Source organism: Theropithecus gelada, chromosome 1, assembly GCF_003255815.1.
Source record: "Theropithecus gelada isolate Dixy chromosome 1, Tgel_1.0, whole genome shotgun sequence".
In the NCBI taxonomy this organism is placed as follows: Eukaryota; Metazoa; Chordata; class Mammalia; order Primates; family Cercopithecidae; genus Theropithecus; species Theropithecus gelada.
The window spans coordinates 25462032-25528720 of NC_037668.1; the positions used below are offsets into that span (position 1 = coordinate 25462032).

The window sequence follows — 66689 nt, forward strand, 5'->3', positions numbered from 1 at the left end:
CCTGGGCCTCCACTCACAGAGAAACCGCAGCTCAAGCCTGTTGCAGGCTGAACCCTTCCCCAGGGTCAGCCACCTCACAGGGGAGCCCCATGACTGGGTGAGCAATGGCTTGGGCTTCAGTGGTCAGAAGTTTAAATCTGTTTTTCTACTAGCTGGGTTCAGCAAGTTACTTTTATTCTCTTAGCTTCCGTGTCCTCACCTATAAAATGGGAGAGAGGCCAGGGGCGGTGGCCCGTGCCTGTAATCTCAGCACTTTGGGACGCTGAGGCAGGTGGATCACCTGAGGTCAGGAGTTCGAGACCAGCCTGGCCAACATGGTGAAACCCCTTCTCTACTAAAAATACAAAAATTAGCCAGGCATGGTGGCAGGCACCTGTACTCCCAGCTACTCGGGAGGCTGAGGCAGGGAGAATTGCTTGAACCCGGGAGGCAGAGGTTGCAGTGAGCCGAGATCGCACCACTGAACTCCAACCTGGGCGACGGAGCAAGACTCCGTCTCAAGATAAAGAGAAAAAGAAAAAGTTCAGGTCCTGCCAACAGTGATGTGAAACAGTTGACGGTTGACAATCCCAGTGTCTGAGGAGGTGTTTATATGACCCCTTCAGACCTACCCCCAGTTCCAGTGATGTTGATCTGTCCTTACCCAATTCCTGGTTCTCACCCTGACTCAGGCCTTTTTGCCCTTCCCCACCCCAGGCAGGAAAGAAATAGCCCCTCATCCCACACTGAAACTTGACTTGTGACCACAAAGCCAGGGACTGCTCCTTTTTCCAGAGCAGTCCCGCTAACCGGCTCTCCCACTCCCCTGGGTTGATCAGGGGAGATGATCCCTGAGGTATGCGGCCTCAGCACCCCATGACATCACTACCAGTCACCATCCAGGAATTCATCCAGAGCATTGAGAGGTAGGCAGTAGTCCTCCCACAAAGCCCTATTTGCATTTCTTCAAAGGCACATGTCACAGGTTTTCTGAATTATTGTGGCTTCTGGCCAGTGCTGTGGCTCACACCTGTAATCCCAGCACTTTGAGAGGCCGAGGTGGGTGGATCACTTAAGGTCAGGAGTCTGAGACAAGCCTGGCCAACACGGTGAAACCCCGTCTCAACTAAAAATACAAAAATTAGCTGGGCGTGGTGGCTCACGCCTGTAATCCCAGCCACTGGGGAGGCTGAAGCAGGAGAATTGCTTGAGCCCAGGAGACGGAGGTTGCAGTGAGCTGAGATCACACCACTGTACTCCAGCCTGGCCAACAGAGTGAGACTCTGTCTCAAAAAATAAATAAATATTATGGCTTCTATCTGTGTTGTATCTCCCCTACAGAACTATGCACTCTTTGAGCAAAGAGATCACGTATTAATAATCCACATCCTCCATAAAGTCTGACATAAAGTAGGACCTCAATAATTGTTAAATGAATGAATATATGAATGAAAAAAATGAGTGTGTATATGACCATTCCCCGGCAGAACTGCCCATTTTTCTCTGCAAGAAGATGCGATTTGTCCTATTATTGAAGACATTCCTCCCGACCCTTAAGAGATTCCAAAGGCTAGTAACCTTCAGAGTCAAGAGAATCATTTTTCCTTGTCTAATCTAAATTTCTCTAGATGCACCTTTGGTGCGTTTTCGTCTAATCAACCTCCCTGGCCACTGGGACTAAAACCCATTTCTTTGCAAGAAGACAGTTATTAATTCACCCTTTTAGCCTTTTCTTCAACAAATTCAATCCCAGGCCCTTTATGGTTCTCTCCCTGGGGTCCTATCATCCAGCTCTTTGCTCGTTCCACTGCTCCTTGGGCCTTCTGCCAAACTCTCAAAGGCCTCCTTCAGCTGTTGAGGCAGGAATGGGACATATTGTTCTCCACAGAGCCATGTACAAACACACAGATGCCTACGCACGCAGGACAAACACCTCTCTGCACCCATTATCCCCAATCCTTGGTAAACACATACTCACAGGCAGCCTCCACACAGTCACAGATTCATCTCCTCCCACCTGCACCGCACCCCACCACCCCCCCGCCCGTCCCCAACCCTAGCCCTGCCAATTCTCACACACCTGAATGCACACTCACACGCATATGAATAGGCTGCAGAGAGCTATGCTTGTTACCCACAGGTGAGCCAAACTGGGTGGAGCGTCTGAAACCTTCTTCCTTCTCCCCCTCTTCCTCCTCTTCTCTGCCTCCCTTCCCAGCTCTCCTTTCCATTGGCCACCATGGGCCAAGCCCACTTTCCCTCCACCTCCACAGTGATTTTCCACTTCCAGTCTGAAGGCAAGGAGCAAATGAATCGAAGCTGGCTCCTGCCTCTTCTCCTGCCCTCCTCCCGTTCGTTCTTTTTCCCCCAAATCCTCAAATCACCTTCCATTCGTCCAGAGCATGCAATCCACCCTGCAACCTCCTCTCCTCTGTCTGTAGGAAATGCAGCTTCTTGGGTGTTTATTTTTTGTAAGTGAATAATCCGGAAGCATTGGAAGTGGACAGATGAGCTGGGCTGTATCTCAGATCTGATGACAGGCTGGGTTGCTAGGCCCTTGGGCTGGCTGGGCACTGTGTTGCCAAGCCAGGGGGCTGAGGAGCATAAGGGTGGTGTCATGCTCACTCATTCATTCAGCAAATATTTATCCAGCACCTACAACATGCCAACCACTATTCTACATGAGCAAAACCAACAAAAGCCTGCCTTTGTGTAGTGTACATTCTATGGGTGGGGACAGAAAATAAATAAGTAAAATATATTGGGTGTCAGGTGGTGATAAAAGAAAGCAGGAATGGAGCATGGGGTCCAGGCTGAGAGTGACGTGTGCAGTTTTAAATGAGGTGATCAGGCAAGATTATGTCTGAACAAAAACCTGAAGGAGATAAAGGAGCAAGTGAGGGTGGGACCTGGAAGGAGATTGTTCCAGGCAGCAGGAGCAGCCCTGCAAGTGCAGAGTGTTAGGAGACACCTCTGTAGGGAGTTGAACAATGAAAACACATAGACACAGGGAGGAGAACAACACACACCAGGGCCTGTGGTCAGGGAAAGGCTGCGGTGAGGGGAGGGAGAGCATCAGGACAAATAGTTAATGTATGCGGGGCTTAAAACCTAGGTAATGGGTTGATAGGTGCAGCAAACCACCATGGCACACGTATACCTGCATGTTCAGCACATGTATCCCAGAATTAAAATAAAAAAAAAAGAAAGAAAGAAAGAGTTGAACAATGAGAACACATGGACACAGGGAGGGAAAGATCACATACCGGGGCCTGTTGAGGGGGTTGGGGGCTGGGGGAGGGATAGTGTTAGGAGAAACACCTAATGTAAATGACGAGTTGGTGGGTGCAGCAAACCAACATGGCACATGTATACATATGTAACAAACCTGCACGTTGTGCACAGGTACCCTAGAACTTAAAGTATAATAATAATAATAATAATAATAAAAGAAAGAAAAATGTAAGAAAAAAAAAAAGAGAGAGAGACACCACTGTAGAGAGCCACACAGAATAAGGTGTTAGGAGATGGCAAGAAAAGGCAGAATCATACACAGGCTGGTGCCTAGTCTGGGCTCAGGGGCCCGAAGTGGGGTCAGAGATGAGAGAAGCCAAGTTAGGGATGAAATTGTAACCTCAGGTGAGACAAAATGCTAAAAAGCAGACAGACGAACAAGCTGGAAAATGTTGCGATGCCAGTGGAGGCCAGCTCCACAAGGAAGCAACTGACTCTGCAGTTAGATGGATTAAGGGGACACTAAGATTCCTTACAAGGCTTGGGTGGTGGTGGGTGCAGCCAGAAGAAAGGTGAGCCCAATGACTGAGCACCTCTCAAATACAGTTGGTGTCACCCTTGAAAATAAGCTGTTCCAGGTAGTGGGGATAGGGCTACTCAAAGCATCTTTGCCCGTGTTCAACAGGACAGTGGTGAAGGGCGTGAAACTGCTGGACATCAGCTCCCTCTCAGCCCAGGGTCCACACACAAATATTCTACCTTTTATTCCCCACACTTCCATTTCCTGGCACTATGTGCTAGCATTCCCCATGCAAGTTGCTTTCCAGCGCTCATCTAAGCCTCACGGCAACTTCATGAGGGAGGAATTACCATCTTCAGCTTACAGATGAGGAGCACCGCCCTGCCACCCACCACCACCTCTGTCCCCTAGTCCCTTGACAGCTTCGCTTCTTGCTGAGCCTACAAGTGCACAGGCTCAGCCAGATTCGAAGCCGGGTTGATTGGATGCAAATCCCTGCTTCTCCCTTAATTGCTTTGTGTTCCTTGGCCCTTCTGAGACCAGTATCCTCATCTAAGGACAAAATGGGGAACACATTACAGTAATATCCACCTCCTGGGCGTTTGTGAGAATCTTCTGGGAGAAGGCAGTGGTTCTCAGTGCTGGCACTGTGACAAACAAAAGGCATTTCTCAGAGTTGCGAGGCGTGTGGCCAATAATTTATAGCTATAAATAGTTAAACCAGGGAAGGTGGCAAACGGCTTGTTGTTTTAGTATAAATAGCGAATTCAATGTTTTCTCTGCAATGACATCACTCTCCCTCACTAACATTCCACAAAGCCTTCCTGAATGGGAGATAAAGGATCTAATCCCCTGGGAATTTTGCCCATAGGCTGCAGCCTATCTTATCTGTGCCATAGCCTGTGGGAATGCAGCAAGCAAGCAAATAGTCTCTCCCGAGGTATGAGAGAGGCTGGCAAGGCCTCTCTAGGTGGCAAGGCTAAGTGTGGTGTGGGGATAAGGCTGAGAGCCATGGCTATGAAGCATTGGCATGGGGCCTGTCCCCTAGTGGGTGCTTCTTGGAAGAGGGAGTCTCAGAGAAGCAGGGTAACAAAAGGGGAGAGAACAAAAGCTCTGGTTACAAACCTGTTTCCCTCAGGTACCGGGCTGTGGCTTTCTCCTCCTAGGGAGACAGATACCCTCAAGTAGAAAAGGGGAGGGGGCAAGGAAGGCCAGGCCCCTGGGTGAGGCTGATGGCGCTGGAACCTAATGTCAGACTGGTCCAGGGTCCCTCAAATTCCCCCCGGGGAGACACAGGGTCTGATTGGGAAGCGTTGGGGTAAAGGTAACACCTAGTAGTTAGAAACTATGGGTGGGGCTCCCAGCACTTTGGGAGGCTGCGGTGTTGGCAAGGCAGAGCCATGAGGTCAGGCAGATGGCTTGAAGTCAGGGGTTCAAGACCAGCCTGGCCAACATGGTGAAACCCCATCTCTATTAAAAATACAAAAAATAGCCAGGCACGGTGGCTCACACCTGTAAGCCCAGCACTTTGGGAGGCCGAGGCAGGCGGATCACCTGAGGTTGCGAGTTCAAGACCAGCTTGACCAACATGGAGAAACCCCGTCTCTACTAAAAATACAAAAAAATTAGCCAGGCGTGGTGGCGCATGCCTGTAATCCTACTTACTCAGGAGGCTGAGGCAGGAGAATCGCTTGAACCCAGGAGGCGGAGGTTGCAGTGAGCTGAGATTGCGCCATTGCACTCCAGCCTGGGCGACAAGAGCGATCATGCCACTGCACTCCAGCCTGGGTGACAAAGCCAGACTCTGTCTCAAAAAAAAAAAAAAAGAACGAAAAGAAAAAAAGAAACTATGGGTAGAACACTCATGCCTCAGTCAAGGATAGGTGCTGGAGACAACCTGACCCAAAACTGATTATCATGGCCCAAGGCCACCCACCTAGAAAGGAAGTTCTGCTGCTAGTCTCTCCCGGGCACTTAGTTCACAGGTGCTTAGGATCAATCAACAAGGCTTCTTCCCTCCAGCCACCACCACCAACTCACTCCTGCTCATTCCCCAGCTTTCCACCTTTCCTCACCACTGCAACCCCTACCCTCAGCCCCTACATGGGTCTGGCCAACTCCAACACAGACCACCTCGCCCCAAGCCTGTCTGAGGGGCCTCTCACCTGGAGACAGCTTCACTTGCCAGGACTCATGGCTGTGCCAGCAGCCAGCCCCACCCTCCTAGTGACTGAGAAGCTGTTCCGGCTGTAGAGGCAGACCCAGCCAAAGGCAGCAGGCAGGATTACGCAATTCCATTGACTAGAAAGGGCCTTACCTCCTTGTGGGCACTGCCTACGCAGTCTGCATTCAGCTGTGAGGTCCTGTCCCCTCTCAATTCCAACCTCCCCTCCCCTAAACCAAGTGAGAATGAGGATGGGGAGGAAACTGAAGACAGGAGTTACCACTGCAACCTCTCACCTCTGCCCTCCTTCCTGCATCACTCACTGCATTTTGCCCAGTATTCCTCCCTTCCCCACAGTGGCACAGTGGCCCCAGACACAGCCAGAGTCCATTCAAAAATGACACATTCTTTATTTAAATCAACAAACTCATCTTCCTCAAGCCCCAGACCATGGTAGGCAGCCCTCCCTCTCCGTCCCCTCACCCCACCCCTTAGCCACAGTGAAGGGAATGGAAAATGAGAAGCCACGAGGGCCCCTGCCAGGGAAGGCTGCCCCAGATGTGTGGTGAGCACAGTCAGTGCAGCTGTGGCCGAGGCAGCAGCTGCCACAGGCTCCTCCCTATAAATTAAGTTCCTGCAGCCACAGCTGTGGGAGAAGCATGCTTGTAGAAGCAAGGCCAGTCCAGCATCAGATGGCAGAGGCAGCACCACTGACTCCCAGCCATGGAATGAACGGAGGGCACAGAGTTCAGAGACAGAACAGGCCAGGGGGAAAGAGGAGAGGCCTGGCAGTCAGGGACTAAGGGCCCTAAATTTTGGTCCCAGGGGAAAAGAGGAGGCCAGTTGGTCCAGTTTTGATGGGTACGGGGAAGGGAATGTATTAGTAAGCACAGGGGAGAGGCTGCCAACAGGCACCTCAGAGGTGACAGGACAGGCTGAACCCCCTACCCTGACAGAAGGGAGCTTGAGAGCTCAGGGGCTCTCTGGGAATGTCACTGCTAAAATATATATCTACATATATATTAACCATTCGTGGGAGGGCAGGGGCAAGGCCTGGGGTGGGATCAGAGGATCTGGCGTGGCATCCCGTAGCCAGTCATGCCTGCCTGAGATGCCCCGCGGTTGGTGCCCATCTGTAACCCGATCACGTTCTTGCCCTCTTGCAGCTGGTTGTCCGAAAAGTTCCGAGGATTCTCCTTGGATTTCCTGGGTGGTAAGGGAGTGGTGGTTAGAGGAGATCACAGGCTGCCCTAGTAAATCCCTTCCCTGGACAGAACACAGGCTTTGCTGTTGGCTCAAGGGCTGGTGCCAGCTCTGCCCTCGAGAGCCATAAGCTCTCTGAGGCCACTTCCTCATGTTTCCAAAGGGACAGTCACTTGCCATCCCAGAGGGTGTTGTGAGGATTAAGTGAGATGAGGAATTTTCTGAAAGTGCTTTGTAAAGGGCCAGCTGCTACTGAGATTAGTTATTTCCCAGGGACAGGACTGGGCAGAAACGATGCACCTGCTGGACCCTGCGGCTGTCCCAGCAATACTTACTTAGGGAACCAATTGGGATCCCCAGAGAAGAGTCCATCATCCCGCGCTACTGCCAGCCCACCCAGATTCATCAGCGTCCGCTGCACACAGGCCATGTTCTTTCCTGGGAAGGAGAATGGGAATATGTCAGCCTCCACAGTGTTCTAGATGCCAGGATTCCACCTCTATTGCTAAGTCAGCAGGCCTGGCTTCCTAATTACTTTTACTCTTCATTTCCATACCCTTCTCCAATCCAGCCCCCAATATGACCAAGTGTTCCATGGAACACAAACACACCCCTCTTTCTCTTCAGGGAGCCAGAAAATAGTCCCTTCTCCCTGGTCAAGAGGGCCCAGCCCAATCTCTGGCCTCCTGGATGACAGGAGCCAGCCCCTGGCCCTGTCCCACCTTCCCAGAGGTCCACAGTTTGGAAGATGTCGGTGGTGTTAATGCCATAGCGCTCAGCTGCTTGCAGGAACTGAGAGATCTGCTCCATCTGCTTGAAGGCCATGGTGGAGGCCTGGATCTTCTTTACTGGGGCCTGCCCCTCGGGGTACAGTGCATTAATGAGCTCACATAGCACCTGGATGAGGACAGCAGAGGTGGAAAGGTGAGAATACGCCTACCTACAGCAGCTTAGCATGCACCACCCTCAGAACCAGAGACAATGAACCAGAGAGTCTCGTGTCTTGCCTGAAGACAGCTTGGACTCTTTCACTAGAGTAAGCCTCACAGTCCTTCTTGCCAGCCTCCTGCCTCCGAGCCCAGAGTGAAAAGCCAGTGTTTACTCTTTCCTTGCTAATACACCCTCCCACAGTTCTTTCCTTAGAGATATTTTCTTCCTCAGTGTCACCTCAGCCTTCCACTGCCTGGGAGACACATTCACCCTTACCCTCCACTCCACGGGAAGGGAGGGAAGCATGGGCCCTCTCACATCCTTGACAAAGATCTTCAGGCTGAGGAAGAGGCTGGGACATGTGTGCCCTCAGTCTTCCCCTCTTCAGGTTAAACAATCCCCAGTCCACTGGACCTAGTCCTGCTCTCCCTGCACTTCCAAGCCAGTAGGGCCCGGCTCTCACCGTGCCATCCTTGAGCCAGTTCTGGAAGTTCTCGCGTCCAGGCTGGGGCCGGCCCACATCCTTTCGGCACTGGGTGGTGATCCACTGGATCAGGATCTGCTCCAGATCTGCATCATACTGTTTCTCAATCTTCTGCTGCACCTCCCGGCTCAGGCCATATGCAGGTCCCCTGTTAGCCATTCCAGTGCGTGGTGGTGCTAGAGAGAGGACACACCCAGGCCTTTGGTCAACACCTTGCAGCCTGGAGAGTAGGGAATTCAGGAATTCTGCCTGCAGGGATACACACCATTTCCCCCCAGGGTGAGCCCCAAGGATGAGGCCCAGAACTGTTAACAAATGCAACCCTGCTCTTTATAGCCCTGGGAAAGAGAATGATTTGGGGAGAGGAGGAGGAATGTGGAACAGCTTGGGAAACTGGCTGGATCTACCCTCCCTCAACCTCTGGGTTTTCTTTGCCTTTTTTTTTTTTTTTTACACCATCTAGGTTGGTGCAAACCACTGGATTTTAACTGAGCACCTACTATTTGTGCTAGGGATTGTGAAAGAGATAGAAGCCCTTGGTCCTCAAGTGCCCACAGTGCCATCAGGGAGACACAGTGAGTACATATGAACAGGTAAAGATTGTACACAAATACTGAAGTGCACAGTTCAGATCACATGTTGTAGCAGCTACAAGAAGCAGATGGGCAGAAGCCGCCCGGGGAAGGCTTTCTGGAAGAGATAGGCCTGAATAGGTCCTTAGGGATTTCAGCAAGCAAAATGAATTTCCTACGAGAAACCAGACAATAAAAGCAAATTCTACTTTCCCTTCTAGGAGCTATGATAGGCAGAACCATAGCCCCCCAAAAGTTGTCCATGTTGTAATTCCCAGAACCTGTGGATCTGTTACCTCGTATGACAAAAAGGGACTTCGTGGATGTGACTAAGATCTCGAGATGGAGAGATTATCCTGGATCATCCAAATGAGCCCAGTGTAATCACAAGGGTCCTTACTAACTGAAAGTGGGAGACAGGTGAGTCAGAGTGGGAGAAGTAACAACAACAAAAAATGGAAGCAGAAGTTGGAGTCACACAGGGCCATGAACCAAGCAATGCAGGTGGCCTCCAGAAGCCAGAAAAGGGAAGGAAATGGATTCGCCCCAAGACCCCCAGAAGGAACACAGCCCTGCCAACACCTGCATTTTAGCCAGTGAGACCCCTGTTGAAGTCTGTAGAACTGTAAGATGCTGTATTTGTGTTGCTTTAAATCACTAAGCTTGTAGCAATTTGTTACAGCAGAAATAGGAAACTAATACAGGAGCTCTGGGTGATATTTTTGGGGAAACCTGGGAAGAGAAGGCAAGACGGGGAAATACACAGGTGGGTTTTCTTTAACTTCGTTGGAGGACCTTGATTAGCAAGAACTGGGTGGTTTCCCGACCAATGGCCTGAGTTGGCCAACCTCACTGTGGCAGTGTGTTCCCAACCAACAGTCACCACCTGGGTCTGACACTCAGAGGCTGAGCAAGACCCGGGCATGCTACGGATGCCAAGGGGAGCCAAGAACCGAGAACGGTCCCCATTTTCTGTCCCACCCCCACCCTGGTTTGGCTTTTCTCTCTTCTCCGAAACAGAGCTAGCTGTCAGGCTGCTCACGAAAGGGGACCCCCAGGGCAGGCATCTGTGTTCAAGGGGAGGAAAGAAAGCCACCCCTTCTAACCACATCTGGCTCCAGGCCAGGTTGGCCTTCAGGGATGGAGTCACTCTGGCTCCCCCTCTCCCACACATCCAGGTTAAACAATCCCACCACTCCCGCTCAGTGGGCCTCAGGACTCTGCGAAAGACAAGGGGACCAGCCTGCCTCAAACCCTCAACCCCTCTCAGCTGCAGAGGCTGTGTCTCAGGCCAGTCCCTCCCGTCCCGACTCCAACATGGCCGCTTATCAAGCTGCCCATTTCCGGCAGATCCTCCCCTAAATCAGTTATTTTTAAACCTCATTAAGAGCAACCCGCCCCCTCTACTTCCCCCAGCCCGAAAGCTGGGCCAGATAAATGTCAGTCTGGGCCCGGACCCACAGCACCAGGCACACACACCATCAGCTGGGGGAAGGCAGGAGGGGTGGAGTGGCTGAGTTCTGACGAGAAAGCAAGACAAGCATTCCCGCCCTCCCCAGCGGCCACTCCACCACAGAAACCTCTAACCTCTGATGCACAGGGGAATGGCTGGAAGACAGGTAGGAGGAGGAAGGGGCTAAGAGCTACTACCACCAGTAAGCCCCCTCTCCGCAGCCCAGTTCCAGACCTCTCTCCTGGAACCTCTCCCTGAGGCTCGGGGATCACCATGGCACAGGTAAAGAAAAGGCAGGAGAATGATTAACCTAGACACTGGGGTTAAGAGCAGAGAGAATGACCTGAAGCCAGACCCTTCCAGTGCCCCCCAACCCCCAAGGCAGGACAAACTTGGCCTCCCAGGCCCACCACTGGGTGGAAAGTGGATGCTGAGGAACCCCCTCCACCGCCCAACTCTGGGGCCTGGACACAGCTGACAGGGTAGCGGCCTCCAGCTGCAGTGTATCTGCTCCACTCTGGGGCCATTGCCCTCAAGCTCTGAGGTGCCAGAGCCATAGGGCGGAGTCCTGAGAAGGGGCAGTTCCAACCAGGCCAGGCCTGGCCAGCAGCTGTTTCCCCTCCCCAACCCCACAGGCAGGCAGGAGCTGATGGGCTGCGGCTGCTGGAGCTGGGAAGGCCCACCCTAGGGACACCCAGGGGACCTGCCCCTGCCCTCCCATAAAGAAAACAGTAAGCAAGTTGCCTACCAGGGTGAGAAGAGATATGCCCAGCTGGAAGACAGGTGTGGGGGACCCCCAGAGCTGGGGACCCCAAAGGAAAGTGATAGCTGAACAACCTGGGGGATAGGCTGGCAGCGAGCAACCTAAACCCTAGCGCTACTCCAGCTGTGAGAACTACGCTCACCCTCACCCTGGAGTTACATACAATAGGCGGGAAACGGGAGGGGCCACGCCAGGCACTCGGCCCCACCCAGACCCTAGGCTGGAAGCTTACCTCACCAAAGCCAAAGCCAAAGAAAAGGCGGACATGGGTGGGGGCGGGGAGGACTTCAGGGTTCTTGGCTAGGGTGTTTAACTGGGAAGACAAAGGGACTCTCCATCCACCGGGCAGATGGGACACAGGAGAACTTCCCAACTCAGATTTGGGGCAGGGACTGTTCTCAAAGAGCAGCACAGTGAGGGCACCAGCTGACAGAGCGAGGTGCCACAAGCAGCAGCAAGGATGGGGGGCGGCCCACAATTAAGGGAACCACCGTAGGGCAGCCCCTCACCACCGAGAGTCAGGAGCAGAAGAGAAAGCTGAGGCTACACAAACAGGAAGCTCCAAAGCTTGCGTGGGAGGAGGGGATGAGGTGGGGGCCGTTGCCATGGCTTCTGTATACCAAACAGTGTTGGAGGCTGGGTGGGGGCTCCCGGCAGAAACACCCTCTCAACACAGACTTTGAGGTGAGGAGGCTGTGAGCACGGGAGAAGTGGGATCGTCCCAGCAGTGCTCGGGTGTAACCAGGTGCAAGGGATTCCTCCAGGAGGCAGCTATAGTGGGGATGAACAGCATGTGGGGGGAAGATAGGAAATTACCCGTGTTGGGGTGAAGAAGCGGACTCGGGAAGTAGTCGTTCAGGAGAAGAAATTCCCTGAGAAGGGAAAGTGTTCTGAGCTAGAGAACCCACAGCTGAAAATTCTGGAGGGAGAAGGGATGGAATGAAGAAAGGATTGGGGCCAATCCCGGGGTGGGGGTCAGGGGCAGAGGCCTTGGGGTGAGGGAGGGAGTTGCGGTTGGACAAAACCTATTTGTTGGTTCTGGAATGGTAGGGTCCTACTGGACCCGCCCTGCCTTGGCCTCCTCTGCAGTTTTAGGTCTGCCCCTTGCAGTAGGGAGGGGAAACTGGGAGGGGGCTGGAGATAGAGAGCTATCGCTGTCTGGTGCTTTGGAGTCAAAGAGAACACTGGGGGACCCCCGTCCCAGCCGCAGGTCTTCTACATCGGATCCCACACTCCATCCCCACTCTCACCCCGTTTCTCCCTGCCCCACAGATACCAACTGCTCACAGAACTCCCAAGACACCGGCTCCAGGTAGCCCCAAGAGGCCCAGGGCGCGGGGGTGGGGGGAGGCGGCAGTCCACTTCCGGTCCTGCAGGTCCGGCCTCCCAGCCGCCGCCCCCCCCCCACCCCCACGACCACACCCTGGGCCGTTAGAGCAGATGAGTCACCCACCGCCCTCCCGCCGTTGGGGTGACGCAGTGGTCTGGGCAGCCCGCCCGCCCGCCCGCGGCCACCACCGGGTTTCCCAGCAGCAGGGGGCACCCGGTGGGGGCAGCGGCGCTCGGGATGGGGTAAAAGCAGCCACCACCACCCCCACAACCTCACACAGACAGGGCACCCCGGGGCGCAGTCAGGGCTGCAGCACCCAGACCCCCGAGGTCGGGGGACCGTCACAGAGATGACTGGAGCTTCACAGAAGGTCACTGTGCGACCCATGCGGAGTCCTCTAGCCCCAGCTCGTGACCTCGAGTCCCCAGAATAGCAAGCTAGCAGGAACAGGAATGAAAAGAGCGGCCTCGGGGACTCAGAGGGCACGCAGTGCCCACACGTGCTCCTGGAACCAGGAAGTGAAGGGTCGCGCGGGAAAGCCCAGGAGCACGAGCTGGCCCAGGGCCGGCGCCACGACCCGGGGTCACTCGGGGCCAGCCAGCTAATGTCCGACGCCCTTTTTTCCCCTCGCCCCAGTGAGGACTCGGCGATGGAGCCCGCGGGTGGAGCTCAGTCCCTGAGTCCGTGCTCCGGACGGACGGACGCCCTGTCTATGCATGGACTAACCTCGCCTGACCTCATCGTCCAACAATGTCGGGTCAGGGCTTGGGGACAGGATCTGACAGCACGGGGCGGGGTAAAGTAGTCACCGGACCCTTGCCTGGTGCCAGCCCTTGATCCCCGAGCTCGCTGGAACAAGTCAAAAGCGCTGGCTTCTTGGTTTCTACAGACCACGCACATCCCCCCGACCCCCGTCCCTGCGACCTGCTCACCGTTCAAGCGGGCTGGGGAGCGGCGCACTCACTCAAGGCAAGAGCTGCAGCTGCAAGTGGTGCGCCCTGCCCAGCCGGGGGTTTTCAGGAGGGTCCCGCCTCAGACGGGGCGGACCCGGGGCGGGGCAAGGGCCAAGAAGGTTTAAAGGCGCCGCAGCGCAGAAGGCGGGAGGATTGCTTGAGACAGAGGTTCAGTTGACCAGAGCAAGGGTTAAAGGTTCGGGGAGTCTGGATCTACGAAGGCAGCTGCAGTGGTCTCCACCCGTGAGAACCTCAGCCTCCACCGGGAGCCCGTAGAGTTGTGCCGCAGTTGGAAACTTGCTGCCTAGAAAGTTAGCTGAAGACTGTGGGCGTGTTTATGTGGGAAGAAGCCTCCTAGTTTAGAGGCTGGCAAGGTAAATGGAGGCACAGGAAGGCCTTTCCCCGACCCCAGCTGACTAGTGTGTGACAGGACTGGGACTTGCAGGCCGGGACAGCACCCCCACGTGATCTTGCTCATCTCTTACTTCAAGCCTGGGCAGGGACTAACAGTGAGGTCACTCTTTGCCCAGGGCCCTAGGGGCGTGTTCGGTGTTGGGACCCAGGGTTCAGATCTGACTTCTCCCTGCCTTTCATCTCCTTTTCTATGACCTGGTATCTCTTCCTAAATCCTGGAGGGATCACAGAGGGAGCCCTCAGCGGGAGGAGGCTGGCCAGGGTTCTTTTGTCTCTGAGGGTGGAGGATGGCACAGTTCAGGGATAGAGAGAAAGCCCCCCACCCTTTCAGGCTTCAGTTGAACAGAGTCACCCTGGGTGGAGTTCTTCACACATGTTAGAGTCCTCCCTTGAACCTGAGATTCCAGGATGTCAATATCCAGTCCCGTCCCACCTTTCTATTCTCTGTTCCCTCCCCAAGTCCTACACAGCCCTATATTCCAGTCCCACTGATTGTCAAGCGTTCTCACTCTTCTGTGCCTTTACAAAGGCTATTCCTCTGCCTAGGATAGTTTCCCTTCCTTGACTGGCTCCCCACCTTTACCTGCTGTGTGACTGTTGTGCACATTACTAAAGCATTCTATGCTTCAGTTCCCTGGTCTATAAAACAGAGCTAATAGTACTACCTAATTCCTAGAATTGTAGAGAACTACACAGTCCACCTATAGGGCTTAGAGCAGTGCCTGGCACATAGTGAATACTACTATTATTATTACCACCATCTGTGAGGGTCCTGAGGACTCCCCTCCAATATGTGGCATTTGCCCCGGAACACGATATTAGCATTCACTAAATGTGGCCTTGAATGCAACATCTTCCTTTGTGCTACCACAATAACCAACACATAGCTTTATCACAGAACTTATCACATCATATGGCAACTATTTCTTTACTTGTCTGCCTCACTGACTAGAAAGAACTCAAGGACAAAGGCATGTCTTCAAGAACCTTATTTTCTCAGTATCTACTTCAATGGCTGGCCTTTAGTAGCTGGCCTCAGTAAGCACTCAATAAATGCTTCTTGAATGAATGCTGAATGCACCTCCATTCATTCAATAAGATTCTCCTCTTCTTTAAGGGTCCAGGGATTCTCCTGGCACTCTCTCAAAGACTGACAACACACAGAAACATCTTTCAAACTTTATTCACCTGTAAAAAACTTCACACACACACACACACACACACACACACACACACACACACGGAGCGGGGGGCAGACCTAAGATCCCTGTTCCAATCCCCAGACTCACCTAGGGGGTCAGCACATACATTCCATACCAAGGTGACCCAGGACCACTATCCACTATCAGGGTCTGGGCACCAAAGGGGCAGGCAGGGGCAGTGTCCTAGGTTGAAGCTAGGTCTGTCTGGTTGGGGGCCTCCTTTGCAGGTCCATATGCCTTTTCCCAGCCTCACATTAGGGGTGTTCACAGCAGAGTGGCCTGTTCTGGGCGAGGGACTGGCTGTCGATAGGCTGGTAGCCGAGCCCTAGTAGCATCTCGGCGGCGGCGGAAGGCCAGGAATTCCTCCCGAAGGGCAGCACAGCGGGCCTCAGGGCCAGTAACATGGGCAGTGTTCAGGAGGCAGCCCTCCTCTGGAGTCTTCACACCTGCAAGAGGCGGGCAGGACAACGAGAAGAAGCCCTGAGGTTCACTGAGTGAAGAGTTCAGATGTGAAGCTCGTTAGGCCCTTCCAGTACAGATGGCCCAAGGGGGCAAGGCACAGTCTAGAGCAGAGGAGCCTGGGAGGCAGGATCTGACTGGGAATAGATGGGTCCTAAGGTGGCAGGGGGGATGTGGGACAGCATGGCCGAGATGCCTGCCTTTCCCTGGGGCTCACACACCTAGCTCTGGCTCAGCTTCAGGTCTGAGCCGGGAGCTGGCCAAGCCCAGGTGCAACGTCTCCAGCAATTCCACGTCCCCAGGGAATTCTGAGTCCCACTCATAGTTCTCGTCCACAGATGTGTTCCTCCTATAAAAAAAGACAAACATATGGTGTGGGTGGAGGAATAGAAGCTGTTCAGAAAAGTCTGAATTCAGGGACCACAAACTCACATTAGGCCATGGGTTTCCCCTGAAAAATCCCTGGACCTCAGCAAAAGTTTCTAAAAGGAGACAAGGTTTCCCATTCCCAGGGTGGGAGTGGAGCAGAGAAGGCGCAGGGTATTGGGAGAGGGGTGAGGTCTGTGGCAGGACTGAGGCAGAGGTAGGGATGGGCAGGGACTGCTCTCACCTCTTGCTGACTGTCACCACATGCTCCCTTCGGGGCCATCTCTCAGGGCCACTGGCCCAGCTGCTGGTGTCTCCTGGAGCAGGGCTGAGGTAGCTGCCTCCAGCAGAGGGGGCTGTGGAGGGGGGCCGCAGGAACGAAGCGCTGCCTCGCCCGCTGCTCTGGCTGGTGAGGCTGCCTCGAGGGGCAGCAGGGAGAAGGCCTGGCAGCAGCCGCTCCCTCAGTGTCCAGTCAGCCAGGGCTGTGTAAGGGGGTTCTGCAGTGGCCCCAGCCCCTACCACAGCCCCAGGAAGTGATTCCCTGGGGGACACAGGAGGGGTGTCTGGAGGACGAAGGAAAGATGAGGTGGGGCAGCGCCGGGTATCCATGTAATCTGGGGGTGCAGCAGGGCTGGGCTCCTCAAGAGGGGGCCAGTCCCCATCCACATTCATCTCTCGGAAGAAGGGCAGGCTCAGGTACTGGAGTAGGGGTCCAGGACCTGGCAAGGGACTGGGTGGAGCTGCTGTAGGGGGCACCACAGGGCTGATGTCTTCAATGCAGAGGGGCTGGGGCGCCCCACTGGGGCTGCTGCTGCTACAGTCAAAGGACCGGGCGAGACACTGGGCTGGAGTCCGAGGTTCTGCCTGCTCCGGGCCTGACCTTTCCTGGGGGGCCGCCACAGTGGGCCCCATCACAAAGCGCCCATCTGGGCCCCGGCAAATGGGCTCCAGGGGTAAGGGTCCCCGGCTAGGCGGAGGATCTGGGTGGGGGCTGGGAGTTCCGGCAGGATCCCCCCAGAGCAGACTCTGGCGCAGGCTGGGAACTGGGGAACCCTGGAGCTTCAGCTTCGCCACGCTGTCAGGACTGCCTGAGCCCAGAGCAGAGCTGGGGAAGGACAGGAGATCAGGGTCTGTGGTAGGGGCAGGTCCCCCTCCCAGGAGCCAGCGTCAGGCCTTGAGAGGTTTGGTGAACAGAGCAGAGCTAGGGAGAACAAGCGAGGAAAGGACCAACAAGGTGGAAGGGGTGGAGGGAAGGCACAGGCCATACTGGACCGGCCTCAGGCTGGGGCCACTGCACACCCCTTCTTACCCTCTCCCACTTTTGTTCCTCTCCCACCCCTAACATCCCCCTAGTAAAGATGCAAAAAAGGAAGCAGAGGATACTGGCATGTACAATGGAAAAGCAGAAGAAAGCCAAGGAGGTGGAGGCACTTACGGTGCAGCTGATGTCCCGGTCGGAGAGAAGATAAGAGGTGGATCTGGAAGGGCACAAGAATAATAGGTGACACAGGCAAAAAACCAGGCCCTCCAGGCGCAGACTCTCTCACCCAACACCAGACGCCCAACCCCATCCGGGTGGGAAAAGCGTAGGCAGGACCAGATGCAGGACTAAGAGAATGCACCTGGATCACACAGGAGCGAGGATTTTCCCCCAGGTAGGAGGGGCTTAAGGAGGGGCGGGGCCTTTCGGTGCGCTAGGCCCAAGTGCGCAGGAGGAGGGCTGAGGGTGGAGGGGCTTACCTTGGCGGAGGCGCTTGCGGCGGCGGCGGGCAGCCCTGCGCCGGTTCATGAGGCAGGCGGCCAGAATGCTCACGAGGACGGCCACGCCTAGGAAGCAGACCCCGCCCACCACGCCGGCCAACACAGGCTGGGGCAGGAGACCCGGCAGCTGCGTGCGCGAAGGGTAGACCTCCAGACCTAGGCAGGGGGCCACGAGGGAGGGTCAGTGGACTCGGAGCCCCCCCACTACCCGCAAGCCCTGGGGCTCCTCCCTCACGCCAGGTGCTCACCAGAAGTGGAGACGTTGGCCGTGTTGCTGGGGTCGCTGACGTAGCTGCCTGCGAAGGCCACGAGGCGGAACTCATAGAGAACATCCTGCGATGGGGATGGAGTGCCAGGAGGGAGGTCAGGGCCCAGCACCGCCCATCCCAGCGGTGCGCGGAAAGACTGTGCAGGTGGGACGGAAGGGTGAGGTAGGATGCGGAGATGAAGAGCTCAAATCAAGATGAGAAGATAGGGTTTGGGGAATGGAGAAGGATGCAGGAGAGGCCCTAGGAGGCTGCTCCCTGTATTGCCTCTCGCACATACCTTGATGAGGCCTGGTACCAGCAGCTCTGTTTCTGTGCCTGCCACAGCTGGGTCCAGCACCTCCCAGCCCTGGGAGCCTTGCCGTCCTTCCAAGACGTAGCCATCCAGTCTCTTAGGGACCAGCTCTGGGGGATCCCAATGCAGGAGTACCCCCCGGGGTGTCCTCACTGCCACCAGACCCCGTGGAGGGGACAGGGGAGGGGATATCTCTGTTGGAGGAAGCCTGGGTGCAGCTGGCGTGGTAGGAAGCCCTGCAGGGGACAGAAAGGCAGGTCAGAGCAAGGATTCCCAGCGCCCCTCCCCTGGCCTTCCACGACCCCAGTGCCCAACTCTTCTCCCAGAGCCCCTGAAGACAAGCTCAAATCATCTTCCACACACCCCTCTGGACCCTAAGCTGGCCAGCACCTCTGCCCCTTCCCACCCAGAACCTCCCATATCCTAACTTTCCTAGCAGCCCTTCCCCATCCTTGTCTCTGCTGTTCTGGGACTACAAGCCTCTCACCTTCAGGAGCAGACAAGACGATTTCGCTGAAGGGACCACTCCCCAGCTTGTTCTGAGCCAGCACGCTGAACTGGTACTGAGTGTGGGGCTGCAGCCCTGGCACTAGGAGGTGAGCAGCCCCCACAGGCACTGCCAAGGACACCCAGTCATGGTGCATTCGGTCAGGACGCTTGGCCCTGGGAGACATGAGGACACGGGGGGTACCTCGTTAGCTAGGTAGACCAGAAGATCTGGGGTCCAGAGATCTAACCAACTCCTCTCTGCTCAACCATCCAAGGTCTCAGGACCTTGGCCCTGAACTCAGAATCTGGAGACAGGGAAGCAGAGCCAGGACTGGTGAAGGAGAGAGGGGCAGAAGACAGGGCAGAAGGCCAGATAGGTTCAAGGAGGAGAGGAAAGGAGGCAAGATTGGCGCAGAGAAATGGCAGGAGCAGGTCACTCACAGTGGCGTGTACCAGACACTGAATCTCTGCAGATAGCCACCATCAAAGCCAGGCTCCCAGGAGACATTGGCACCCTTAGGCAAAGGCACCACGGACACATTGGTGACAACATGAGGGCTAGTGCCTGGGCAGGGGGGAATGGAGGAATGGTTGTCAGGGCCTGAGGGAGTGTAAAGAGTAGCAGGGGTCCCAAGGCCAGTGCCCTTCACCCATCATCATCCCAGGGGTCCCACACCCATGATCCCCTTTCTGGGCCTCCAAAAACAATTCCCATGTAATTTCTCCCAGCCCCTGGCCATCTCTCCAGCCACTAACCCAGCACGTAGACGTTGGTGGAGGCAGCCACTCGGGCCACAGCATTGCTGGCACTGCATTCCCAGTGCCCGTGGGCCTCCTTGGTCAATGGTCGCAGGATGAGACTGCTGTTGCTGTCCACCTGGGCCTGGCCTTGCAGCCCCCGGCCCACCTACAGAACCACTGGTGAGCCCTGAGGACACACGCAGCCACCCCTCACCAAGGGCGCCCCTCATCTCTCCAGGCAGCTCCAGTTCCTCCCCACCCTGCCTCTGACACCCCTCTCCTTCCCATACCCTCCCTCCCACAAAATGGCTGGGGCACAAGAGGCAGGGGTGAAGTGGGCACGGGTACAGGCAGAGCGGGCTCAGGAGCCTTACCTTGGCCCAAGAGACAACAGGAGGAGGGTCCCCTTGGGCGGAGCAGGGGATGAGCAGCTCCCGCCCTACTTCTTGGAAATATTCTTCCTTGGGCCGCTCTATAAAAGCCGGGGGAGCCTGCAAGCCAGGTCTGGCATTGGGAGGGGCCCTCTCTTACATCACCATCTAAGGTTGGCTACTCCCCCTCTCTGTGTTCCTGTCATGCCATGTCTCACCTCACTCTCTCTCACTCCCCCTAGCTAAACACTCACCAAGCCTGTCTCCACCTCATTCTCTCTCCATCTCTCAATTCTTCTGTGGCTCTGTGTCTGTTCCCCAGTGGGTAGGGGCTGGAGGGAAATGGTGGCATAGTAAGGGCTGGCAGGCTTAGGCAGGACTCTCAGTGATGTACAAACTTCTGCAGAACATTCTTCCTCCCAGAGCCCCAGAGAGGGAGGCAGCACGGTCAAGGTTAGTGAGAGTTGGGATGGACAGGATATCTTACTTTTGGATGTGTGTGACTGATGTCCCACCTCCCAAGCACCACCTCTGCAGAAACCTCTGGGATGGCATCAGGCAGCTGCTGCCGTGGCCACCATGGGAAACAGACTTGGAAACCCCTCCCCATGTGTCTGCCCCGCCCCACCCCCATCAGCCTGGCCTTAGCGCCATCTCCAGCCATCTGACTCACTGTCACCACAGGCCCCCGCCCACCCCCGGCCTAACCTTGAGCAGCACGCGGGTCACAGGGGAGGGCCCGGCGGTACCAAGACTGTTGTAGGGGGTGCAGGAGTATTCTCCCAGGGCATCCTCGTTCCCCAGGGCGATGATCAATGAGCCTTCTGTGCCCTGGGACCAGCCAGGGAACTGGAAGGAAGAGGAGATGACAGCTAGAGAGAGGAGCTCAGCAGAGACAAGCCCGGGATGGCAGTACAAGAGAGGGGGCAGGACGAGAAACCCACAGCTATGCAGAGGACTCCAGCAGCTCCATGTCTAGGCCTGACCCCTCTCCGACTTCCAGCGCTTCCTTTCTCTCCTGCCTACAGAGGGACCCCTCCCAATAGTGTGAGGCTGTGACTGCACAACTCCGGGGGTAACACTCACAGAAAACACACTGTGAATGGCCACCCCTGGAGTTGGGCTACATGGGGCTTCCTGCCTGCTGGGACTTCACCTGGCTCCCTTCCCAGCACTCCACAACGAAGTTCAACGTCTTCCACCCCACACCAGCTCCTATTTCTCTATTAAAGGGCCCACCGTCCTCCTTGCTGAAGTCTGCCTCCGCACGTTCCCTCACTCCCCCAGCGAAATCCTAAGCCAGTCATCCTGAGAGGTCCCTTTTGTCGGGGCATGAGCCCATTCATCTTCATGTCGTCCTCTCTAAATCAGACTCCACAACTCTCACCTGGCCATTTCAGCAGCTTCAGAACCCCTCTTCCTATGTCCAGTATCTCCTGCTACATTCCACTGGATAAGCTCAATCCCTGATCACAGCTCTGATGCTATCACACCAATGCTCAACAAACTCCAGCAGCTCCAACTGCCTGCAGACTTTTTTCTTAAACAGTCAACAAAGATAAACTGAGTACTATTGTTGTAGAAGCCCCAGGTACACTACGATGAAAAGATGGTAATACTAGGCCTCAAAAAATGTATAGTCTCTGCAGACAAAAGATCCCAATTGCCTTGGAATGAGGCAATGGTAACCTGGCATTCACAGTTCTGCCTTTTGATGCCAACCTGTCTTTCCAGCTTTCTCTGCACCATTCATGTCCCTACAGGCACTCCAGCTTCCACCCAATTGGATGATCCATGATTCCATAACACATGATTCCATAAACGCACTGTACTACTTCCTGCCTCTTGACCCTGGTTTCTGCAAGGGAATGACTGTCTCCTCTTTGAGGCCCATCACCAGAGTCCCAGAATCTGTTGCTGGTCTAGCCTCAACCACCCTAAAAGAAAGGCATGAGCTCCATCCGTGGCCTTCCAGACAGTGTTGCTGTCCTCTGCCCAGGCAGTGCCCACTTGAAGGATGGATGCCTCCTTGCCTCTGCCCCCAACCCAGTATCCCACACAGCACCTGGTAAGAAGTGTGTGTTCCCCGGGACACACAATTCCCCAATCATCACACGAAAGAACCTTCAGTTCTGCTACTTGACTCTTTGCCATCATTTTCCCCAGAGATCATCTCTCTTCTTTCCCCAAAGAAGACACAAAACCACCACCTTAAACCATGGAAATTTTTCCTTAGGGGTTTTAAGTAGTCTCCTATGCAACATGTCTCATAACACAAATTAAATTCACAAAAGATGTGTCCCCAGTCACAGAATTGAATTAAACTGAGCTAACTCCACCCTGCTGTCCTGAGCAGAATAACACCAAGCTGTACTGCCCCAAGCCTGTACCTTGTCCAGCTGCAGGGCCTTTCCATCCTTGGTCCAGCTGACAAAGAGCAGTGGGGGGTTGGCACGAACCGGGCAGCGGATCACCCCCGGCATGCCTATGGGCAGGGGCGTCTCAGGAGGCATAGCTGTCACCTGGGCTGGGTCTGGGGGAAAGTAGTGGCAAGTTGGGGGAGAGGGGCTTGGCCTGGCCCAGGGGAAGGGAGCAGGCTGTGGGAGAAGCTGGGGTCAGGAGCTTACAGAGCACAGTGAGGTAGGCAGAGGCTGAGGGTGGATGCAGGAGGCCATTGCTGGGCACACAGGTGTAGCAGCCGGCATCATCAGGCTGGGTGGCCTGCAGCCGCAGGCTCCCGTCCACCAGAATCCGCACCCGGGACTGCAGGCGGCTGCAATGTGGCATGTGTGAGGAGGGGTCCAGGCCTTGCCCAGCCAAGTGGCTCTTCAGAGACTGTGAATTCCCCACCTCCACCCTCCTAATGAGGGTGACCCCACCTAATGTGGAAGACATTGGTGTTGTCCTGGAACCAGCTGTAGGTGAGATTAGCAGGGTATGCCTCAGCGTGGCAGGCCAAGGAAACATCCTGGGAAGCATTGACTGTGCAGTTCTTGGGGGGCACCACGATGACTGGGGGTCCTGTGGGGTGCATAAGGGGAGGAAGGTGGCCTCAGCCCACAGTCTTCCCAGAACCCTGAGGTCACCTCTGCAATCCTTCCCAGCTCTGCCCTCTGGAATCCTAGGGCTCGTTGTTACCGGGCTTTGGGGAACGGAAACAGAAGCTTCCCCCTGTATGTAACAAGAATTCATCCTCTCCCTGAGACCCATTCCTCTTTCCAAATTCTCTCTGTTCCATCAAGAGCAACCCCATTCATGCGGTTCCACTGCCTAGGAATGGTGTGTGTGTTTGGGGGAGTCAGTTTAACTCTGCTCATTTACCATTTGTATCCCTACTTGTCACCTCTTGAATTACTTCTCTGTCTCTGACCCTAACCCAGGTGCCCAATACCTCACCTCAAGATGCTGCAGCAGCCCCTGACTCCAGGCTCCCCTGTGGCTGCCACTCTAATCGCCATTCATACAGAAACAGCCCCTTGAGCCACAGAACACTTCTGCTCAGGAACATGCAACAACACCTGGCTCCTACTACACTAAGCTCAAACCCAGCCGTGTGGACCCCTGAGATCCAAACCCTCCCTACCTGGCCAGCCATCTTTCCATGTCAGCCCTCATGAACTCTTTCAGGTCAGTGTGGGCAGCTGACTGTCCCCCATCTCCATGCCTTTGCTCCCTGCACCCCCGGTCTGGAATGTCCCTCCCAAGGGCCTGGCCACACCACATACCTCCTGCAAAAGCACCTCTGCTACTACAGTTCCACTACTTCTTCCCCTCTCTGGGCCGGTACCGCATGAGCAGTCAGTAAGAAGAGGTCATGATGCGAGCTGACACAACAGAGCACTGACTGCATGTAGGACACTGAGTGCTAAGCACTTTACCTGCACGACCTCATTTAATCCTGACCAAAAGCTTGGCGGTGGGAATTGTCTCCATTTTATGGATGAAGAAATGAAGGCTCAGAGGCAGAGAGATTGTGAGGTGATTGCCCAAGGACAGCAGGAGAGGCAACATTCCCATTAGGCTTCCTTATGCCACAGACGACACTTTAACCATTACCCGGCACTGCCTTTCTTACAGTACCACGGACAGCAACACTTCCCTGTTTCCCCAATTAGTCCCACTTCCCCACAAAGATAATAGGCTCTATGAAGGCGCAGTCCAGGCCTTCTACTTCTCAGTTTCCCTTCTAAAGGAAGGATCTTGGCCAGGAATTCCATGTGCCTGTGACTGGGCTCAGCTGGACCTAAGTAAATTCTTGTAACAGACCTGAGAGGTAGACATGAGTCTCTTTATAAAGATGAAGAAACTGGGACTCAAGGAGTTAGCCGGTTCACAGCCTAAAAACAAGCACCCATGTCCTTTCCACTATAACACACTACTAGGCACTAAGATCACTTTGTCTGCTTACCGAGCCTTTTAAAATTAAGGTGCTGGTTTCAGAGCGACAGCCTGCATTGGGAGCCCCCTCAGCTTCCACGGGCCCTGCCCTCAGGCACAGATCTTCCTATCTTGCTGTGAACCAATTCAGCCATAGGTCACAGCCCCCTTGCATAGGTAACCCTGGAGCCCAGCCCTCCCGCCAGAGAGCACCTAGCACTAGCAGCTGGGTGGCGTGGGTGGCGCTGCCCTCAGTGCTGGAGGCTTGGCAGGTGTAGACCCCAGAGCTGCCTCGCTCTACCCGGCGGATCCGCAGTGTCCCGTTCTGCACCTAGGGAAGGAGTGGGTGAGGAAGAGTCCTTTCCCCTGCCAGCCTCAGATCCTGCACTTCCGAGGCTGGCCAGCAGAGGGAGGCAGCACCCCAGGCTCGGGGCAAACAATGCCAACCCCCTCTCCTGGCCCATCTTCCAGCCTGGCCTTTGCCTCCTCTGTCCTCTGGCCCCACTGCCAGGCCCCCACCTTCCCTTCACACTCTATATGGCTCATTCTATCCACCCCCAGGACTCACTTGCACCTGGCCCTGGCCCTGGCCCTGGCCAAGGTCCTTTCCTCGGAGCTTCCACGTCACACGAGGCAGGGGGCTGCCACGGGCCACACAACGCAGGGTCACAGGCTCCAGTTCCTGCACTTCCAACACAGCAGGAGGTGTCTCCTGGAATTGAGGAGGCGCTGCAAGGGAGACAGGCATCGGGGCCCCAGAAGGGCTGTCAGCGCAAAGAGCAGTGTCCGAGGGCCAGGGAGATGACTCAGGGCTCCAGCCTGCTGCCCTGCCCACCCACCAGCCCCGCCTCATAGGAATGCTCAGCCCGGGGCCACCCTGTCTGCTGCACCTGGGCCAAGTGAGGATTCTATCAACCCACCCCCACACACTGCCCTAGGGTTGAACCCAGGCTGGATGTCCAGAGCCGGCGGGGAGAGCCACGTCCCCTCGGGAGGAGCACTGTTCTGGGAGTGAGGAGGGCTGGGTCCTAGACTCTGCTCTGCCACTAATCAGTGGCATGACCCAGCGTCACCTATGCAGTGGGAATGATTATGACCTCCTTCCTACTTAGGAGTGAGACAGAAATAATAAGGGCCTGGGTGAAAAGGTATTTTGAAAACACAAAGTGCTATGTGTATGTAAGCTGTGTTTCACTCAGGGCCCAAGAGCCCCCTCTCTCCCACCCACTTCCCTGGCCAGGGAAGCAGGAGGGAAGAGAAAGAGGGAGTTCCTGACACAGAGCCTAGAAGACTGATTGGATTTATATTTGAAGAACTGAAAAGGGCAGGAGTATGGGGGAGGGGTGAGATGCAACTACTAAGTGAGCAAACAAGGACTCTCAGGAAGGGTGGGGCATCGGAGTTGTTTGTGGGATAGAAATAGAACTCCCTCTTCCCCTTTCTCCCACCAGCCAGAGGTCCCCATCCTCCTCCTCCCTGTCCTTCTCCACCACCTGCCCCGCAGCCTCATACAATTGACTGTCAGATGCACCCAGGAGCCGTTAGCAAAATCGTCTTCAGGGATGTGCTGGTCCAGGAAGAACACGCGGCACTCGTACCAGCCCTGGTCTTCCACCCGGAGACCCTCAATCTGGAGAGAGGCCCCCTTCTGCAGCCGGACTCGTCCTGGGGGAGGAGCCCTGAATCAAGGGTGCTGAAGGAACCCCATGGAAGCCCCAATCCCCTGGTCACACTGGTAATTCTTAGAGGTAAGAACAGGCTCAGTCTCTCCCAATTACTCTGAGAGTGTGAGGTCTACAGAGATGCAGATGGGGTTGGGGTCATTCAGGACAGGTCCCTCCATTCAGCCCCTCTGACCGCTCTTGCCGTTCAACAGCTGGGACCCTGTCTACACAAAGAGAAACCAAGGGGAGAGCAGGTGGACAAAACCTTCCCCCTGAACTGCACTCGGCATCCAGGATTGTTGGGGAAGGAGGTGAAGAGCCAGCACGTAGTCTCCTCTGGACTCTTACAGGATCTGGGCTTTTTTTGTAGGGGAAGGTGTGAGCTCCTGGGAGTACTCCTGATAGAGCATTGTTTCCCTGAAAACCTCAGCAGTGTTTGAGGCCCTAGCAGGGGAACCCAGACCCCGCCTGCCAAAGCCCCTAATCCCTCAGGGCTATTATCAGCAGCCTAAGCGCCTTAGGGTGGCCAGAGTCCAGCCCAGCAAGCAGCAAAGTCAGCAGCCTCCTCGCCCCATCCTTTCCATGCCCCGGGGCACTCAGGCCCCAGCAGGCTGACCACATACAGTTCCACAAAGCCACACAACCACAGCACAACCAGACACCTCAACCCCGCTCTTAGTCAGCATCCACACCACACTGCCAGGCTCAGACCGAGGGTGCCTACCCAAGCCCTCAGCACCCTCCCTGGATGCAATTGTGCACCCCAAACGGCTTCATGGGTCCCTGGCAGTGTAGCCTCGTGATACAGGCACACACTTGGGAGCCAGATAGACCTAGGCATGAGTCCAGCTCGACTGTGTACTCTTTTGGTCAAGTTACTTAACCTCTCTTACCTCATCTGTAAAAAGAAGAGACACAAAATTAAGGCGGGGTGGAGGAGAGAAATAACGTAGGGAAGGCATGTAGCATGGTGCCTGGTATCACTGGATGCTCAAATAAAAGTTGTTGAACAAATAAATGAGGTCTAGATTTGAAATCAGAAAGCTGCACTCAAGTCCTGGCCCTGGCCCTAAACTGATCACACATCATCTTCCTTTTCTCTCCCTGCATCAGTGAACAGCACCACCACACACCAAGTTACCTTATCAGGAACCTGGCATCTCCTAGATTCCTCAGTTACCTCCCATATCTACTTGCTCATTAGGTTTTTCAAATCCTACCTCCTAAACATTTCCCCTTCTCTGCTGTCCTCACCTTTACACGTGTGGCATGTCTCACCTGGGTTTCTCCAACAGCCTACTTGCAGGTCTCCCTGCCTCCAGCCTCCTCCCCTCTACATCACATTGCTCATCCCCACCTTGACCTCCGCTGTGAACAAATGGAACTTTCTTTTTTTTTTTTTAGAGACAGGGTCTCACTCTGTTGCCCAGGCTGGAGGGCAGTGGTTTGATTGTAGCTCACTGCAGCCTCGAACTCCTGGGCTCAAGTGATCCTTCTGCCTCAGCCTCTCAAGTAGCTTGTTTACAGGCAAGTGTCACCATGCCTGGCTAATTGTTTAACTTTTTTTTTTTTTTTTTTTTTTTTTTGAGACGGAGTCTCACGCTGTCGCCCAGGCTGGAGTGCAGTGGCGCGATCTCGGCTCACTGCAAGCTCCGCCTCCCGGGTTCACGCCATTCTCCTGCCTCAGCCTCCTGAGTAGCTGGGACTACAGGCGCCCGCCACCGCGCCCAGCTAATTTTTTTGTATTTTTAGTAGAGACGGGGTTTCACCGTAGTCTCGATCTCCTGACCTTGTGATCCGCCCGCCTCGGCCTCCCAAAGTGCTGGGATTACAGGCGTGAGCCACCGCGCCCGGCCAATTGTTTAACTTTTGAAGACAGGGGTCTTGCTATGTTGCCCAGGCTAGTTTCAAACTCTTGGCCTTAAGGGATCCTCCTGCCTCAGCCTCCCAAAGTGCTGGGATTAAGCTGTGAGTCACCGTGCCTGGCTGCATTTTCTTAATCTTATGTTGTATGCAAATGTTGCTCCAAGTCCCTTTGCATAGCGTCCACCCCAGCTCTTCCTAATACTAGAAATTCCGAAGCTGTGAATGTGCTCAGCCCCTGCAATTTGCTTCCATTCTACCTCTAGAGTGATCTATTTCAGAAAGAAGAGAAAAGAAGGATCAAGTTGAGGCAGGCTTTGTGATCTTAGGCAAGAGTCTTTTTGTACTTAGAATGAGTTCCAGGGTGTGGATTCTCTAGGATGGGTGGACCTGCTTAAAGGGCTAGGTGTTGAAATCCCCACCCGGGAGATAAGACTAGGCCTAGCGGGTAAATATTTAACATAATCATACCCTTCTACCTACTGTCAGGATTCCTCAAGAAGGCTAATCTGCCTGGCTGCTGAACCCTGCAGACCCCAGACTGCAACCTCTTCTATGTCCCACATGACACTTTTCATTATTGTGATCTTCTAGCTCCACAAAGAAGGAAGAAGAGGGAAGGAAGATTGAGTGTGGAATACGGGCCATGTAATATTAGGCGTTGTCACCATATTTAATCCTCCCAAGAATTCTATTGTAGCTTAAGGAATTAAAATGTTAAGTTTCTTTCCAAAATCACATGGCTAGCAAGTGACAAAGCCAGGCTTCTTTCTCCAGACGCAGCATGCTTTCCATGGACACGGGTGTTAGGACAAAGTGCTGTTCAGGGCACTGGGCGTAATCAGTATATTCTCACTTGGGAGATGCTGGTAGCCAATGGGTAACAGTGCAAATGTTACTGAGAATATCCAAAGAAGCATACTGCGTGTCCTAGCTTTTCTGACAGTTGGACTGCTAGACCTGTAGTGTTACAGAAGAACAGGAAGATCTCCAGCAGGGCAGCCCTGAGTCCTCTTGAGTCCTGGGCCCACCTCCTGGAGGCCTCCCTCCACCTGCAGAGCTAAAGCCTGTTGACTTCAGATCTTCCCGTATGCAGGGGTGTGTGAAGAAAACAGGAGACACAGTCTCTGCTCTCTTGAGCTCTCGGAAGGCAGGGAACCCACAGTCACCTAAATGGGCAAGTTCATGTCCACACATCCACAAAGAAGTTCAAAAAATGGTGCTAACTGCAGCCAGACATTGCACTATGAAGCAAGAGGAGTAAGGAAGGCTTCTGGGAAGCTGTGACTGGGCAGAGGGTTAAGAATAAAAGGTGGTGAGGGGAGGTGACTAGAGCAAACAGGGGAGTTCTAAGTGGAGAATGAGGTCACTGATTTTTATCAAACAACTCAGGGCAGAGAAAAAAATGCACGTCCCTTCTGCTATGTGGGGCATCTTGAAAATCCCAAGAAATACAGCACAAAAGTCCATCCCGCCATTTTGATGAGTTGGTCTAAGATCCACCTTAGGAAAGCTGGTGTCGACTAAGCCTAACCTTCCTTCCGGAGGCCTGGTCATGGGTTCACACCACATAGGCACTGTACGGGCACAGGCCGGGACACTTTACACACGGCAGCTAACTGAATCCTACTCTTTAGTCCTAGCTTGTTTTGTATTGCTTTCACTCCATGGCACTCGTTGATAAATCCAGTCCCCTCTGCTAGATGCTTCTAGAGTCCTCAAAGATGGGAAGCCTTCCCTTCTGTGTGGTCCCTAATCCTCCAACAGTCTCTGTCAGGGTTCCGCACACATTCTAGACCACCCGCCCCACAACAGTCCCTGGCCCATCTCCCCTTCACTGCCCAGAGGGTTTATGACAGAAGAGCATTGTCCTTAGCAACCTCTACCTTCTGTTGCTTAGCAACTGCAGTTCCGAGTCCCCTACACAAAGGCTGAGAGGCCCCTTCCACACTGTGAGGCAGTAAAAGGGTTAGTGGGCTCACGGGTCTCCCTCAGGTCTCAACTCCCTCGGCCAGAGGGCCCGACCAAGAGCTCCAGACTGAGGTAGGGGTGTGAACAAAGGATAGGAGTAGAGAGTAAGTCCCAGAGGCTACTGCTCACAGCCCCTGCAACTCAAGCAACAGCACAGACAGAAGGAAGACCCACAGGTAGACAAAGTTGCTAACCATCCAGTGGCTTCAGGCCTGAGGGACCTCAAGGCAGGACACAAGCTGGAGAGAAGGAAGAGCTTCAAGTCTCCCTGGTGGAGTCCCAGGAAAAGCCCCTCTCTCTTCCACCTCCCCTTGCCTTGCCCTCAGTCAGGCAACATTTTGAATCTGTCCAGCCTCAGCCCGGCAGCCCAAGACCCCTCCCAGGCCCGGGCAGGCGGAGGCAGGGAGGGAGGGCTGGTGGGTACAGCCGTTTTTTCTCCACTGGTGCTAATTGGGGCCCGCTTTCATCCATTCCCACAGGGCTTGTGTAGACACATACACTCCCACCAGGCTGTTTGCCAATAACTGCCCCCAGTTTGAAAATAAACTTCCCTTCTGCATCACCTGCCTGCACCTCCTCCCCTCTCCGCTCAGCCCGCCCTGTGGCAAGGCTCAGCCAATCCCAGGGTTTCCCTCAAGATTCAAACTAAAGAGGGAAAAGGTGGGGGTCTCCCCATCAAAATCCTCCCAGGTGGCCTTTCCTGGGTCTCCCCTCTCTGAAGAGGAGGCAACAAGACTCTCTCTCAGCCCTAGCCCAGACCCGTCCTCAGGGCCTCCTGCACACTGCCCTCTGAGACCTGGCACTAAACCGCTTAGATTAAGGCTCCATCCGGATTAGGAGGAAGCAGAGCCATTGTAGCCATTCTAGGGAGCCAGCTGGGGTGCAGCAGAAGGCGCCCAGGGAGGCTACACACGATTTTAAGTCCCAACAGGTGCCACCTAAAGCAGCAACCCAGGCCAGCCCCATTCAGTCACTGACCTTTGGGGAACCTGGGCCCTCCCCAGCCACCCTCTCCGTACACCTGTGCTTCTCTACTCAGAAGCAGGCTGAGTGCCCCTGGAAAAGCAGAGAGGTCACAGCCGCACCCATCCTGCTGCCCCATCAGCCCATTCCCTAGAAGACTTGAATCCCTGAGCTAGCATTTAAGGTGATGGGGAAGGGGGAGAGGGCAGAGGAGTGAGCAGGTAGTAGAGCCAGGACCAAGGTAGGGCCAAATGGGGAGACTACAGATCAGGATGAAGTCTGGGAGGTTTCATGATGAGATCTAGAAAAAGCAGTTACAAAATTAGAATGGATACTTGGAATAGGGCTACAGGATCTCCTCTGGAACAGACCACGTGGAGTCCTAAATAGCACAGCTATAATAGTGAGTGTGAGTGTGTGTGTGTGTGTGTAAATGAATGAATCTTTCAATGAATTAACACTGCTTGGGAGCACAACCATGCTTGTTAAGCAGAGTTAAGGCAGCAGGGCTGGAGATGAGATCAGGGCAGGGACAGAGCAGTTCACAGGAGGCCTTGCCCAACTCTACCCAGTCCACCTTTCTTGCTGATACCTGCCTACCTCCCACCTGAGGAGAACTCTTACCCACGTAATCAGGGTCAATTCTGGGAGAGTAGAGGCCGAACTGGATGAAGATGGGAAGCAGGAATCCAAAGCGCAGCCACTCGATGACATGCAGGGGGGGCCGGCCGGCCGGGGGCAGCAGGTCACAGCCCAGCACCACACTCTCCCCAGCCCGGCCCACCACCGATACCACCTCAGGCTTCCCTCGACCTGCATGATGGGTGGCATGAGGGCACAACGGGGGGCCACGGTCAGTGCTGGGAGGGGAGGTGCCATCAGTATCTCTGTAGGCACCTTAGGACTTTGGGTGACTGGAGAAACCCCCAGTTCAGCTTCTCCAGAACCAGCCCTATTCCTCCCCTGCCCTCACATGCTCAAAGAGGAACCCTTGAGGAACACCCCCATACCCACCCCAAGGCTAACAGGGTGTTCTTGAGCCCAGGAGTCGAGCTTACCGTCAGCCCCCTGGCTGATAACCAGGCTGAGGACGGCCAGGCCGAGGCACCACACCATAGCCCAGCTGGCCTGCTCGCCCAGCCCCTCCTATCCACAGGGGCCCAGATGGAGGGGCCAAGGGATGTCCTTCTGATCAGCTCAGGGAACAGGTTTCAGCTCTCACTCATCTGTACAGTGAGGGCTTGGCTCATGTAACACCCGAGGAAGCTGCTCTCCGGAGAACCACCAGATCTAAATGCAAAGTGCAAGGCAACATGCAGAGTTGGCCAATACTGGAGCCCAGAAGAAACCCCACCATTAGAGAAAGGCACTGGGAAGAAAAAGGAGGGAGGAGCGTAAGTAAGTGGGGGGTAGGGGGAAGGGGGGAATCTTGAAGCCCTGAGGAGTAAGAGCAGGAGTAGGAGTACTGGGAGAATGGTGAGTGCTGAATGCAGAGACCAGAAAGGTGAGGAAATAGGGGAGGTTGGGAGAGCTGGGAAGGTCTTAGGAAATGCGGAAGGATTCTGGGGACGCCTGCTTTCTGAGAGTCTTGAAAAACTAAGCCAGAAGAGAACTGGGTTCCTTATATACTTGGAAAAAGATTTTTGAAGGAAGTATGGTAGATCAAGACTTTCATGGCCCAGCCTTCTCTTGCTTCTTTCCTTACTCTTGATGCTTACAAGGTATAGCAGCAAGATGGAACCAGTGCTGTCACCTTCACCTCACTGTGACAAATAAGGGCCCTGAGGATCTCTGTTCAGAGGCAGAGAGCCAGTCAAGGGCAAATCCAGGGCCCTTAACCCTCAGAAAGTGGTCCCCAGGAAACCCCCATACAATCCCTTGTCCTATTTCCCCGGCTTCTATGAAAAACTCTGGAAGCTGGGGACCCAAGGCCTTTCTCCATTCAGTCTCCCTACACTGCTTTGGCAATGAGTGAGGCACTTGGGAGAGGAGGAGCTGCCTCCCCCACCTGCCGGTATGGGGGGCCCAGGCAGCATCCTCCAGGTCTGGACAGGTCCTGGGACTGGCAGCTGGCACAACTTCCTCATGATACTGCCAAACAGCCCTCCCACTGCCAGGCACCACCACCGAAGGACCTCACCCAAATCCCTCCCACTCACTCCCCTCCAATATCTTCGGGGTGGCGAGGTTTGTCAGGCTCTCTCTTCCCCAACCCCAGGCATGGTCCAAAAAAAGCCTGTGAGTCCCTGAAGTGTACAAAATGAGCCCTGGGGCATGGAGGGTAGGAGCTCCTGACAGCCCCACAGATCCTAGGGCAGTCTCAGAGAGCCAGAGGGTCCATGCCAGGGCCCGGTGCAGCCAAGTGGACTCTGCTCTGAGGCCTCCAACCCACTCTTGACCACAAAGTTCAGGATAGACTATAAGACATCCTCCACAGAGTCTGATCCTTTCCTCTACATAATGATCCTGTACCGTCTAACTTCTGGCAATTCACTAGCAACAAAGCCCCCTGTTTCCCACTGCCTCCAGGCAGCTCTCCCATACTTCCCTGAAAAACCTTTTTCCAAGTATATAGGAACCCCCTAGTTCTCTCCTGGCTGTTTTCCAAGACCCCGAGTAACTAGGTATCCCTAGAATTCCTCCGAGTCTCCTAATATCTTTCCAACTTCCCCGGCCTCCACTATTTCCTCACCCTTCTAGTCTCCTCACACACCACTCCCTCATCCTCCCATTATTCCCTTTCCAGTTATCGCTACTATGCACAGTCCCCCCACAATTCCAGCTTCTCGCACCAGATCTCCAATTGCAGCAGGCCCCCTGCGCTACAAGGAACTCCCTTCTGGTCTCCCCGCCCCCCAGCCACTTCTCCCCATCCTCTCCTGCCGAGAATTCTCCTCCCTGGGATTCTCCTGCCTCGGCTCACAATACAATTCTGATACCCCACCCCCAACAATTCCTTTCTCCCTCGCATTCTACGGTCCCCTGGAACTCCTCCTTTCTCTTAGAACCCACCAAGAACTCCCCCACATTGCCTCCAGAACTCCTGCAGTTCTCCGGGAACCCCCACCCACCCGCCAAGAATTCCACTTCACTCCCCAGAACTCCCCTAGTTCTGCTCCCCCAACGAATTCCACTTCTCTCTAGAACTCCCCGCTTTCTCCTGTCCCCCATAACTCCGCACTACTCTCCATGCCCCCGCCAGCACCCCCACTTCTATACCCCCAGTACACCCCCTCCCTCACCTGCTCCGCACCGCTCTGCTCCACTCTCGCCGCTACACAATAGGGGGCGGACCCGCCTCCCCGCCTCGGATGCCCCGAGCGCCTCCCGTCGCCCTGGAGACCGCCAATCCCCCTCCCGCGGCGGCCAATTGGAGCCGCCAGAGGCGCGTTGAGGCGGGCGGGACCCCTGAGCGGCCTGGGAGTTGTAGTTTCAGGAGGGAAGGGTTCGGCGGCACGTGGGCTCAGGTCGCCCCCTCGTGGACCTCTGCACAGCCAAGCGTGGAAAGGCCGGTGGGTCGCTTCCCGCCGCCAGCAACAGGGGCCGCCGGCTCCGGCCAGCGCTCCAGGGCTGCGGGAGCTGGCCCCTTGCCGTCCTTCTTTCGGCGACCCTCTCTGCTCCCTGAACGGGCGCGCCACAGAGGCGGCAGCAAGGGTTGAAATCTGAGCCTGGGGGCAGGAGCACCAGGCGGGGAGCATGACTCCCCGCCCTCCTCCCAGGGGATCCACCCAGGTTCCGGGCTCATCCGATCTCCTCCCCCATCCCCATTTCCACCTCCACCCATTGCTTCTCTAGCAGGACTGGAAATACCTGTCTGCATTGGCGAGCTCCCAAATCTTGCCCAGGCGCCTCCCACCGTGTGCAGCTGGGGAAGTCTGCTCTGAGCGTGGGGTTGCCAAGTCAGCTCCCGAGGCAGCTCCGGCACCAACGACCCAGAGAAACAGGCCCAGAGGGGAGAAACGACAGATATCCTGACACAGGAGATTGAAAGGGAGGAATGAAATAAAAGATCACTTACTGGACCACTGCAGGGTGCCAGATCCTGGACTAGATGCTTTATAACTCCTGTGTAAACTTCACAGAAACCCTGCGAAGTAAGTAGAGCTCCCGTTGACTAATGAGAAAACTGAGGCTCAGGGAGCTGAAGTAACTTGGCCCAGGCTTTCCCATCTAAGATATGGCAGAGCTGGATTGAGACCCAACCCAAACTTCATCAAACCCACTCCCTAGGAGACATCACCCTCAGACACAAAGATATCTTGCATATCTTGCCCCTCAGAGAGTCCACCTCCTCAGCTTGGTGATGCTGTAGGGATGCAGGGTTGGTTTAAGCAATCATTGCCTGTCCAGGTCCTTGCCATTCAGTTGGCTCCCTTGGAAGCCTTCCTTGAAAGTAACATGCTGATCTCATCCCAATCTGAAGTACTGAGACTCAAACCGGGTGCACCATGCATCAGACTCACAGAATCATTGCTGTAACATCATGAGAGACCCTCCGGGATGGGCCTAAGCACTGCTTGGCCCCAGAATCCCTGGCACATCATTTCTCCATGTAGTCATCCAAGCCCCTATCTGATTACATCCTAGTCCAGGAAGCTCAGCACTACTGTGGTACCCATTCTATCCTTAGTAAGCTCTGCCTGCTGGACAGTTCTTCCAGGTGTAAAGGTTTTAGTGCTTTTGGGTGACTGAGATGGAAGAGGCAGGAGCAGTGGGCCAGTCTCTTCCACCATCCCTCCCACAAATACTCCCAAAGTAGCAGCTTTTCAACAATGCTTTTCAATGTAATACACTGATCTATTGATAAAACTATAATGGAAACATGTTAACGAATGCAGCATGGAAGCAAGGCTAGAAGAAATGGTCAAAGAGCAAAGTGGTTTTGTTTGTTTGTTTGTTTTTGAGGCAGAGTCTCGCTCTGCCTCAAAAACTCACACCTCAGGAGTGCAGTAGCACGATCTCAGCTCACTGCAACCTCCACCTCCCGGGTTCAAGCGATTCTCCTGCTTCAGCCTCCCAAGTAGATGTGATTACAGGCACCCGCCACCTTGCCTGGCTAATTTCTGTATTTTTAGTAGAGATGGGGTTTCACCATCTTGGCCAGGCTGGTATTGAACACCTGACCTCGTGATCCACCCGCCTCGGCCCTCCCAGAGTGCTGGGATTACAGGTGTGAGCCACTGCACCCGGCAGAGTCAAGTGTTTTTTAGTCTTTGGATCCTTACCAATCATTGGGAAGGATCTCCCTCCCCCGTGTTAGAATTGGCCACACCTCTGATCTGAACTGCTGTCTCCAGTGGTTTCTTGAGGATAAACTAATCTCCTTTGGACTTTAAAATAACTTTTTGTTAAATGACATTTAAAATGGTTTTCAAGTTTTAAAAGTTTATGAGATGGCCTTTTCTTTCCTGGAAACTTATTTTGTGAGTTTTATTGTTATTGCCATTTTTTTTCTGATTTATGTATATATTGGAGATTTTTTGGTAAGAAAAGGAACCTAGTCCTATAACTTGTTCCCTCACTGTGCCAGGAGTGAAAACTGATTTAAAAAATAGTCCCTAAGGTTCAAAACAAAAGATTCTCCTCTAGGTTGTCCTTCATTCATAGTCATTACTCTCTGGGAAAGCATATTCAACCAACGAGGATTCCACCTAACCTAAGTATCAGGCAGCCCCCAAATTTTCTTTTTCTTTTTTTTCTTTTTTTTTTTTTTTTTTTTTTTTGAGACGGAGTCTGCTCTGTTGCCCAGGCTGGAGTGCAGTGGCACATCTCGGCTCACTGCAAGCTCCGCCTCCCGGGTTCATGCCATTCTCCTGCCTCAGCCTCCTGAGTAGCTGGGACTACAGGCACCCGCCACCTCGCCTGGCATTTTTTTTGTGTTTTTAGTAGAGACGGCGTTTCACCGTGTTAGCCAGGATGGTCTCGATCTCCTGACCTCGTGATCCACCTGCCTCGGCCTCCCAAAGTGCTGGGATCACAGGCGTGAGCCACCGTGCCCGGCCAGCCCCCATGTTTTCAAATTGCTGACAAGGACATCAGAAAATATTATCTCTCTCCCTCTCCTCCTCCTCCTCCTCTTCCTCTTCCTCTTCCTCCTTTTTCTCCTTCTCCTTCTTTCTTCTTTCTTCTTTCCTTTTTCCCTCCTCTTCTGCTGCCGCGGACGCCACCGCCGCCGCCGCCGCCGCCGCCGCCGCCGCCGCCGCTGCTGCTGCTGCTGCTGCTGCTGCTTCTTCTTCTTCCTCTTCTTCTTCTTCTTCTTCTTCTTCTTCTTCTTCTTCTTCTTCTTCTTCTTCTTCTTCTTCTTCTTCTTCTTCTTCTTCTTCTTCTTCTTCTTCTTCTTCTTCTTCTTCTTCTTCTTCTTCTTCTTCTTCTTCTTCTTTCTTCTTCTTCTCCTTCTTCTTCTTCTTCTTCTTCTTCTTCTTCTTCTTCTTCTTCTCCTCCTCCTCCTCCCTCCTCCTCCTCCTCTTCTTCCTCCTCCTCCTCTTCCTCTTCTCCTTCTCCTTCTCCTTCTTCCTTCTTCTTCCTCCTCCTCCTTCTTCCTTCTTCTTCCTCCTCCTCCTTCTTCCTTCTTCTTCCTCCTCCTCCTTCTTCCCTCTTCTTCCTCCTCCTCCTTCTTCTTCTTCTCTCCTCCTCCTCCTCCTCCTTCTTCTTCTTCTTCTCCTCCTCCTCCTCCTTTTCCTTCTTGTTCTTCTTCTTTCTTCTTCCTCTCTCTCTCTCTCTCTCTCAGAGCTGGGGTATTCTCCTCCTCTTGCTTTTGAACATCAAAACTCCAGGCTCTCCAGACTTGGGACTGTGAGTTTATACCACCGGCCTCCCTGGCTGTGAGGCTTTTGGACTTGGACTGAGTCACACTTTTGCCATCCCAGGGCCTTCAGTGTGCATGTCCTAGGACTTGGCCTCCACCATCATGTAAGCCAATTCCCCTAATAAATCCCATCTCATATTTCTATATCTGTATCTATCTCTCCTATTGCTTCTGTCTTCCTGGTGTATACCTGATATTTCAGCAGGCCTTGGGAAGAAAGGACCTGAGCTTCTCCACAGCCCTGCGCAAAGGGTATGGTGTGACCTCAGAGATGTCTGCTTGGCACCGTTAAGCACAGGTGTTCCCAATCAGCAAGTTTCTCATGGTCTTTAGATAAGCAGAGAATTACTTGATATCAAATGGACCCTGAAAGGTGGAACACGTGGACTTTTAGTAGTGACCACATTTGATGTGTTAACATTGCTTGTACCAATTAAGCACCACATAACTATCCCATATTCTAGAATGGAAAGGGTATCTTGAGTAATCAATAATATGGATGTTGTGAATCAGGTATATATTAAATTATGTCTGAGTTTAAAAATAAAGAAAACGTTGTCAATTCCAGGGACTCTGTTGACCACATGCCTGTAAGCAGCAGTCTTATTGCCAGATCAGTAAAGAAGTGTGGTTTCTCATGTATTGTCATTTAACTTTTTGTGTGCCTGTCTTCTCCCCCAGTGAAACACTAAGCCCCACAAGGGTGTGGATATTGTCCTGTTTGTCTTTGAATACCCCCTTCAGAAAGGCCCTGCTTACCTTTCCAGCCTGGTTTCTCACCTATCCCTTTATCGCAGTGTGCATGGCTTTGCAGGCCTTAGAACTACTGTGCTCTTTCACGTATCAGTGTCTTAACACTTAGCTTCTGTCTGGCTAGAATGCCCTTTTTGCCTTTCCCCAGACTTACTGCTGATCACAGGTCAAATTTCTGTTGATCTGTTCCCTCCAGGACACCTTCCCTGACTCTTCCCACCATGCCCTCACCTTCCCCCCAGCCCTTTTCCCACCTTGTTATTATACACTCCACAAAACATTCCTTGAAGGCAGAGGTGTCTCTTCTGCCTCCCCAGTGCTTGCCAAGTTCCTGGCATATTGCAGAGGTAGAGGCCTGTGCCTCTCTGAGTTTATATTCAACTTTCTTTAAGATCACATCCTTCCTCTTCCAGAAGCTCGGCCTCTTTTGAGGCCTCAACCCTTCTCTGCTCAGAGATTGGCTGTGAGAAGAAGGAACTTTGCCAACTTCCAGGGAAATCCCTGGGCCTGTCATATGTTCATTCCTTTATTTATTCATCCTTTTGTTTACTTTCTATTAATTCAACCCTGCAATAACATGAGAAATGAGCTGCCCCTTTGTGTGCAAGATGGACTCAAGGTAGCCTTTCCAGTCAGTCCCCGGCCCTGCAGCGGTGCCTCCTAGGGAAGATATAAAAGGAATCGAAGGGATTGGGGGCTGCCGGCCTTTTTTGGAAGCAAGACTGCTCAGGGCCTAAGGGATGCCCAGAGAACCAGCCTCAAGCAGGGACTGCCTTCCAGAGGGACAAGGGCTCAGGCCCTCAGAAAGTAGAGGGGACCAGTTTACCAGCACTAAGAGCTCTTGGGGCTGGTTTCCCAACCTTACTACCTCCTTCCCAAGCCCCAAGGGGCTCCATCTCCTGCACAAATACCTAGGGAGACCCCTACTCTTGGCTTCCGGCCCTGTCCCATGCCGCTCTCAAGGCCCTCCTCCTGGGTGGTCTTGTGCCAGCCCATGTGTCCTACTTTCCTAAAAGGAAGGTATCCTTGGTCTCATTGGTTGCCCAGTTGAATGTATTCCACTGACCCCTGCACAGACTTCTTGTTCCTTTTTTGGAAGACACTTTGGAGATCAGCATCCTCCCCCTCAAAAACAAAGAGGAAGAGACCCACAGCAATGTCAGGCATGCCTCCTGCCACGCAGTCCTCTCCCCACCCTTCAGATGCCTCTTCTGAAACTCCCCAGGGCCCCCAACCCACCCCGTCTCTGTGGCACCAAGGCACTTGCCTAACTCTGTCTCTGTGGGAGCTCCAAGCTGCCTCTCTGCCTGCTTCTCTCTTCCAGTGTGCACCTCTTGGAGAAAGGGGCTGTGGCTCAATGGAAGTTTGCTGAACACAGGGTCACAGGCCAGAGGCAAGTGGCAGATCAAAGCTCAGAGCTCCAAAATGTCACCTAGGCTCCCCGCCATACATCACAGCCTTCATCACTTCCTGCAATTCACCCACTGAGTACACCTCTCCTGTCAATTGGGTGTTTTCTAATTCTCTCCCCAGTCCCCGCTCCCCCCTAACCCCCTGCCCCATGGCAGCTGCATAAGTAATATCCACAAGATCTGATTTGGAGGGAATAATGGAGACTTGGGCAGGCACACATTAGGCCTGGGAGGCTGATCATTGGTCTAGGGAAACAGCAAGAACATAAACTTAAGGGCCTTTGCCAGGGAGTGGGGGGTGGGCATTAACCCAGGACAAGACTCCAAAGAGAAGGCCTAAGACATGGAGATCTATAGGCAGGGACACAGGCAGGACAGTAATACTAATCACAAGCAGAAGTCAAGGTTCCACGATCTCACTAATAATCCAGCATCCCTATGGGGTAGGCGCCAGAGGCCCAGAGCAACTGGCATCAGGGAAATGATGGAGAGGTTGTGGGCTCAACTCACACCCTGGGTAGGTCTGAACAAGGTCCTTCCTACCTCCCTGTTTAGGACAGCTTCTAGACCAATCTGGGATAGATGGAGTTGTTAAGCAAATGTGTCTGCCAGGATGAGAGTAGGGTAAGGGAGCAGAAGAATCTTAACAGGAATAAAGCCGCTTTTATGCAGGATTCAAAATGCCTGAAATTCTCAAGTCACAGGTTCAGTTAGGTTCAAAGAAATCTCTTACTTTTCTTATTTAATGCATAAATGGCAAGCATGTTGGTGGAAAATGGGATAGGTGGTGAGTGACAGCATACCAAAACTTCCCTGTGAGGGGCCTTTTAGACCCACTTCTCTCCCCAAAGGAGGGCCTGAAAAAGCACGTGGACTTGGGGGAAGGCACTGGGAGTTGGGGGAAAGACAGCAGAGTGGGTTTTGCCAGAGCCACCCAGTGAGGACAGAAGGACCCAACACAGCTCCTGCAGAGTTGTGGTCACTTAATTTGACTTTATTGCCAGCCAGTCTTCCCTCAGAAGTATGGCTCTCTGGATACCCACCCCTGAGCACCTCCTTCCCCTGGAAAGAAGAGAGCTGAGGAAGGATTCTCTGGGTGCTGGGAAGAAACCAAGCTCAGGACTGGGGTTCCCAAGGAGCAGTCAGGCAGGGCTGGAGGCAGGCTTTGCCTTCTTCCTCAATTTCATTCTGTTTCTCATGAGTTTCTTCATCCTTGGCATTTCGCGTCTTTTCTGGACTCGGATGACCCAGAGCACCGTGGCCAGAATTACCAAGAGCAAGAGGACGAGCAATCCCTTGGCCAGGAGGCAGAAGGCTGTTGAAGGCTTCTCAGAAGCATAGTTAGGATCTGGGATGGAAGAAGGAAGGAAAGGGGCCCATCAGAGGTAGGGCTGGGGTTAACGTTAGGGGGCAGACTCCTACCCAAATTCCATGCAGGGGTCTCAAGTTCACAGTCAGTTGATGTCCCCTTGCAAGTGTCTCTGGAAATATATTCTATGCACAGAAGCTCAGGAACTGAGATCTAGGAATCATTCTGAAGCCAAGCAAGAGAAAAGAAAAGGCCTTTGGAAGTTGGGGGCACTAGAAAAAGGGAGGGTCTCCTCTCCAATCCAGCTGTCAAGCCTCCATGGGAGGGGGTTAGCTTCTGGGTTCGCTGGGCTCTCTTGGGAAGAGCTCGGGGAGGGAGATGGTGCCTCTAGGCACTGTCTTTCATGAGCTCAGTGGGTGTCTCAGGGGTTCTGGTACCTGCACAGAAGGACCCCGCAGGGATGGGGTAAGAACTGACATTGCTGACGGGGTTGCTGGCTCTGCAGGTGTAGGAGAGGGCATTGTCCTCTGGCCTCCAGGATGTGCTGAGGACAGGGCCTTCATGGGATGTATAAGCGCTATCCCCCGAGGAGAGCCAGCTGTAGGTCACGTCCATGCCTGCCTTCTCCACAGAGCACACCAGGGACATATTGCAGGCACCTTCCCCAGAGATCTCAAAGTTCACAGTGATTTGGGGCTCTGACAGCCGTCCTAGATGAAGGGGAAACACAAAGACCCTCTAAATAATCAGGGGTTGGGTGTCTTTTCCTAAGCTCCTCAAACCTGGGGTACTAATGCGACCCCTTGACAGCCCCTTCATCTAAACAACAAATAGGCAACAACAAACAAACCCAACCACTGTAAAAACCTGTGGTTCCAAGGTCCCCAAGGCAACTGTCAAGGTAGACAGAGCTGCCTTTGGCATCTTCCACCTCCCCTTTATGTCTTCTCTCTCTTACTTTTGTACTCTATCTTCCTCCAAACCCCATTCTGTCTCCTTGATCACATAAAATATTATCACCCTCATTTTAATCAGTGTCTCTTCAAGCTTCAAGGTAGATGCAGTGTGACAGGCACTAAGAAGAAATTTGGGTTCAAGCAGAGAGAAGATACTCATTAGTAGCCCTCATCACACAGGGAAATAAAAGGCTCAAGAATGTAGGTGGTGTTCATCCCCAGGACACAATTTCATTGGAAGAGAAAAGCCCTCTACAGGGTCTGTACATGAAGCCCCTGATCCCTGCCACTGCATCGGACAGCCTCCTTGCTCCACGTCACTCCACCTGTTGCTGCGGTTCAGATACAACAGGTGGATTGGGCACACTCAAACCCAGTATCTAGATTGAGGACAGTCTGCCTCTAGTTCTAACCTCAAACTATAACCCCGAGTCCTGAGACTCCATGGTGTGAGAAGCTCAGAAGAGCCCCCCAAAAAGCAGCTTTATGGTTCCCAGCCTAAACTCACGGTAGACACGTAGATTGTACTGCTGCATGGTAGAGGTCTGGGATGTTCTCAGGTTGACTTGAGCTTGGTAAAGCCCTGAATCCTCCCAGCTCAGATTGCTGATATGCAGGGAATAGCTGGGGTCCAGGAAGCTCACTCGGCCCTGGTAGTGTGGATTGATCACCATGATGGTAGCTGGATGTCCCTCTTTCCCTGGCACCACAGTGGCAAGACTTTTGTGGGAGGACCAGATGATATTCTCAACCTCTTCCTTCGGCGGTATTTCCAGGGGGAGGCTGATGGACTCGTGAAGGACCGCAACCACTTCCTCGGGATCCACACCATCTCCAGAGTCTCCTTTGGCTGCATATACAGGAAGAAAAGAGAAGCAAACGGCCCAGCTGGTGTCTCTGGGCTGCTGAACCTGGCAGTGGAGCTGTAGCGTAATCTCAGCTGGGCAGCTTCTATGACTCTCACACGAAATCCTGTTCTCCAGCTGCTGCTTCTGGCTCTAGATTCGCCTTGTCCCTGAGTTAAGCACCTAACAGGAGTTTGCTTCCATCTGTCCCTTCACCCTCCAAGTTTTACCTTCTCTTTTGCCGTCTTGAGATTGCTCTTTCTTCCATATCCCCAGGTGTCTCTCGGTCCTGCCCTGAAGCCACACACCCTGTTCCTTATAACTAAGGAAGAGCCGACACATTCAACCCCTAAGGAAGGGTCTTGCTGGCCCAGACCCAGAGGGGCAGGAGAACAGAGGTGGAAGGGGACATTCCTGGGCAGGAGCTGGCAGCCTCACTCACCCTCCTGGAGCAGCAAGAGAAGGAGCAGCCAAGTAAAGGCACACATGTCAGCAGCCCCAGAGGTGTAACTCAGTCGGTCAGTCCCCAGGACTGTGCAGAAGACTGCATTAGGAGGCTCCTAGAGACAGAGAGCCTGACTAATGGTCCTGAGAAAAGGGAAATGATTTTTCCCCTGACTACAGCCCTCTGACTTCCTCTGTCCTCACTAAGCCCCTCCCTACCTATCGTGGCTCTCTTTGTTCTCTCTCAGATCCTGATTGTCAAGACAGTTTACTCACTGACTCATGATGCCATCCACCAAACTCAGCCCAAATCCCACTTCCTAAATGAAGTCTTTCAAGACTTCCTACACGCCGCGGGTATCCACACATACTGCATGCCCTGAACTCACTGCATGCCCTGAACTCTTAGAACATTCCCTATCCTGTTATTTGGCTCCCAGAATACTCTGCCCTAGCTCTCTCTGGGTAGTTCCTATGTTGCTGTGATCATTTGGTCTTATAAACATCTATATCTCCCCAGACAGATTTCATCTTTCATTTCCTCTATTTCCACTATTGCTGGCCCCATATTAGATATTTCCACTATTTGTAGTGGAATATTTCCACTACAATATTTCCACACAATATTTCCACTATTGCTGGCCCCATATTAGATATGTGTCTACACTCAATTGATAGCTTTACAATGGATGACTGATGAAGCCTTTTTATTTAAAGCTAGTTATGTTCCCACCTGAGAGGCTATTAGCAGTGGAAAAACATTTGATTCGATCCTCTTTAAGAAAGCAGTTTGGCTGGGCACAGTGGCTCACATTTGTAATCGTAGCACTTTGGGAGGCTGAGACAGTCAGATCGCCTGAGGTCAGGAGTTTGAGACCAGCCTGGCCAACATGATGAAACCCCGTCTCTACTAAAAATACAAAAATTAGCTGGGCATGGTGGTGTGCGCCTGTATTCCAGCTACTCAGGAGGCTGAGGCAAAAGAATCATTTGAACCCAGGAGGCAGAGGTTGCAGTGAGCTGAGATTGTGCCACTGCACTCCAGCCTGGGTGACAGAGCAAGACTCTGTCTCAAAAACAAAAAAAAGGAAAAGAAAAAAACAAGTAGTTTGGACAGAGAGTTCATCTATGTTGTTATATTATGAAAAGACTTTAAATTATTTTGTGAGAATACGATGTTGATCAAACCTACATGAAATCAGATTCAGGAAGAGACTGCAGAGGATCCGGTTACTAAACAGCTTCCTGACAGTCAAAGCTGTTCTGAATGCAATGGGTTGCCTTAGAAAGCAGCTTCTGTCCTAGTATTCAAGCTAAGAGGACAATCACTTGCTTGGATTATCTGCAACATCTCTGGCATCTCAGGCTGGATAATCTTTAAGTTTCTTCTAATAATTAATTTTATGAGTCCGTGCTGTGATGAGGAAGTAAGAGTGGTGTCTCAAGACCAAGGGATCAATAGAGGAAGATGTATTCAGTTTTGGTCTTGTGCCAACATTTCATAATTTTAGGTTAGCAAAGTCAGAAATCTGTTAAATGTCTATTGAGTAGCTTCTATGGTCCATACACTGTCTTAAGTGCTGGGAAATTAACAGTGACCAACAATTTTAGATTGTGACTTCGTGGAGCTCATATGCTAACAATTGACATTGGACAAGTAACTACAAGTTTGATGAGTCTTATCAAATGAATAATTGAAAGAGTCTATAACAAGGAGATTTGGCAAAGTTGGAGTCAGGAGGGCTGGGGAAAAGCTATCGAGGAGAGATATTTAAGATGAGACCTCAGTTTTTCAAAGATTGGTAGAATCTGCTTAGTGAAGAAGATAATGAAGTGAGTAGTTCATGAAGTTCAATTTATGAGTATAAAACCTGAGGGATTATAATTTTTTCTTAAAGGTGAACCAGATTTCAGTCTGAGTATAAAACTTTTTATGTAATACACCTGTTTAACAAATAAAATTAGATCCAGCAATCCCACTATTGGGTTTATATCCAAAGGAAATGAAATCAGTATGTTAATGAGGTATCTGCACTCCACACTTATTGCAGCACTGTTCACTACAGCCAACATATGGAATCAACCTGTCTATCAATGGATGAATGTGTAAAGAAATTGTAGATATGGGCCGGGCGCGGTGGCTCAAGCCTGTAATCCCAGCACTTTGGGAGGCCGAGACGGGCGGATCACGAGGTCAGGAGATCGAGACCATCCTGGCTAACACGGTGAAACCCCGTCTCTATTAAGAAATACAAAAAACTAGCCGGGCGAGGTGGCGGGCGCCTGTAGTCCCAGCTACTCGGGAGGCTGAGGCAGGAGAATGGCGTGAACCCGGGAGGCGGAGCTTGCAGTGAGCTGAGATCCGGCCACTGCACTCCAGCCTGGGTGACAGAGCGAGACTCCGTCTCAAAAAAAAAAAAAAAAAAAAAAAAAAAAAAAAAAAAAAAAAAAAAAGAAATTGTAGATATATACACAATGGAATACCATCCATCCTTAAACAAAGAAGGAGGCTGGGCAAGGGGGCTCATGCCTATAATCCTAGTGCTTTGGGAGGCGAGGGCAGGAAGATTCCTTGAGGCCAGGAATTTTAGACCAGCCTAGGCAACACAGAAAGATCCCATGTCTACAAAAATTTTTTTAAACATTATCAGGGCATGGTGATGCATGCCTGTAGTCCTTGCTATTTTTGAGGCTGAGGTGGGAGGATTGTTGAGCCCGGGAGTTTGAGGGTGCAGTGAGTTATGATCATGCCACTGTACTCCAGCAGAGACCACCCAGAATAGAGATGCATCCATTCCCAGCCAGGGATAAGAGAGAGGGAACCAGCTAAACTTGACCAGAAAAACTGCCCTTAGTGCATCCTAGCCATCCTCCAGGCCCACAGAATGCAAAGCCACTCAGCTAGGTAAGAAGAGTTTTGACACCTCCCCATCCTCCTGGAGTGAGGAAACCTGAGTAGGGGGTGGTGAGTTGAGAGGGAGCAAAACAAAACCCAAACAAACAAAACAACAACAAAAAGAAGGAAATGCTACCATTTACAACAACATGGATGAAACTGGAGGACATTATGTTTAGTGAAATAAGCCAGACACAGAAAGACAAATACCACATAAGTTCACTTACATGTGGAATCTATAAAAAGGTTGAACTACAAGTAGAAAGTAGAATGGTGGTTACCATTAGAAGCTGTGGCGGGGTGGGGATTGGAGAAATGTTGGTCGAAAGATTTCAAAAGTCAATCAGATAAGAGGAATAAGTTCAAGAGATCTATTATACCATATGGTGACTATTGTTAATAGCAATGTATCGTATTCTTAAAAACTGCTAAGACAGGCCAGGTGCGGTGGCTCACACCTGTAATCCCAGCACTTTGGGAGGCCAAGGCAGGCAGATCACGAGGTCAAGAGATCGACACCATCCTGGCCAACATGGTGAAACCCTGCTCCTACTAAAAATACCAAAATTAACTGGGTGTGGTGGCATGCACCTGTAGTCCCAGCTACTGGGGAGGCTGAGACAGGATAATTACTTGAACCCAGGAGGCGGAGGGTGCAGTGAGCCGAGATCGCACCACTGCACTCTAGCCTGGTGACAGAGAGAGACTCCGTCTAAAAAAAAATTGCTAATAGAGTAGATTTTCAGTGTTCTCACCACAAAAAAAGATAGTGGTGTAAGACAACACTTATGTTAATTAGCTCGATTTAGCCATTTCACAATGTATTCATATTTTAAAACAACATGTTGTACACCATAAATAGGTATAAATTTTTGTGAATTAAAAAATAGAAATAAAAATAAAAGCAAGGAAAGGAAAGAAAACAGGGTCATGAGTATAATGCTCAAAGCTTAAAGGATGAGAATATCAGTTAGATTCTCTGCGAAGCAGAAGCTGGAGTTCGGAGCAAAAGAGGTTTTTGTTTGTTTGTTTTGTTTGTTTGTTTTTTGAGATGGAGTCTCACTCTGTCGCCCAGGCTAGAGTGCAGTGGCACCATCTCAGCTCACTGCAAGCTCTGCCTCCTGGGTTCAGGCCATTCTCCTGCCTCAGCCTCCCAAGTAGCTGGGACTACAGGCGCCCAGCACCACGCCCGGCTAATTATTTGCATTTTTAGTAGAGACGGGGCTTCACCGTGTTAGCCAGGAGGGTCTCTATCTCCTGACCTCATGGTCCACCCGCCTCAGCCTCCCAAAGTGCTGGGATTATAGGCGTAAGCCACCGCGCCCGATGGAGCAAAAGAGTTTTGATGTGGGGAAAGGCCTGGAAAAGATAAATGGAGAAGTAAGCAGAGTGGAGCCAGAAGGGCTTCAGACGTTGATGCATGTCTCACAGTCTCAGCTGACTTAGCAGGGAGCTCTGGCACCGACTGCCCGTTAGAGAAGGCTCGTGGTGGGCAGGCATGTCCAGGCACTGGGACTCTAGCTGTGCAAGAATGTCCTGGTGCCAGGACCCTTGCTGTACACAGCCAAGGGCTGGGGCTGCCAGGAAGAGCGTAGATCCCAGAGGTGCTGCAGCTACAGCCCGTCGGTTAACTGCACTTCTTGCAGCCAAAACTGTATTTACTCTTGAAGGGGGAGCCGAGGCTGCTACAGTGAGTATGCTGATAGCCAGAAGGTAACTGTTCAGATTTATTAAACCTGTCATCATAAGTAGGCATAAACAGTCCATGATGCCTACTGAGGAGAGGAAAATAATTTCCACCCCACTGAGCTCTCCAAGTCCAGTGCAGAGAAAGTCAGTTCTGAGAGCATGATTGTCAAGTCTAATTTTCATCTCTTTACCTTTTTTTTTTTAAGTGACAGGGTCTTACTCTGTCACCCAGGCTGGAGTGCAGTGGTGCAATCATGGCTCACTGCAGCCTCAACCTCCTGGGCCCAAGTGATCTTCCCATCTCAGCCTCCCAGCTAGCTGGGACTATAGGTAACCACCATACCCAGCTAAGTTTTTTAATTTTTTTTTTTTTTTTGTAGAGATGGGATGTGGCTATGTTGCCCGGGCTGGTCTCCTGGCCTCAAGGGATGGATCCTCCCACCTCAGCTACCCAAAGTGCTGCGATTATAGGTGTGAGCCACAGTGCCTGGCCAAGTGTAATTTTCATTCTTGCTCATGGATTGTGATTCAAATAGAACTTCAATTTTTTTTCTCTCATTGCTCTTTTAATCTTATTCGGTGGGGTAGTCTTCTCTGCCTCAGATGAGAACGCTGGCTGAGGTCTCAGTCCAGAAATGAGTACTGGTCTCGGTTTAGAAATGAGTACTTCCTGTCCCATGTAATATGCAAAATTCCAAATTTGCCTTATTATCAAATAATCTCCCTTATCCTGGCTTAGGTCTTCCAGGCTAGAGGCCGGCAGCTGGGGAGGGAGCAGTCTCTGCTCTCTACTATGCTCAGCTTGCCTCTCCCAGTCTGTTCTCCTCACCAGTGCTCCCCCTCAACTATCCTCCCCCCACTCAAGTTTCCCCACTCCAGTTTCCCCGCTCCAAGAGGATGGGGAGGGTGGGGAGGTGTTAAAACTCTTCTTACCTCGCTGAGTGGCTTTGCACTCTGTGGGCCTCAAAGATGAACTATTTTCTGTTAAGGGCAGTTTTGCTAGTTAACTTTTGCTGGTTCCCTCTCTCTTACCCCTGACCAGGGTGAATGCCTCTCTATTCTGGGTGGTCCTTTGCAACTCCTTCCTCAGCCCCTGGACATCTGGCCACACATCTCTTCTCCTCCTCCCCAGAGGCCTGTCCAAATGCCCCTATCGTATAGCACCCAGGACAATCAAGCAGGCTGTGTCTCATGGGTGGCCCTTAGCTACCCATCACAAACATTCCTTGGCCCGACAGATCCTAGGATCTACAACATGGCACCATACTCCTGGCTCCCTGGTGGGAGCGCATTACCAGTTTTAACTCTCCCAGACCTGTCATAGGTGCCTGTGGCCTCTGACTCTCACCTGCAGGGCCGCATTCCAAGGCTCCCTAAGCCCTCCCCTTGAAGTCTCCTTTACTTGGCTTGTGGTCAGAGGTAACATCACAGTATACCTTGGGGAAGAGGTGTGGACTCACAGTAAAGTTCTTTCCAAAGAAGTCTCTTTCTCTATCTCCCTTTCTCAGCCCTCCATCCATACATGAGGGGGTTCCAAAGGCAGTGACACCAATTCTCGACTCCCATTGTATATTCCTCAAGGGCAGATCTCCCTCACATTGCCTTTGATCTCCTGATACCCATCACACTGTCAGCATAACTAAGGCAGGAAGAGATCCATTCTAACATCTTGCTTGTAGCAGACACTTAGGGTTCCCTGTAGCGCAACCTGTTTACCCACCTGACTTCTACACTGCTGTGTGGACAGTTTCATGATGGAGTGCCCCATGAAGTTTGCATCTGGGCAGTCTGTTTTTCTGCTTCCAGGCTTTCTCTGATTATCTTTTTTTTTTTTTTTTTTTTTTTTTTTTTGAGACAGAGTCGATCTGTTGCCAAGGCTTCAGTGCAGTGGCACCATCTCGGTTCACTGCAACCTCCACCTCCCGGGTTCAAGCGATTCTTCCACCTCAGCCTCCTGAGTAGCTGGGATTACAGGCGCATGCCACTACGCCTGGCCAATTTTTATATTTTTGTAGAGATGGAGTTTCACCATGTTGGCCAGGCTGGTCTTGAACTCCTGACCTCGTGATCCACTCGCCTCAGCCTCCCAAAGTGCTGGGATTACAGACATGAGTCACCGCCCCTGGCTGCTTCCAGGCTTTCCATATGACAGTAGAAGGCCACCCAACCCAGCAACTGGGAAGAATGCAGGTTTGGTGGGTCCAGCTAAGGGAGTGCCACGTTGATGGGTAAATGTGGATAAATGTTTCAGCCTCCCTGCCCTATTCCACGAGCAATTCTGAGGCGTGTTCTTCCTGGTTCCTCAGAGGGATTGGGTCCCAGTTGTCCACAACAGTAATCAACCATTAACACACTTTTTTTTTTTTTTTTTTTTTTTGGCTTTCCTCCCTTCCTTATCGCATTTTCCTCATTCTTTCTTCTTGGATTATCTCCCAGAAAGACTTCCTCCACCCAAGTTTTTATCTAAGGGTGTGCTTTGGAGAGAGACCAAACTATGACATTATTACATATAATAAAGTAGTTGCACCAGCAATGTTTAGACTCTCTCTTCTTCCTGGATCTTTGGGAGCAATTAAGCCCATGAGAAATCAGACACTCACCCCAATTCTGATGTAACAGCCTTGGGAAAGAGGTTGCAGTGAAAAGCTGGTCCTGCTGTGGTGGAGAGAATGGAGAAAACATAATAAAAGGCCAAACCTTTGCTCAAACTTTCTCCTCAGCTTCTCTTTGGATCTGGAAAGCTGGGGACCCACAGGGCAGAGCCATGGTGCTGGAGGAGCCATTAACAAGTAAGTTCCAAATAAATCACCTCCCACCCGAGGCAACACGTGTTGAGATCTGCATGTGTCTTCTATCCTTCTATTCTGAGGCTGGCCTGTGCACTTGATATATGGTTTCTTTTTCCTTTCTTTTCTTTTTCTTTTTTAAGTGTCAGTGTTAAAAAGGTGATTATTCAATTGAACCATGAAGGTGGATGGAGAGAACTGTAAGAGTCTGCAAATTGTTGAAGTGCACCCAAAGGAGTCATTGTGAAACAGAGGAGAAAAGAGTGTTCCTCGCAGAGGGAGCAGCCTGTGCAGGATCCTTGGGGTGGGGGACACAGCTGGGCACACTGAAGCACAGAGAGAAGCCCACACAGGCAGGGCAGAGAAGAGAAGCAGAGAAGAGTGGAGATGAGGCTACAAAGATGGACTGCAGGCAGCTCACTGGGGGTGTATAGACCTGCTCAGTTTATAAGTTATGCACTCAAGAAGTTTACTTTGGCCAGGCGCGGCGGCTCACGCCTATAATCCCAGCACTTTGGGAGGCCGAGGTGGACAGATCACGAGGTCAAGAGTTCGAGACCAGCCCAGCCAACATGGTGAAACCCCTGTCTCTACTAAGAATACAAAAATTAGCCGAGCGTGGTGGCGCATGCCTATAATCCCAGGTACTTGGGAGGCTGAGGCAGGAGAATTGCTTGAACCCAGGAGGTAGAGGTTGCAGTGAGCCAAGATAGCGTCACTGTACCCCAGACTGGGTGACGGAGCAAGACTCCATCTCAAAAAAAAAGAAAATTTACCTTTGACGGCAAGGGGAAATAGAGGATGGGAGGCAAAGGGAAAACATGGGGTACAGGGATAGTTTTATTGCCAATGATTTCGTTTTAAGCGTGGAAATGAGGCTACAAAGATGGACTGCAGGCAGCTCACCAGGGGTGTATAGACCTGCTGAGTTTATAAGTTATGCACTCAAGAAGTTTACCTTTGGCTGGGCGCAGTGGCTCACGCCTATAATCCCAGTACTTTGGAAGGCTGAGGCAGGCAGTGGAGATTTGAACATATTTAAATGCTGACGAGCAGAACCAGTAGGGGGAGGGGTTGAAGATTCGGGGGAAAAGGTGATGATAATGGAGCAAGGCCTCTCCCTGACCCCACACCACCCCACATGCACCCAGAAGACAAGAGGGAGCTGAGATTCAGAACCCAGGGAAAGGAACTGACCTTGGATTACAAGATGGGCCTCGGCTATAATGAGAAGAAAATGGGCAGAGATGCAGATAGGTTCGTATGTGACAAGCAGTTAAGGGAAGGCCTGCACAGTGGTTTTGATTTTCTCTGAAATGGAGTCAAAGTTATCTGCTAAAACTGAAGGTTTACGTGAAAGGCAGGCATTTCAAGAGAATGGACACAGTTTGAAGCAGGTGACGTAACTGTGCGTTAAGGTTTCTTAAGAAGGTCCTCATGTAAGCCTGTTATCCTGCCCTAATTATTAATAGTGCCCCCTTTCACTCTCAGAAAGTGCTCTAGTTTGGAAGATAAGTTATGGTTACCCTAGAGCAGAAGCAAAATCTTACTAAAGGAATCATACCAAAACAGCTAAACTTTAAGAGTTCAAGGTTGCCCTTACCTTTTTCAGTCAACAAATTGCCCTAAAGATTTAGAAGGAGATGGTGGGTGGGCAGTGTGGAAGAACATGCCTCTGGAACCAAACTACTTGGGTTCCTTTGTCTGCAGGATGGGATACTCACAATACTCGCTTTATAGGGTGGTTGTGAAAATCGGATGAACTAATGGCAGAAAGCATTCGGTGTGGAGTTGGCTCATGGTAAGGGCTCAATGAATGTGAGTCATGGTTATTACTGAAGGTTGGTTAAGCATAAAGACAGTGGGCTTTGGCATTAGGAAGACCTGGGGCCCCTTGGTAATTGGCCAGGGTCTGTGATTATTGAAGAGAATACACAGGAAGTCTCTAACATAAGACACGTGAATAGGTTTTATTCAAGAATGTTAGCTGGCGGCACCAATCAGCCCATAGTCTAAAGAGACTGCAAGCATTGCTGTTGGGAGGTACAACCCAGCTTGGTGTTTTCCATGCCAGCTGCCCTTTCCCCAGATCAGCCTGTTACATATGCAGAGATGGAACATGCCAGGCTGATCCCCTTAACCACACTGCAAGGGCAACCCATTCCTTGTCTCTCAGGCTTCACATATCTCAGATTGGTTCATGCACACACATACCCTTCCCTCAACTTACCTCTTAAGTACAATATGTCTGCCCTTCTTTCCTAAAATGGACTAGGCTCCTGTTCTTCTCAATTGCATGTCCTGTGACTCCCTGATGCTTATTGCTCTCAAGATGTAGGTTTCATACCACCTGCATCACAATCAAGCTGAGAGCTAGTTAAAATGCTTACTCAGGCCAGGCGTGGTGGCTCACGCCTGTAATCCCAGCACTTTGGGAGGCCAAGGAGGGCAGATCACGAGGTCAGGAGTTCAAGACCAACCTGGCCAACATAGTGAAACCCTGTCTCTACTAAATATACAAAAAATTAGCCGGGCATGGTGGCAAGTGCCCGTAATCCCAGCTACTCGCGAGGCTGAGGCAGGAGAATCACTCAAACCCAGGAGGCAGAGGTTGCAGTGAGCAGAGATCGCACCACTGCACTGCAGCCTGGGTGACGGTGCAAGATTCTGTCTCAAAAAACAAACAAAAACGCTGATTCGGACTCACTGAGTCACGATGGGGGAAAGCAGAGTGTGGCCTGTGAATCCACCTGCTTATCAAGGTCCCCGGGTGATGCTACTCTAAGCTAAAGTTTGGGAATCCCTACACTTCACCTACTCTTCTGTTCTGTTGGAGCAGAGAGGAAGTTCCCCAGCCAGTGATATCTTGTTTCCAATCACAAAGGGTTTCTTTCCCCCTGAGTAGAGCCATGAAACAACGCTCTGCTTCATTCTTGGTCTGGCCTTTGGAGAACATGAGAGGGGCTCCGGGAGCTTTTAATCTGTTCTCCTGGGCTTTCTGAGGAGCTGTCTCAAGGATTGCCGCAGGGAAGCAGGTGCAAGGCCAGGGAGCTTCAACCACAGACAGGGTGCTTTTATCTTTTCACGTAGGGAGTTCTGATGAAGAACTTGTTTGAAAATAGGGTGCTGTTGCTAAAAGAAAAAAGTTTAGAATCTATGGATCTTGTTCAACGCTTTATTTCACAAATTAAAAACTAAAAAGCAAACAAACAACAAACAAAAACCAGAGGTTCGGAGCGGTGGAGAGACTTCCTCAAGGTCACAGTTTAACGGCAAACCTGGGGCCAAAACTCCTGGTGTCTTGTTGGCAGGATTTTACTTGATTAAACTAATTTGAGAAGTAACAAAACTATGCCTGGCATATAGAGAGCCCTCAGTGTTATTATTATTGCTGATGTCATCAGTGATTTGTATTTGTATTCCTTTGCTGTTATTAATTTGTATTTGAGACTGGAGGCACACGAAGACAGCACAAAGGAAACAGAGGGGAGTGGCTTGAGGGAAGCCATGGGCCACCCAGACAAGTCTGCCCATGATGCCATTTTTCTTAGTCAGTTCAGCACTTTTCACAATACAGGCTCAAACTCTAACTCATCGATGTCCCAGAGTTGATCAGAATCTGGAATGCTGCCTCATTTTGTCAGAGATGTCATCAAACTGACATATAAAATTAGCCATTCATCCTACAATTATTATCAAGCTTCAATTAAATGCCAGGCAGTGTTCTAGGTGTGGGACACAGCAGTGAACAGGAAAACTTGAAGCTTACATTATCGTCAGAGTCAAGGTTGGGGGAGGGTAAGCAACACACAACAAACAGATCTGTAACATCAGGCGATAAAGTACCGTGAGGAAAAACAAGGCAGGATAAAGGAACACCAAGGGATAGGGACAAGCAGCCTTCTTTGGTCAGAGTGTTCTGATCAAATAGGCCAGTTGTTGTTCCATCACCCTGACATTCCCTCCCTGTACACAGTCAGTATGGGGAGTTGTCAACAGAAGGCTGCCTAGGGAACATGGTGCTAGAGGAAAGGAGATGAGCTAAGATTCAACACTCTGATGACAATCTATGATGTCCATCTCCAGTGAGGCTCCTTCTGTGAGGTTGCCTGGATACTGCGTCTGGCTGACAGGGTCCCTAGACAGAACTTGAATAGGCACTGTCAGGGTGTGTACTTCTGTGACTCTCCTTTTGCAATGTGTCCACACCACCCATCTCATTTTTCTAATAAGGTACATACCTTCGTTTGATTATTTAGTTCGTTCGGGATAATTTGCATACCTCATCTTTGATCCACTAAGTATTGTCCTAATATTTTGGAACTCAGAAGGCAATCTCATTTCCTCCTTTTCCAGAGCTATTCACTTTCCTTGCCCCCACATTACAATGTTTCTTTTTAAAAAGATATAAATTATGCTTAATTAACAAATCATAATTATATTACATTATGTAGTACAATGTGATGTTTTGATATATGTCTACAATTCAGTGATTAAATCAAGCTAGTTAACATATCCATCACTTCACTTCCTTGACATTTTTGTGGTGATATATTTGAAATTACTCTCTTAGTTATTTTGAAATATACAACATATTATTATTGATTACAGTCATCCTGCTGTGCAGTAGATCTCAAAACTTATTCTTCTTATTTAGCTGAAACTTTGTACCCTCGGACCAGTAATTCCCCATTCCTTCACACCTCCTCTGCCCACTGCCTCTGGGAACCATTATTCTTCTAGGAATTCAACTTTTTTTATATTCCACATCTAAATGAGATCATGTAGTATTTATCTTTCTGTGCCTGGCTTATTTCACTTAGCATAGTATCCTCTAGAGTCATTTGTGTTGTCCAAAATGACAGAATTTCATTCTTTTTAAAGGCTGATTAGTATTCCATTGTGTGTATACACCTCATTTTCTTTATCTGTTTATACACTGATGGACATTCAGATTGAGTCCACATCTTAGCTATTGTACATAATGCTACAATAAACATGGGAGTTCATGTTAAAGGGATACCCCTCAACACAGTCATTTTAATTCCTTTGGATATATTCTCAGAAGTGGGATGGTTGGATCATATGGAAGTTACATTTTTAGTTTTTTGAGGAACCTCCATACTGTTTTCCATAACAGCCATACTAATTTACATTCTTACTAACAGTGTACAAGTGTTCCCTTTTTTCTGTGTCTTTAACAACACATGTTATCTTTTATCATTGTGATAAAAGCCAGTCTAACAGGTGTGAGGTGATACCTCATTGTGGTTTTACTTTGCATTTACTTAGTGATTAGTGATGCTGAGCATTTTTTAATGAACCTGTTAGCCATTTGTATGTCTTCCTTTGAGAAATATCTGTTCAAGTCATTTGCCCATTTTTTAATCAAGTTACTTGTTTTCTTGCTAATGAGTTGTTTGGATTCCTTATATATTTTGGATTTTAACTCCTTATCAGATGTATAGTTTGAAAATATTTTTCCCATTCTGTGGGTCTCTTCATTTTGTTGTTTTTGTTTTGCTATGCATAAACTGTTTAGTTTTATGCAATCTAATTTGTTTATTTTTGCTTTTGTTACCTGAGCTGTCAGAGTCAAATCCAAAGAATTCTTGTCCAGACCAATGTAACGAGGGTTTCCCCTTATGCTTTCTTCTAGTAGTTTTACAGTGCCAAGTCTTACATTAAAGTCTTTCCCATTTTGAGGGGTTTTTATTATTATTATTATTATTATTATTATTATTATTATACTTTAAGTTCTAGGGTACATGTGCACAATGTGCAGGTTTGTTACATAGGTATACATGTGCCATGTTGGTTTGCTGCACCCATCAACTTGCCATTTACATTAGTTATTTCTCCTAATGCTATCCCTCCCTTGAGTTGATTTTTATGCATGCTGTAAGATAAAGATCTAATTTCATTCTTCTGCATGTGGATAACCAGTTTTCCTGCACCATTTATTGAATAGATTGTCCTTTCCTCATTGTAGGCTTCTGGAACCTTTGTCAAAAATCAGTCAACTATAAATGCATTGGTTTATTTCTGTTCCATTGGTTGGTGGATCTGTTTTTATGCCACTACTATGTTGTTTTGATTACAACTGCCTTATAATATACTTTACAGTCAGGTCGTGTGATGTCTCCAGCTTTATTATTTTTGCTCAAAATTGCTTTGGCCATTTGTGGTTTTTGTCATTCCCTACGAATTTAAGGATTTTTTTTCTATTTCTGTTTAGAGTGACATTGGAATTTTATAGAGATTGCATTGAATCTGTAGATTGTTTGGGGCTAATATGGACATTATAACAGTATTAACTTTTCCAATCCATGAACATGGAATATTTTGCCGTTTATGTGTGTTTTCATCCATTTCTTTCATTAGTGTTTTCTAGTTTTCAGTATACAAGTCTTTCACCTCCTTAGTTAAATTTACATCTCACTATTTTATTTTATCTTTTGTTGCTATTGTAAATGGGATCATTCTTAATTTTCTTTTTGGATAGCCTGTTATTAGCATACAGAAATGCTACTAATTTGTGTATGTTGATTTTGTATCCTGCAACTTTATGGAATTTTTTAAATCAGTTCTAAGGGTTTTTGATTTTTAGGGTTTTTTTAATATATATAAGATCATTTCATCAGCAAATGAAGACAATTTCACTTCTTCCTTTCCTATTAAGATGGCTTTTATTTCTTTCTCTTGAATAATTGCTCTGGCTAGGACTTCGAGAACTACATTGAAAAGGAGTAGTGAAAGTGGACATCCTTGTTGCGTTTCTGATATTTGAAGAAAAGCTTTCAACTTTTCTCCATTGAGTATAATATTAGCTGTGGGCTTGCCATAGATGGATTTTATTGTGTTGAGGTACATTCTCTTATACTTACTCTTTTGAGAGCTGTTCACACCACCCCACCTCATTTTTGTAATTCTTTAGGGATAATATGCATGCCTCATCTCTGATGTACCAAGTGTTTACTTAGCACTTTGAGACTCAGAAGGCAATCTCATTTTCCCTTTTCTCAGGGTTACTCACTCCTCTCCTTCCCATTAAATATTTTCCATTATCACATGCAAAATCTTCTCTCTTCCCTGTCAAGTTCCCCAAATACCTTGCCACTTACAATGGTTTTGTGGCACCCATGGTACTCTTCTCTCTTGGTCAAATCCTTCTTTGTAGGGGAGAGACGGACTGTCTGGGATTCTGACCTTGGAACATTGAAGGTGGCTCAGAGTTTGAGTCATTGGATTATGAGGCAGGATTTCCTATGTCTGAGAGGAAAGAAGCCTGGTAGCAGCACACCAACAATGGAGACATTTTCTTCTAGCCTATGGAAATGGTTAAGAAGTAGGGAAGGGCCGGGCACGGTGGCTCACGCCTGTAACCTCAATACTTTGGGAGGCCAAGGCAGGTGGATCACCTGAGGTCAGGAGTTCGAGACCAGCCTGGCCAACATGGTGAAACCTCGTTTCTACTAAAAAAAACCAAAAATCAGCCGGATGTGGTGGCAGGCACCTGTACTCGGGAGGCTGAGGCAGGAGAATCACTTGAACCCAGGAGGCAGAGGTTGCAGTGAGCTGAGATCGCACCACTGGACTCCAGCCTGAGTGACAAAGTGAGACTCCATCTCAAAAAAAGAAAAAAAAAAAAGAAAGAAGAAGAAGAGGTAGGGAAGGGCTTGGGGATTCCCCCTCAAACTACTAGAAGAGGAAATGGGAAACAGAAGGAGAAGTGGAGGGTTAAGAAGCAACCACTACAACTGCTCTCTGGATGGAGGAAGAAGAGGTGGAGAGAAGTTTTCTATGATGGACAATTTCTAGCACTAGGGATAGCCAATTTTGCTGACTGTGGATAGCTGCCTGGGGGGATGGAGAAGGGGTAAGGGGTATAGTCCCTAACTCTTTACTTTCCCAAGCTCACTTGATGAGGTATTACCCAAAGGCTATGCAGCTAAGTCCTTCCTCTAGAACAGTGGCTGCTGAAGTTAAAAATAAAAAAATCCATGCAACTTTTCCTCAATGGAAATATTACAAGAAACTCAATATGATTTAAAAAAAAAAAAAAAAAAAAAAAAAAAAAAACTATTCTTGTAGAAGCTGGAGGGAGTATCCCATCTCAGCACTTTGCTTAAATCCCAGGGCAATGCCTTGGAGCCTTAAGGGTTCTAGGGAGCACCTCTGCTTGGGGATTGCAGATGGGCAAAACAATGGGGCAGCATTGCCAGGTGTAATTCCTGGACTTTCATCTCCATTTCAACTAGAATACCTGGATTTTCACCTAGTTACATATTGGGCTTATGAAAATATTTCCTGGACAGGGGAGAGGAATATTTTCCTTAAAAACACACTCCCACACCTCACTCAAAATCCTTTAAAATAGTGTTTATTAGCCGGGCGCGGTGGCTCATGCCTGTAATCTCAGAACTTTGGGAGCCCGAGGCAGGCAGATCACTTGAGCCCAGGAGTTCAAGACTCACCTGGGTAACATGGCAAAACACCGTCTCTACCAAAAATACAAAGTTAGCTTGGCATGGTGATGCAGTGGTGCACTTCTGTAGTCCCAGCTACTCAGGAGGCTGAGGTGGGAGGATTGCTTGAGCCCAGGGGTGAAGGGGAGTGGAGACTGCAGTGAGCCGTGATAGCACCTCTGCACTCCAATATGGGTGACAGAGCAAGACACTTCTCAATAAATAAATAAATAAATAAATAAATAAATAAATAAAATAGTGTTTATCACCTTTTTGTATAGCCTTAAAACCACAAAAGCATGCCATATGCTCCTAAATGTAATCATGGCTCACTCTGGCAGAGGTCCTCAAAATCGGGCTTTCTGCCTCCATTGAGAATCACTAACCCAGGTTTAGCTGAATTATTAGAAAGATAAAATCTGGCCAGGCGCGGTGGCTCACGCCTGTAATCCTAGCACTTTGGGAGGCCGAGGCAGATGGATCACGAGGTCAGGAGATCGAGACCATCCTGGCTAACCCAGTGAAACCCCGTGTCTACTAAAAATACAAAAAATTAGCCAGGCATAGTGGCGGGTGTCTGTAGTCCCAGCTACTCAGGAGGCTGAGGCAGGAGAATGGCGTGAACCCGGGAGGCGGAGCTTGCAGGGAGCCAAGATTGTACCACTGCACTCCAGCCTGGGCGACAGAGCGAGATTCCATCTCAGAAAAAAAAAAGAAAAAGAAAAAAAAAGAAAGATAAAACCCAAGCCACCTCCTATGGGGACGGTGCAGACTTGCTCCCCTGAAATGCTTTGTTGCAATCAATGACCATGGTCTGTGTCAAAGAGTGTTATAAAGCAGGAATATTCAGTGGGGCTATGGAAAAGATAAGGCTAAAGATGCTGTTCATTATCATCGCACAGTGTTTTCTTGAGAAAAAAATGCCTCCCAGTGGTAGGAACAGCAGGGCCATCTCTCTGAGCAGCCCTGTGATTTTACAGTAGATTTTACTGTCCTCTTGGAGTTGCTGCTGGAAAGCAGAAAGCTGCATTTGTAGCCCTCCCATAGTCATGGATAGAACACTCAAGCATAGTTTGGATACTGAGCTTGTTCCTTGCTGCAACTTATTTTCCTACCCTACTTTCTTCTAACCTCATCTTCCTAACTAGTATTTTATCTTGCGACAGTGTGTACATTTTCTAAGACATGCATGAGAGTTTAGCCAAGTATACAGTCAGAAAGAATACAATCTACACAGGACTGCCCTCACTTTTGATACCACCTGAAAGTTCAAGGAGTTCCAAAAACTACCCTCAGTTTTAGTAATTTGCTAGAAATAGTCACAGAATACAATGAAAGCTGTTATATTCATGGTTATGTCTTATTGTAGGGAAAGGATACATATTAAACTCAGCCTAGGAAAGAAGCGCACAGAGTCCAGGGAAGTACTAAGTATGTCCTTTCCCATGGGGTTAGGACAGGGTACTCTTCTGGCATCAGTGTGTAACAATACACACACAATATTTCCAACCAGGAAATCTCGCCCAAGCCTCAGAATTTTTACTAGGACTAAATCACACGCTGCCCACATGGCTGACTGTCAGTCACTGGCCCTTCCAAAGGTCAAGCTGACACCTTTGGTCTCCAGTCCCTCTGGAGGTAGAAATGATAGTACTTGGCATAAATCCCTCATCATAAATCACACTGTTGAACTGTCTGATGGCCAAGGCCCCTAGACAAACAAAGACACTTTTATCAGGCATGGCATTCCAGGGCCTAGAGATCGGCACCTCATAGTGGAGGGCAAACGCTAGACCTGTCTTTGGGAAAGGCTGATTCTTCGCTAGGCAATGAAAATTCATCTTTAGAACAAGGCAACGAGAAGGAAAGAAGGAACAAACCAACCAATCAAACCAAATCAGTCCAGGATGGCCAGACTCCTCAATCCTGCCCTGCACTGACAATGACTGCTGGAGAACAAGATCCCTCGGGGAGAAGTCCAGGGTGAAGGATTCCAGCAGGGACCCTCTGTCCTCATAGCCATTGAGCCCCTTTATGAGTTGGTACCCTGGGTTGGAGAAGGGGGTTAAGGGTGCCACCCAACTCTGAGTGAGGTGAGGAGAGATATCACACAGTGTCCTCTGAGACCAAGGAAGGTGCAGAGATGCTGACGCACATTGAGGCTGACTTGGACTCATTTTGTCACCTCTATTTATTGGGTAAGATTCCCAGGCATAGAAGATTAGGACGTGCAGTAGAAAGTGGGAGTCCTGGCAGCTTTGCAGGACCATTTGGGAAGGACACAGGGTCAGCGTCACAGTTGACACCCAGGCCCTTAGAGTGACTTTCATGAATCTTCAGGCCACACCTGGACAAAACAGCTATTGTTTCTCCCCTGGCACTCTGAGGAGTCCTGGGGAACTCAGAGGCCTGTGATTGCCCCCCTCCCACCACCACCAAAAAAAAAAGAAACTTGTCTGTAAGGCCACGGAGCTCCCTCTGCAGAACAGCACACAGACCCATGTCAATGGCTCACCCCAACAGACAACTCTGGGGGGAGGGTGCCTAGAGGGCTCGGAGAGTCATGAGGGCCAAGCTGAGGATTCTGGGCTCCTGCGGGCCTCCCAGGCCCACATGCACACGGGACTCTAGCTCCTTCCACTTCTCTGTTCATGCCCTATATGTGCCTCTAGGTCTGGCCCCCGCCCCACCCCTCACACACACCCTACACCCTCACTGCAGGAAAGTTGCCTGTGTCTTAGGCCAAGAGCTAGAAGGCTCAGCGTTGTTGAGACCACAGGAAACCAGTTCTCTGGAAGGATCCACAACTTCTGTGGTTGTGAAAAGGAGACACATCTCACTGCTTGGGCCCTGTTGCCCTTGTTTTCCTAACGCTTGAGATTCCTCTCCCTCCACACATTTGCCTCCTCCAAGCTCCCCTCACTCCATGCCAGGCTGCTGAAGGTGCAGTGATGACTGAACCATTATCCTAGGCCCCGGGGCTCAGAGCCCAGTTAGAAGACAAGATGCATCAACAAGGGAGAGCTTTTGGGCTCACTCCTCTCTCTGGAGATGCTGTTCTCAGCCTTGCAGGACGGGATCCCAGCATCCTGCTCTGACTTCACTGGAAACAAGGGGGAAACAGCTCCACCATGGGGAGCCGAGTGATTCCCAGGAGAGATCCCCAAGATCTTTCCACTGAGGTAGAACAAGTACAGGACTGGAGGGGAGCCCCTCTGGGCCTCACAGAGGAGCTGCACCATGTCTCCCACAGCAGGGTCAGCAGACCCGTGGTGCAGGGTGAGCACAGGACGGGACACAGGAGCTGGGACGCACATGGGGTGGGAAGCTCAGCCTGACCACCCAGGACCCTGGCTCCTTCCTCTCCTGGGGACCCTTCCCACAACTCCTCTCCTCCCAGGAGGTCCCACTGCCTGATGCCCAGACCCTTGGGGGCGTCGCCACTCCCTCACACATTTACCCTGCACTCTGACCTCCAGCTGGGGGCTCTGCTTCTGGACCTGGCCACCCTCAGGGGCCATCTCACACCAGTAAAGTCCAGAGTATCCCTCTTCGACTCCTGGGATGCAGAGTTCTGGGTGAGGGCCCCTGTCCTGCAAGGTATGGCCATCCTTGTGGAAAGAGAAGAGGAGCCTTGAGGCTGACCTCAGGGGGTGCAGCTTTGCCTGACATCTCAGGGTCACCAGGCTACCTTCTCGGGGCTCAGGAGAGGGGGTGGCACTCAGCACAGGAGGTGGGAACAGCTCTGGGGAGATGCAGGCCCAAGGCTCAGGAGGAGAGTCCCGGATGATGAAGCCCCAGAAGGCTGAGGCCTGAGCTTCTACTCATCCCGGGCTGCAGCCTGGGGATGCCGATGGGAGGCAGTTTGATCCCCAGGACCTGTCCTCTTGTCCTTACCCACAAGCTCTGAAAGTGACTCCCACACAGCCAGACCCTTCTGGAATCTTGGAAGTCAGAGGCAGAGGGGTCCTTTGAGGTCCTCTAGTCCACAGAGGGGAAGGGTGAACCTGGACTGGTCCAGGCTCTTCCCAGTGCCCCTCTCCCAGGAATCTCCCCACTCCTTCCCCTGGCTCCATATGTGCCCCATGGTGGGGAGAGGGGGGTATTGAGACAACATCTTGGGAAACCTCGGGGCCCCACACATTGGCCCAGCATGAAGGGCAGTCAGAGACAGGGGTCCTGTCCAGAGAGCTACTGACCTGTAGAGATGGGACCCCTGAGAGGCACCTCCTGCCCCACAAACTCCCAAGCTGGTGACTCACCTTGGACTTGAACCATGGCAGTCTCTGAAGTTAGTGTGAATATCTGTGGAATATACATCACCTGCCCAGTGCAACTGTACTGGCCACGGCTCTGCACTGTTGCTGCTCCCATGGACAGAGTCTGGTTTTCCTTAGAGAAATGAGGGAATTTTCCATCTCTGTAGAACTTCACCTGAGACAGTGGTGTATTCTTCCACCCCTGACATTGCAGAGTCAGGGCATCTCCTTCAAACACAAGATTTGGCCAGGCTTGGAAGTATAGACAGGTTGCAAGACAAAGGGACAGGGCAGCCCTGGAGCTGCAGGTCCCATCGGTCACTTCTCTCCCTCTGTCCCCCAGTCTAAGGCCTCTGCTGGGGATGGAGGCCCTTGGATGGCACCAGTGCAGTGTCACTGTCTCCAGTCCTTCATGCTGAACAGAGAAGGGCAGGACCTGGACTTCCTTTCCTCCCTCTCCTCCCTTTCCTTCTTCTTTCCTTCCTCTTCTCTTCCCATGTGCCTCTATCCTTTCCCTTTTCTTCTCCCTTTTTCTCTCTCCCTGATCCTACCATATGTTGGGTTTTCCTCCCCATCGACATGTTTGGTTCCAGTTGGAATCATCCCAATTATATAGCTATCTTATTCCTCCTGAACAAATTCCAATTTCTTCACACTTCACATGCTGCCTCAGTCTAGGTTGACTCAATAGTCCCCACCTCCAGTGACAGCTCCAGGTCCGGGCCTGTGAGAATCCAGGGATTGAAGGAGCCTGATCTGGCTCACTCCTACCTTCCTCCTTAAAGGCTCCCAGAGGTCCGGACTCCATTGATGCCCCACACCAATACCAATCCCCAGCAGGGGTTTCAGTTTCCACCCCAACTATGCAGGGCCCTGTCCTGTCTGTTCTCATCCTGAACTTAAGTTCTCTGCCCTGACTGGGCAGGACAAGGGTCTCTCCCCAGGTGTGGAATCTCCCACAGGTCAGGTAGCCTCAAGAGCCAAAAGCCATGGCTGGGAGTCAGGCCTGAGGATCATGACAAAAGATGCAGAAATGGGATTCATGGAAGAGTTCCCTTCTCATTCCCATCATGAGCAAGAAGAACACAGGTGTAATCAGCCTCTTCCTGGACCATAGGCACCTTGGAACTTATGAGGCTCACAAGGTCCCTGAGCACAGGGCCCGGGTGCTCAAACCTGGTTTCTCTATTACCACCAACCACAGAGCACTTGGGTTTCCAAGTGTGGTCTGAACTCCTTCCCCAAGCAGTAACATAGACAACTCCCTGGGAGTCTCAATACTCAGATGTATGTCAGTTCTCATCTCTTTAACCAAGGTACGGATTCAATGGAAGGCAGAGAAGCAGAATTTATTTGTTATTCTTTCATTGACTTATTCATTCATCAGTCATTTATTGAGCACCTCTACATGCCAGGCCTTCAGTGTCTGTGTGTGTGTGTGTGTGTGTGTGTGTAATATGCTGGTTCACAGTGTAGAAGGCAAGAAAAGAGACAAAGTGTTACAAGTGTGACAGAGGGGGCAGAGAGAGAAACTGCTTAGTTCTACCTGGGGAGGACACCCAAAGAGGTGAGGTCGCCTTGACCTTCATCTTGAAAGATAAGTATTCAGTATAAGGGAGATGTAGGAAGAGGCTGTTTCAAGATGTAGCCACGTGAGCAAGGACACAGCCAGGAGTAGTCTGGGAACTGGTGGAGTGTGGCACGCGTGGAGAGATAGACTGTGAAGAGGGTATGCTAAGAAGTAAGCCTGGGGAGGTAGTAATCAGATGAACTCAAACTATACCAGAGCAGTTGGAAAGGAAAGGAGGGATTTGAAATTGGGAGTAATTGAACCAAACTTGCATTCGAGATCTGATGGCTGCCAAGTAAAGAATGATCAGAACAGGGTGAGAAAAAGACAGTGAGCCTATTGCAATTGCCTGGGCGAGAGAGAGGTGTCAGCTGAAACAATGGCAGTGAGATGGAAAGGAGGGCATAGATCCGAGTGACACTAAGGAGGTAGGATCTATAAGACTTGATGATACAGACTTGAAGATTTGATGGGGGGTGAGGGGCAAAGGAGAGGGAGGAATTCAGGATAATAGGAAATTGAGGACAAGACACTGATCTGTAGGAAAATGTAAGTTAAAATGTGTCCATCTTCAAATGAGATGTTCTTGGCATGGCCAGGTGGAGATATCCCTCAGTTCAGAGCCGATATGTAACTTCAGGGTCCGTTCTGGGCCGGAGATAGAGACTTGGGAGTCATTTACATTTGGTGGTGCTTGAAGCCAGCTGTGTGGATGGAGCACTCCAGAACTCAAGGAAGGAGTATAGATTGTAGTGTGTGTGTGTGTGTGTGTGTGCGTGTGTAAGTTGTTTTACCCTTTTGCTTTTTATATATAAAGAATATCTATATAATATATATGGCTTAAAATAGCACAAGGGTTAAAAACAACTAAGATATTTATTAATAAGGAATTTGTGAAATAAATTACGGTCCAGCCATATAATGAAATATAATGTAAGAACAAGGTAGATCCATAAATACCTATATGGAATGAGCCCAAGATAAAGTGTTAGTGAAAACACTAAAAGCAACGTGTGAAACCATGTGTACAGTGCACCTCCATTTGTATATAAAAAGAAACACGCATACATATTCACACACATATGTATGCTTGCATATGCATATAAAATGTTTAGAATGTAAGGGAAGACTGGGTAACCAACTCATGGGCTGGGGTGAGTTAGAAACAATTTTTACAATGCGCTGCTTTGTTCTTTTTTAAAAAATTTAATGTTTTTACCATATTCATATATATGTTTCAATTAAAATGCTAGATTAAATAAAATATTCCAATCTTCTTTATTTCCCCATATAGCTTTTAATAAACCTCTCTTTCTTGAGGTTACCTGAGAATGGATCCATTCCTTGAAACTGAAGATTCTAAGGAACTGGGTTTCTCAGTATACAGTGGGGATGGTGGGAGGAGGTAAAGAGTAGAAGACAGCATCAAGAATCCAGAGCCCAGCACAGTAGTGCACAGCTGTAGTCCTAACTACTCGGATTCCTTGAGCCCAAGAGTTTGAGTCCAGCCTGGGCAACATATTGAGACCCCCATCTCGAAAGAAAGAAAGAAAGAAAAGGAAGGAAGGAAGGAAGGAAGGAAGGAAGGAAGGAAGGAAGGAAGGAAGGAAGGAAGGAAAGAAGGAAGGAAGGAAGGAAGGAGAAAGAAAGGAAGGAAGGAAGGAGAAAGGAAGGAAGGAAGGAAGGAAGGAAGGAAGGAAGGAAGGAAGG

At 50.9% G+C, this 66689-nt stretch overlaps 4 protein-coding genes across 12 annotated transcripts; all 4 read right to left on the minus strand.

The window, feature by feature from the left end:
- Positions 1-2149: 2149 nt before the first annotated feature.
- On the minus strand, positions 2150-25026 carry TAGLN2 (transgelin 2). Of its 6 annotated transcripts, none has more exons than XM_025394838.1 (7): positions 13565-13617; positions 13183-13185; positions 12779-12786; positions 8494-8690; positions 7823-7997; positions 7436-7538; positions 6284-7103 (listed from the first exon to the last, which is right to left on the minus strand). In XM_025394838.1, exons 4-7 carry the CDS (start codon positions 8671-8673, stop codon positions 6962-6964), a joined length of 600 nt encoding a protein of 199 aa, XP_025250623.1. In that variant the 5' UTR covers positions 8674-8690; positions 12779-12786; positions 13183-13185; positions 13565-13617; the 3' UTR covers positions 6284-6961. The 6 variants fall into 6 exon arrangements, 5 of the variants coding, with proteins under 5 accessions (XP_025250623.1, XP_025250616.1, XP_025250632.1 ...); XM_025394831.1 differs by lacking the exon at positions 12779-12786 and adding an exon at positions 10996-11003 and having other exon boundaries at positions 13565-13605; XR_003120882.1 differs by lacking the exons at positions 12779-12786; positions 13183-13185 and adding an exon at positions 2150-2185 and having other exon boundaries at positions 6894-7103; positions 13565-13634.
- On the minus strand, positions 15167-34053 carry IGSF9 (immunoglobulin superfamily member 9). 4 transcript variants are annotated; one of them, XM_025394738.1, is made up of 21 exons: positions 34030-34053; positions 31846-32077; positions 31412-31600; positions 25839-25991; positions 24895-25055; positions 24540-24657; positions 22829-22970; positions 22577-22722; positions 22340-22434; positions 20658-20798; positions 19953-20069; positions 19594-19744; positions 19279-19402; positions 18836-19011; positions 18334-18584; positions 18036-18120; positions 17767-17943; positions 17462-17504; positions 16271-17131; positions 15882-16009; positions 15167-15647 (listed from the first exon to the last, which is right to left on the minus strand). In XM_025394738.1, exons 2-21 carry the CDS (start codon positions 31901-31903, stop codon positions 15466-15468), a joined length of 3498 nt encoding a protein of 1165 aa, XP_025250523.1. In that variant the 5' UTR covers positions 31904-32077; positions 34030-34053; the 3' UTR covers positions 15167-15465. The 4 variants fall into 4 exon arrangements, with proteins under 4 accessions (XP_025250523.1, XP_025250505.1, XP_025250534.1 ...); XM_025394720.1 differs by having other exon boundaries at positions 22340-22482; XM_025394749.1 differs by lacking the exon at positions 34030-34053 and having other exon boundaries at positions 24901-25055; positions 31846-31903.
- Positions 34054-40730: 6677 nt separating this feature from the next.
- Positions 40731-43355, minus strand: SLAMF9 (SLAM family member 9). Its single transcript, XM_025399545.1, is given in 5 exon segments — positions 40731-41105; positions 41504-41776; positions 42531-42840; positions 42842-42872; positions 43306-43355. Coding segments are annotated over 5 exon segments (870 nt in total). The 3' UTR covers positions 40731-40899.
- An 18788-nt stretch (positions 43356-62143) lies between these two features.
- LOC112621015 (Fc receptor-like protein 6) lies at positions 62144-63990 on the minus strand. The gene is made up of 4 exons (XM_025380197.1): positions 63961-63990; positions 63413-63824; positions 62611-62895; positions 62144-62454 (listed from the first exon to the last, which is right to left on the minus strand). Exons 1-4 carry the CDS (start codon positions 63988-63990, stop codon positions 62144-62146), a joined length of 1038 nt encoding a protein of 345 aa, XP_025235982.1.
- Positions 63991-66689: the final 2699 nt, after the last annotated feature.

What these genes read in the sequence shown, in the direction of transcription:
- TAGLN2 (XM_025394847.1), bottom strand. Translation starts at nt 8,673, where the DNA reads ATGGCTAACAGGGGACCTGCATATGGCCTGAGCCGGGAGGTGCAGCAG. An exon ending in AACTGTGGACCTCTGGGAAG is followed by an intron (nt 7,539 to 7,822) that starts GTGGGACAGGGC and finishes TCTCCTTCCCAG; the next exon opens with GAAAGAACATGGCCTGTGTG. An exon ending in GATCCCAATTGGTTCCCTAA is followed by an intron (nt 7,104 to 7,435) that starts GTAAGTATTGCT and finishes CTTACCACCCAG; the next exon opens with GAAATCCAAGGAGAATCCTC.
- IGSF9 (XM_025394720.1), bottom strand. Translation starts at nt 31,903, where the DNA reads ATGGTGTGGTGCCTCGGCCTGGCCGTCCTCAGCCTGGTTATCAGCCAG. An exon ending in AGGGCCAGGGCCAGGTGCAA is followed by an intron (nt 24,658 to 24,894) that starts GTGAGTCCTGGG and finishes CTCCTTCCCTAG; the next exon opens with GTGCAGAACGGGACACTGCG. An exon ending in CGTCTTGTCTGCTCCTGAAG is followed by an intron (nt 18,585 to 18,835) that starts GTGAGAGGCTTG and finishes TGTCCCCTGCAG; the next exon opens with GGCTTCCTACCACGCCAGCT.
- LOC112621015 (XM_025380197.1), bottom strand. Translation starts at nt 63,990, where the DNA reads ATGTCGATGGGGAGGAAAACCCAACATATG. An exon ending in GGAGGAAAACCCAACATATG is followed by an intron (nt 63,825 to 63,960) that starts GTAGGATCAGGG and finishes TTCTCTGTTCAG; the next exon opens with CATGAAGGACTGGAGACAGT. An exon ending in TGCCATGGTTCAAGTCCAAG is followed by an intron (nt 62,896 to 63,412) that starts GTGAGTCACCAG and finishes GCATCTCCCCAG; the next exon opens with AGCTGTTCCCACCTCCTGTG.